This window comes from Mixophyes fleayi, chromosome 3 (genome assembly GCF_038048845.1).
Source record: "Mixophyes fleayi isolate aMixFle1 chromosome 3, aMixFle1.hap1, whole genome shotgun sequence".
NCBI classification, from domain to species: Eukaryota; Metazoa; Chordata; class Amphibia; order Anura; family Limnodynastidae; genus Mixophyes; species Mixophyes fleayi.
The window spans coordinates 321,981,831-322,053,919 of NC_134404.1; the positions used below are offsets into that span (position 1 = coordinate 321,981,831).

General features: G+C 39.7%; 1 protein-coding gene across 5 annotated transcripts; it reads right to left on the reverse strand.

The window, feature by feature from the left end:
- Positions 1–11,720: 11,720 nt before the first annotated feature.
- On the reverse strand, positions 11,721–41,973 carry PPM1B (protein phosphatase, Mg2+/Mn2+ dependent 1B). 5 transcript variants are annotated; one of them, XM_075204143.1, is made up of 6 exons: positions 41,301–41,630; positions 25,021–25,880; positions 19,852–19,969; positions 17,353–17,464; positions 16,310–16,367; positions 11,721–13,508 (listed from the first exon to the last, which is right to left on the reverse strand). In XM_075204143.1, the coding sequence occupies exons 2-6, from the start codon at positions 25,864–25,866 to the stop codon at positions 13,479–13,481; spliced, it is 1,164 nt and encodes a 387-aa protein (XP_075060244.1). In that variant the 5' UTR covers positions 25,867–25,880; positions 41,301–41,630; the 3' UTR covers positions 11,721–13,478. The 5 variants fall into 5 exon arrangements, with proteins under 5 accessions (XP_075060244.1, XP_075060243.1, XP_075060240.1 ...); XM_075204142.1 differs by lacking the exons at positions 11,721–13,508; positions 41,301–41,630 and adding exons at positions 13,800–14,834; positions 41,640–41,973; XM_075204139.1 differs by lacking the exon at positions 11,721–13,508 and adding an exon at positions 13,800–14,834 and having other exon boundaries at positions 41,556–41,640.
- Between the last annotated feature and the right edge of the window lie 30,116 nt (positions 41,974–72,089).

Consider the following 72,089-nt stretch of genomic DNA (forward strand, 5'->3'; position numbering starts at 1 on the left):
TGGATACTCCCTTACCCTCGTATTCTTCCACTTCTGCTCCATCTCTAGCTTCTACAACTCAGCCTTTCTACCTCCTCCTTTCTTCATCCGCGCCTGACCTGGACCTTACACACGCAAATCCACACAGAGCACGACCTAAATGCTCTCTATTTGATCCAGATCTTGTCTTCACTAGGACTACTCCACTCTTCTGTAACTACTCTGGCCCTGAATTGGCTGTCTTTTCTACAACAGCACACTCGCATCAGCTCAAGGCAAGAAGCTGTGCAAGTTGAATACTGAGTCTTGCATCTAAATCTCAAGGGCAGGCTCTTAACACCCAATAAAAGGTTTTCCCAGTTATTTCTTATCAAACGTTTTCAAGGATCTAAGTGTATGTATGTCTGAGGCCTTAACCCAAGAATGATCTTCAGCACTGTATCCTTTCCAATCTACCAAAAACTGCAAGATTCTCTTAGATATGAAGGAATCCAATATTTGTTTAACCTCATAGTCCTCCTTTTGCTGACCAATTACCGGAAGGGGAGGATGACAAGAAGATGAATATCTGTTGATCATTAATTGTTTCAACAACGCAACATGAAAGGAGTTGGTTATCCTCAGAGCCGCAGGTAAATCTAACTTATATGCTACTGGATTTATTTTTTGGAGTATCATAAAGGGTCCTATGAATCATGGAAGATACCCCAAGTCTGAGATTAGGGGTGGATAACATACCCTACACACACCTGTTATTATCAGCAGCTACTTTATACGGTCTTGAAGTCTTTCCGAATTGCTTCATGACTTGCGCCCAAATATCTGGAAATTCGCATAAACCAAAACTGGGGGACTGAATGAACCTCAAGTGCGGAAACGGCAGACAGCATGGGTGGACATTGACGGTACCCAAAAAGAGTAAAGAAACAGGAACTGGTGGTACTACCATGGGTATGAAAATTATGAGTAAACTCTGTCTTTGCTTATCAGGATAACATGAGCAAACATCCTATGGTATTTCTCAAAATCTAGGTTTGCCTGAGGATGATAGAGAATTTGAGCTTGATTTCCATATTTTTGCACAGAGCTTGCTAAAACTTGTATGTAAATTGTGTATCCTGATCTGAAATTATCTCCTCTGCGCATCCACAAAGCCAAAAGATGTCCCTAAAACATAGATACTCTAGAGAGGCTGCAGAAGGTAAGCCCTGGAGGGGCACAAAATGGGCCTTTTGGGCCTACTGACAAAAGGTAGCTCAATCACAAAGTCCACAAAGATGTGAATCCATGGCCGACTCTAGGTAAGGACTGCAATATTCCTGCAGTTTTCTGATTGACCACTTCATGTTGAGCACAAATCTCGCAGGAAGCCATAAACTCTAGGATACATTTGTGGAGAGTATCCAATAGCTTTTAGAAACAAATAACAGCTTGAGGATACCAGGATGATTGAAAAATTTAGACTGATGTGCCCACTGGAATAGAATAGATATTATTAAAGGTCACAACAAAGGAATTTCCCTGTGGAAGCTCTGTTGGTACGTTAGTAAGTACTTCCCACATTGCAAGCTGGATCCAGTATGATCCAGTAGACTCAACATCATCTGAATGAAAGGATCTAGAGAGGGTGGCAGCTTTAGTGCTTGGCATACATGTGCGGAACGTAATCTCAAAGCTGAATCGCGAAAAAAAAAAAAAAGAGTGATCATATAGCCTGTCTTCAGACAATTCAGAGAATGGGTTGACTATAGATATTACAAATTTTTATGCTCCGTGTATACTGTGATTTTTGGTTAACCCCCTCTAGCAGATGCTGCCACTCTTCTAATGCCAATTTGATGGTCAATAGCTACCCCCAATCCAATAATTTTTCACAGCAGGGAGAATATTATGCAAAAAGAAGGCACATGTTAACCAGAAGCTGCTCTTGAGAAACCATGACCCTCACCCTACAGAGGATGCATCAAACTGTTGGAGGACGGGAGCAGATGTAAAGGCTGGCTTCAAATCGCTCAAAAGCACTGTTTAGCATTAGCGATCTTGCTAGTAACAGTTATTTCCTGACACACTGCTGGTAATAACTGGCAAACCCAAAAACATATTGAACTTAAGGCCTTATGGTTGATTCCATTTCACAATGGCATATAATTTGACTAGATTAATAGAGACTAAAACCTTAAACCTTAGTCCAGGAAGGGAACACTGTCACATTCAAATTGATAGTTCTCTAGCGTGCAAAAAAAATTATTATCCCTCAGCCGACTCAAGACCTCTATCATATGATGACATCTATGGGAGAAAATGTCTCAAGAATATTGTCCAAGCAGACCACTACAAATGCATTGAGGACGTCACAAAAGATTTATTTTAGAATGAATGAAATACTACTGGGGCATTATATTATCCAAAGGGCATCACCAGCTATTCAAAGAGTTGCTTGACGAGGATTAAATGATATGCCCTTCATTAATCCAGTTTGGTGAATATAGAAGCACCTTTAATTCTATCAAATAACTCAGTTATCAGAGGAATGGGGTATTAGTTGTTTATAGTAATGGCATTTAAACCCCTATAATTGATATACAGGTGAAGACCACCTTTTTTTTTCGACAAGGAAAACCCCTGCTCCAACTGCTGCCCCAGATTTGAGAAAGACAGGGAACTTAACTAGCCCCTTAGAGGTATTAAATTGCACTATCAGTGAAAAGGGTGGAGAGTTGTTTGTCGGGGATACAAGATAATATGCCTAGCGAGATCTGCCCGGTACGTCTTATGCCAAGGTTTCCCAAACCCATTCCTCATGGCCCTTTAACAGGTTTTCCATATCTCCTTGCTTGAGCACAGGTGTATTCATTACTCACTGACAGATTGTAACAGAACCACATGTGGTAATTATTTCACATGCGATATGAAAAACCTGCACTGTTAGGGGGCCATGAGGACTGGGTTTGAGAAACCCTGTCCTGGCTTTGGAGTTTCCCAGCTCCTTAGGGCATTGTTTTAGTAAATGATCAGGCACTACACAGTACAGGCACAGGTTGCGTTTAACTCAACCGTTTTCTTTGTCAGAAAAGCATGTCCTAACTGCATTATCTCATCGTGCTAAGTTACAGGTGTCTGAAACCAAGGAGCAAACTGGAATGAGGAACGCCTTTTCTAAAGTTCCATCTCGCAACCAAATATACACTTTGATGTATAGTGATATTAAATCACCTAAACTAGAAGACAGCTCACTGAAGATTAGTTTGTCTAGTTTTTCCAGACAGCCTTTTCCAAAAAATTGCCACAGACTCATCATTCAAATTTAATTCAGATGCAAAGTGCAAAATTGTATAATATATTGGCCCACAGTCTGTGACCCATGATTAAGCCTCAGAATAAAAATTGTGGATGATGATGCCCTGCCTGGCTCATCAAACATTTTGTGAAAGGTCCCCACGATTGCTGAAGGATTGTACAACATAGGATTATTACGTTCCCAAAGCTGTGAAGACCAAGCTAGGGCCTGACCAGAGTGTAGCAAAATGATGACTTACAGGCTGTAATTCAGCATGGTTTACTGGTTCACACTGGTTAAAGAATCCTCTGCAGGATTTGGAATCACCATCATACATCAGAGGGTTTGGAATCCTGAGACAAGCAGGTTGGCTGATTGTTAATATAACAGAAGGTGTGGATGAAGCGGAGGGAACCCCTGTGGTTTTCTGCAGGGAATCCAGGTGATGGGAGGATCCATCAAGTCATTGCAGGATTTGGATTGGTTAGTCTCCTGTTTCTCAATTCTTACAAAGTATTGCAGCAATTTGCAAGGTGTAGATGCTCCAGCCTAGTCCATGACCAGAGTATAGCAGCAGGTCCTGAATTGTGGACACAGCATTAGCTAGGATTGACACAGCCAGAAAGCGGTGGTGTGAAGTCTAAGTTACTACTGGTAGTAGTTTGCTGCCACACAGCAGAATAGTTTTGGCTGCATGTAGTAACCTGGTCCCAGTCCAACAAACTGGCCTTTAGCATTGTAGGCGGAGCATTACAGGCAAGTAGCTCTTAAGGAAGAATAATGAGACTAGCCAAGGTCAGCAGGATTTAGATTAAACAAACAGAAACAGCAAGCAGAGGACTAGTCTGGAAAAGTTCAGGGTCAAAATCAATATGTCACCGCAGTACGAAGTCAGGAGCAATTATCAGGAATTAAGTAGTAAACAGGATTGCATGCTCAGGAGCTCAGAAAAGGAAAATTGATACTCTGACAGGGAAGACAGACAGAACAGGTTTATACACTGTTTGGAAGTTCAACTCCCCGTGTTTGTGATGTCAGCAATCAACCGATTGCAATTCAGTAAACTTGCATTAGCTGTGCTTGTCATGCAGTGCAGTGAAAGTTGAATACCGAGTCCAGCGTCTAAAGACAGGATTCCTGAGAGTCTTCCATCCTGCTGCCTTGGTGTTACTCTTGACTTCAGTCTCTGCTTTATTTTTCACATCCAATCTCTCTCCTGTTAAATCCACCTTTGAAATATTGTTAGAATAGGGCCCTTCTTACCCAAGATTCAAACTTGTATCCCTTCCCTCATTTCCAGTCTCGACTACTGCATTCCTATCACCATCTTTCCCGATTCAATTCAACCTAAACGTCACTGTAAGAATCTTCCTCTATTTCTGTTCACAATGTGGCGCACAACTCTGAGTATTCCTACACTGGTATCCCGTACCCTCCAGAATCCAATTCAATATATGCATCATCACCCTCAAAGCCCTCAACACCTCTACCCCATTATACTAAGGGTGTGCACCGGCCACTTTTAGTGTTTTGGGTTCTGATTAGCTTGAGGTTTTGGTTCGGATTTATTTTTAAAAAAGTATAAAAAGTGCTAAAAACCAGTTGTGTTTTTTTTTTCCACTCCTACGCTATTATTAACCTCAATACCATTCATTTCCACAAATTTCCAGTCTATTCTGAACACCTCACAATATTGTTTTTAGGCCAAAAGGTTGCACCGAGGTAGCTTGAGCACATAATGCCAAAAAAAAGAGGTACAAGATGGAATTGTTCTGGGCCCTCCCTCCCACCCCTCGCGAGATTCGACGCGAGACTTGGACGACAGAGCCTCATTTTCAATTTTTTGCCCGCCGGAAATATCCGAACAGTGCTCGGATCCCGTTCGGATCCGCACTGTTCGGGTGGGCTCGGATTAGCGGAATCCGAGCCCGCTCATCTCTACATTATACATCTCAAAGCTCACAAGCTCTTAGATCTGCCTCGGACTTGCCTCCCCTCCTGAAAAACCACCTTTTCCTCTCACTTTTAAGACTTCTTCCGCTATCATACTAGACTATCCTTCAGTCTTCATATATTTGAATGCTCTCTGAAAACCCACCTCTTTAATAAAGCATATGCTCCTCCCGTCCGATACTACTCACAGCGCCCTCCATATGGTTTGTTTTCACATTTGCACTTATTTTATATGTCAGTTTAAAACTATGCCGTTTTCCCCCACTGTCCAGAGCTGAGGGCATCATGGCTCCTTATATAATTGAAAAAGTGAAATTGTTCTTTAAACTACATATAGTTACATCTATATATCGGTCTCACTGCGTTGAGGTCAAGTGTTCAATTTCGACCAAGGCCCTATCTGCTGTGGAGTTTGTATGTTCTTCTTGTGTGTTTGTGTGGTTTTTCCTGGTTTCCCAGTACTCTAAAAGTGTACTTAATGTATAATATAACTTCTACATTGGTGATAGTGTTACCCAGACTGCCATATTTCCGTTACCCAGGAAGAGACCTATTTAAGAACCTTGGTCGTTAGGGCCTTGGTCGAAATTGAACACTTGACCTCAGCGCAGTGAGACCGATATATAGATGTAACTATATGTAGTTTAAAGGACAATTTCACTTTTTCAATTCAACAGAAGCAGCAGGCCACACAAAATCACAGAATGAGAGCACAGAGAGTGTTGCGACACTCCCCTCAACTTTCCAACCTGCCTCTGGAAGCAACATCAGTTCATCAGGAACCTCATGGATTATTGCTATGGCTGAGAGTAGTCACACATACTATCTATAAATCTATATATTGACATACTAATGTACCCCTTTCAAGACCTTATTTGGAAGGGCACTGATGTTTAACAAAAATATAATAACCTAAATTCAGTGGAAGCATTAACCTCCTAATGTAACTAACGCAATCAGGTGAGCTACAAGTGCAATTTAACCCCCCCCCCCAAAAAAAAAACCCCAAAACATTAAAAGCAAATTTTCAGTTAAAAAAAAGTTCAATTTTTAAGGCATATGACTTCAAAACCAGTGCACATATCAGCCTAAGATTTGGGTGTTTTCTTTACACCCATGGCAACATTTATTATACCAAATGTCATTGAAATAAAAAAAAAAGGTAGAATTTTTTTCGAAAATTGTGTTGATTTCATGTGGAAAGACCCCCAACAAAGAAAGTGAATGCTCGATTATTTTGATCAATAAATTAATGAAAAGTATATCCTTATGCGTTTTATTTGCTTAGTTTTTTTTGTTGTCAATTTTTCTATGATGTAGATCTGAACACATTTAAAAGGTCACATTTGTGCAGAAATTCAGCATATTTTAAAGAGTTCAAAGTTTCTAGTTTATACCTAGCAATAGGAGTGTAAATGTAGAGGAATAGATGTGTTGACAACTTCTTTAGTCAAGGATGCAGGGTACAAACAAAATTGTTCTGGCCAAAATTACATCACAATAACAGATTACATGACAACATTCAGCCTAAGCTACCAGGAAAAACACATGAGATGCTCAGTGTGTTAAAAGTCAATTCAGTTTAAAGTATAACGAGCACAGACCCAGTCCTGAGCCTAAGCTCTATAACCTAGGAGCTCTGGACCAAGCTCGCTAAAATTGCAGGAAAAGAAAGTCAGGTGTGATGAACCTTCGAGGATATGGACACAGCTCCTCCAGTGGTGCGAGCATGAAGTGAACTTTGTTGTCCAGCTGTTGTGCCGACGTGGCAGGCTTGAATCTGGCGAGCGTGGGATAACAATGAGAAATCTTCTCCCCGCTTAGCCTAAATGCACGGGATGTTCCTTCTCCTTAAAACTTCTCCAGATAGGTGGTTTTGGAATGTGGCCAATCACAAGGAGAGGTGTGGCTTAGATTAAACAGTTCGATATAGAAGCATAACAGATAGTAGTCTGTTTAATCTAAGCCCACATCTCTCCTCGTGATTGGAAACATTCCAAAACCTCCTATCTGAAAAAGGTTTAAAGAGAAGAAACAGCTACTTCATTCACAACCTAACTCTGATGAAGCCCTCTCTGTGCAGGGAAACAGGTTTGTTAGCCACATCAATACAATATTGGACTCTCTCTACTGATCACCAGTCCATTGCAGCATCCAGGCTAAGCGGGGAGAAGATTGCACATAGTTATCCCACGGTCGCCAGATTCAAGCCTGCCACGTCAGCACAACAGCTGGGACATCAAAGTTCACTTCATGCGCGCACTACTGGAGACATCACATCCATGTCCTCCAAGGTTCAGATGACCACCGACACCAGTCCGCCAGGGGAAGAAAGGATGAAAATGGAATTTAGACTCCCAAAGTTACTTCAATGAATGAGTTCACCTTTTCACTCACACCTGACTTTCTTTTCCTGCAATTTTAGCGAGCTTGGCCCAGAGCTCCTAGGTTGTTATACAGCTTAGACTCAGGACTGAGTCTGTGCTTGTTCGACTTCAAAACTAAATTGACTTTTAACACACTATCTCATGTGTTTTTCCTGCCAGCTTAGGCTGAATATTGCCATGGAATCAGCTATTGTGATGTTATTCTGGCCAGAACTATTTTGATTGTACCCTGCATCCTTGACTAAAGCAGCTGTTTGTTTACACTATCAAACATCTATTCCTCTACATTTACACTCATATTGCTAGGTATAAATGTTTTCAGCGCCAAGAGACCTTTTTCCTTTGTCTTAGTTTGTATAGGGATAGGGTCTGCTATACCTCTTTCTTTGGCAGCTATTCAGTTACAACCAACCTGTTACAAACTTTGTAGCACTTCTGTATATTACCAATAGGTCTTTAACATATCTTGTCAACCTCCATTCAATTATCAGACATTCATTCAGCTCAACATAAATACAAATGTATTAGTCTCGATTATATAACCTGGAATTTTAGGACAACCTGGCTGTCTGCCACTTCACCATCTAGGGCAAAGCATGCACCAACATGATTAATAGCTTATGAGACAAATTAATGTCGAAAATTTATATTTATGCACAGGCTGCAAAAAAAAAATAAAAAAATGTAACTATATAGCCTGTATTCAAGCCAAACCTTGTCAGCAGCATGGCAAGAGGCTCTTAATGCAATAATCCTCTAGATGTGCTTCTCTCAATAACAAGGTCTTTCTGTATTATAACTTCCTGCATAACCAGTTAGAGTATGAGAAAGCTAAATCAGGCATTATACATCCTCCCCCCACCCCACCCAATCCCTGGAGATATTGCTATCTCGCAGCTTCATTAGGCTTCTCCCGGCATGCACTGAAATATTTAGACCTATATAACACAATGTGCATTTATCATCTGAGTTTTCTAATGGGTTTATCCATTAACCCACATCTGATGTGAAATTTGCCTCGTCTCCCCATCCCTCCCCGGTTATTCCATTATTCAACTCTCCGGAATTTCCCCCAGATATTCATTATAGCGCATTCCAGCCGTGGTACTCGCGGGGAGTCACTTACCTTAATCATTTATCCACAGCTGCAACTTTTCCTCAGTTTTCTGAAATTCAATCACATAGCCACATTTCCTCAAAGCACTTCTATTAGTTCTTGCAACTCCGCCACTTTCATAGTGTTGTTAAAGATAGTCTTTTATCCGCACCTCTCTCCACATTTGAAGCCCTCTGTCTACGCCAATCCTCAACCAAAGGGCTAATTTCAACGCTCTACTACGAACTTGCTCCTTCCTCTTCAACTTCTAGGGCCTCTCATGAACTGGCTTGGGAGCGGAACCTTGGCGAGGAGCTCTCGGAGGAGGAATGGTCTGAGATATACGAAAATGCCGCTTCTAGTTCCATCTGCGTTAGAATCAAGGAGAACGTCTATAAAGTGTTATACCGATGGTACTATGTGCCTTCGTGTCTAAGCAGAATTCTCCATGACTCATCTGATCGGTGTTGGCGAGGGTGCTCCCAAGAAGGCACATTCCTCCACATATGGTGGTTGTGCCCAAAATTATCGGGCTTCTGGGTTGATATTAGAAGCCTGATTAGTGCAATTCTTCAGGTGGACATTCCCCTAGAGTTCAAATTCTTTCTACTCCCTCTGGGGGCTCCCTCAGCACCCTGACTTCAGAACAAACTAATTAGGCATTGTTTCGGGAGCTACATGCCAAATAGTGGCAGACTGGCATATGCAATCCCCTCCCTCCAGGCAGTCTATAATTGAGTTTGGGAGACTCAACGGATGGAGTATATGACCAGCATTATTCGGAACACTTCGAGAGCTTTCACCAAGGTTTGGGATCCAGCCTTTTTTCAGGCGTGCCCACCTTTTACTTAACCCAGTTCTAATATCTCACTTCTCTTTTGGACTTCTCCCCTTCTACAATGGATCTAGTCACCTCTTACCATTCTTCCTTTTCTACCATTTCTCTCGCTCCTTTCTTCCTCTATACCCTCTTTCAACAAAAACTTTGGGTCATTCAATACTACTACATTTAAAGGTTCGTTTGACTTAGTGTTTTGCATGTTTGATGCTGATCATTGATTTGATTACTTTTTATCTATTTGTTATAACTGTATTCATTTTGTCAATCGTCTCTTGTTGTTATATTGACCTTGCAAAATAAAACTTTAAAAAAAAAAAAAAAAAAAATCCACATCTGATCTAAACGGCTGACTGTTTCCACAGCCTCTAAAGCGGTCCTAAAATAAATAAAGTTTCTGGATCCACAATTACCAATGATCATGTAAATTGCCAGCCATTTGTAGGTGTTCAAGTATCCACTTATGTTAAGACATTCCCAACTGCCTTCAAATGTTCCTAGTTTAGAACTCCGTTACATAAAATGGAGAAACCCTAAGCAGCGTATTTGACGCACAATAGTGTTTCCCCATGAACACATGCTTCGAAAATGATCAAATATGTCTCTGTGCCCCCAAATCACTCCTAGGTGGAGAACAGATCAAGGTGTCAACATATTTGTTGAATCTGTTTAACCCAATTCAGCATGGATTTAGAGGGGGGGGGGCATGTTAAACATGATTTTATTTTAAACTAAGACAAAAGAACAATGTAGAGATGGCTTATCTAGTTTTAGCAAGGTTAGTAATTCACAGTCTTATGATGAAATGATGAAGAATGATAAATCAGATTCCTTGGGACTGCATTCAAAGGTGGTGAAAAGGATACACCATTGGTTGAAGGATAGACAATAAAATCTTGTAGTAATTGGAATAAATTCAGAAGAGGGACTGCTTAGCAATGGAGTACGCTAAAGATCCCTATTGGGACCAGGCCGTTGTAATATCTTTAAATCAGGGACATCAGAACAGGAAATGAAGGGAAAATATGTATTTTTGCAGGTTGCACTTGTGCAACAGGATATAGTGTTAGGATGCGATTGCAGATCAAGGTAGGTTAGAGGAATGGCCAAGAGTATGACAACTACAGTTCAATGCAAAATGTCAGATATAATAGGCAGATATGTAGCAAAGCAATGGTAAAGGCCAATTAGAGGCAAGTTGCATAGGAAGACAGGCTATTGAAACGGAACATTGTCTACATTACACAATTTACCAGAAAAGGCAAATATGTGTTTAGGAAATACTTTAAGTATCCTTCGTGCTGATTTTATTGCAGTAAGGGTGTGTAATCAAACAGGAATATATCGAAATACAGCCATACTTGGATACATCAGTGTAATGGTACACAAGCATTTGGGTGTTAGCATACCACTTATTTAAAAAGCCTTATTGTTACTCCTAAAACTTCTCGTGGGTATCTGTCAATGTTCACTTCCATATACAATCACAGCATTTCTCGTGGCCGTGGTTACCAAACCTGGTAAGTTCCTGGTCTCTGGGGAATGTGTGTAGAAGTCATCACCTTAATACAGTTCAATACAAATATCAAGAAGCCTATGAAACCTGAGTCGAGATAATTTAAGTTAAATTACCTTCGTCAAATTGGTTCTAGCTGCCAAACAGGAAAAGATAGCTCTGCAGCACAGAAAATACTACTTTTCCATATTCATTTACACATTCCCAACTCTGAAACGGCCTCATCAAATTCTCAATATGCTTTGCTTGAAACAGAGAATGGAGAGTGTTCTTGTAACCACAGATCAGATACCCTATTTCCCTGCTCATGTCACAATATGACCCGGGAGCGAAGAAGGGAATTACCCTCTGAGTAATGGGCATCTAATTCACATCACGCTCCACAAATAAAAGAACACCACTCTAACAAAGGATGGTCAAGGAAGCCATTAATGGGCTCATACAATCTTCATGAGACTGCACAACTTGCCAATGCACTAGGAGCTAGATGCAAGCTATACATATAGATGTTTATTAAGGCCTTATTCTAGAGATATAAATGTCCAATATGTATGAACCACTCATACACCAACCCGATTACAATATTCGTAAGCATAAAGACAATGAGTTGTAAGGTACATTATATTTAATGAATTCACAGACCAGAAAAAATAAAAAAAAGACAGACTACACAATTTTAGCAATCCTTTATTGAGGGTAACAAGTTGGTTATGTTCACTGTATTGTATGAAACATCACAATATCATACTGGGAAGTTATCAGTACAGGTCTGGATCAGAGCAGACACTTTGCTCAAGCCATTCTGTGTTCTTTTCCCGAGAGGAGAGGAGAGGGAGAGGGAAGGGAAGAGAAAACCCAAGTAGCCCAGCCAATGGACAATTAGAGGTTTGCATTATCATGGATAACACTTTAACTTACAAACCTAAAACCTAATGAATAAATAAAATATGGTAGCAATAATCCTTAGACAATAAAACACACAAGACAAAAAAAAAAAAATTAGATAGGAAATTAACCAAGTAAATTGGGATAGGTGATCTATGTACCAGTATGTAAGTATGCTTTCAGATTCAGCAAGAAAAACAGTTACAGGAAAACATGAATTTCATTTTACGGAAAAAAAACAAAAAAGGATGTCTGTCATCAGCTCAAAAACTTCACAAAAATGTAACATTCTTGCGGAAACAGATTAAAACAGCAAAATTTTCACAAGGCATCCACAGCATGTAAATCAATTTATACATTCCTAGTTGCCCCTCCAAAAGCTTTATAGATAAATACTTTCTTGCTCCATTTTAGCACAACAGTATTTGACATGCACAACTTTAAAAAAATAACAAAAATTATAAATCAAGGTTATTGCAAAAATAGAATTAGACAATCTTCAAGTACCTCACGACAGCCACTTTTGTACCATGCCCATTGCTTATAAAACGAAAAAAGGTCACAGAACCCATGAAAATATCTCTGTATTATTTGCTAAGTTTTAAAATAGATTATTTAGTAGTATATATATTTATGTATAGTCATTTCAAATTGGTAAGTTGAGCTCTGAAAAATAATGCAAATAATTAAAAGTTATACCCACATTACACAATGCTACCATTTTACACTGAAATCAGAAAACTAGAAAACCACTTGAACAAAATCACAATTTACATTATAAAAAGGAGGCTAGGTTTGTGGAGGATTTTTGACCAAAAAAAAATGCCTGCAGCAGTGATTTAAAAGGAAGAAAACAGAAAAGAAAAAAACAAAACCCACACAAAGAAGTCATTATGGAGAGCTTATGCTTACTTTAAGGGATAGGTTATAGACTAGAAGTAGGCAGCTTGTTGATCTCCAGTTGCTGGACTGAGACTGCTGTAGACCATTAAATACATCTTTACGTTTCAGAACGGGAGGTGTAGAGTTAATATCTCTTAATATAACCAATAAACCAGTGAAACAACCAAAGCCTTCCAAAAAAGGGGAAGAAGGAAAAATATATAGAGGTAATGTCTCATACAATTAAGTGTTTTTACATGCGTGTGTGGAGAGTTTAGTTCAGAAGTGCTGTACCTTTTCAAGTACAACTGCATGCACCTCGATACATCTAATAAACTGCACGAGGCATCAAATTTCTTCCTAAGCTCTTTAGCACCAAAGGTGCCTGCAAGACAATGCACTGCAAGGCCCTCCAGTTTAAGTGTTAAGGAGTAATGTTGCTGCACGTGACCAGAAATCCTGAGGCTGGCAAAAATACTGCTAAGTGTGACAATGTTATAAAACAAACCAATTAAATGGTGCAAAATACTAATCATTTCTTGTTTTGCCCATTTTGTACATAGCCGACGCTCCATCAGAATCTCTTCCTTAGTTTGAAGAGATCCGTGATTTAAGTTTTTCCCCATTTATTCCAGACCAAAAACATATTTAGGATTTTTGAAAGGCTACCAAGGGTCTTCTAGATCACCAGCACCCTACAGGAAAGAAAAACAAAACAAAAAAAGCATGACTGATTTTACTGTGGTTTGTACTGAACCTAGAGCCTGGTTATTTGTATTATTTATTTTATTTTTTAAAAAGACTTATCAGTCAGGTAGGTTACATAATTATAATAGAAATGCTAAGGTAAGCTGTATGCCTCATGTTTTGTACATTTAAAACAGTTTAGATAAAAAACTTACACAGTACTATTACAGAATATGATTTGTAATACACTATATACACATATCTGGGACCATTGTTAAAATAAAGAAGCAGTGTTTGACTTTCATATACTAAAGCATTTATTTTATTTGACACTTAAAACGTTACACTGCAGTTAGCATTTATTACAGAATACCATCTACAAGAGAAAAAACAATAGTACATTCAAACAGACAGTCTATATTAAAACCAAACAAATCTTAGTTGATGGTATTTGTGGGGACAATTCTAGTACAATTTATGGTTTTTATGCATCTAACTGGTAATTCCATCATTACCTATGGATCATATGACCCTCCCCAACAATCCTGTACCACTCGCATTGTATTTTTTAATGAATGACGACCTCTTCTACAATAGTGCTGGGAGAGAGGGACACTGTTTGTTTTTTTTAATAACTTAAAGTTTGTATTTTCAGGAGCTCCTTTTCACAATCTTTTCTAAAGGTCTTTGGGTGTCTTCCTGTCTGACCCCTATCATCCAGAAGAGGAAACTATTAATTTGGGATCACCACTAGCTTTTAAGGGTTTAGCCATTATGTTTGCACATGTCTAGCACAAAATTAAAGATGATTTTTTCCTTTTGTCTATCATTACAGTGTCATAGACCATATTAACAACTCTGATAAACCAAAGTACAAATAGAAAATATATTTATATATGGCGGGGTCTTTATGTAGAACAGGTTATCAAACTGACAGTGAAGACAGCCTAAAACAGCTTAAGCTAAATCTGAGTGTGTTCGTGTTGGGGTGGGGTGTACATTTAAAACCCATCTAAAATGTCCGTCACCACTTTTAACATACCCACACAAAACACACTATCTAGGAGGGTAGAAAACGTTAGGAATCATGCAATTCACACTTCTGAATGTTAATCCACTTGAGTGTGGTTCTCAGCAACTGCTTCACTTGCCGCAGGAGCAGAAGATTCTGTAGATCCAGAAGTTGATTCTTCACCCTGCATTTTAACTAGCCTGTAACTACACAGCATCTCCTCCAGGAGTTGACGGTAATTTCCCCTATGATTAATTCTTAGCTCCCTGAGAGCTTCCACCAACTTTCCATGCGTTGCATTTTCCTCTGTTCCAGTGGGGTCCTTATTTAAGATTCAAGACCCCAATGTCAGTATGCAAAATCAAGACAACTCTAAACATTGTAAATTAAACATATTTGGTTCTAATACTGAATTAATGCTTATTCCATCAAAAAGGAAATGTTTGTCAATTGACAGTAAAAGAATATTCACATAACCCACTCCAAAAACATACAGGTAGGTTATTTGGCTGCTATCAAAATTGACACTAGTGTGTGTGTGTGTCTATATTAGGGAATTTAGATTGTAAGCTCCAGTGGGGCAGGGACTGATGTGAATAGGTTCTCTGTACAGCGCTGCAGAATTAGTGGCGCAATATAAATAAATGATGATGATGATGATGACGACCCAAAGAGCCAATGTTCTAGATTTTACCATCTGCAATGGTGTACATTTATGTACGGGTCTAAGGGATAAAAGTGTCCAAATTGCTTTTCTCTCTTGCACCAATTTAACTTCTGTCTTCTATTTCCTGACTTGCCCCCTTGAACTGCATACACAAAAACATGACAGCAAGACCAAAAAAGTATTCTTCTGGTCGCCATAGTAAGTGGCAGCTGCAAAGAAGTGTTACTTCAAGTTCCTTTACGCATTTCTTTTCCAAAAAGACAAATTCAACTTTTGTGTACACTTGCACATTATTTAAAGGCTTGGATTGCGATTTTTTGTTAATCGGTCTAATTTTTAGACCATTTAAAGTTCACATTTGTGTTCTACTTTTTTCCCTAAGAAACTTATAAAATACACCCAACATTTCCATCTGATTTAAGGGTACTTTAATTTGCTGCACTGTTAAAAGCATCTCTTCCAATGACCATTGAGGATTATATTGTTTTATCTACTATACCACCCATTAAGAACACTAAGCAATTCAAACCCCCATCAAAAATGTATTTCTTATAATATTGCCGATCCTCTTCAAAACATTGTTAAGTCATGATACACTGACAAAGTAAGGAAACTCTTATCCTGTTTTCAATACATGGGTTATACAGCTCGAAAGAGGGGCTAGAGTTAGATCTATAAATTATGATGAGAGAGGGGTTTTGTTCTAATACTACTCTAAGGAGGATGAGATAGCTGAAGGGGAGGGGAGGGACAGATTAAGTCATGGGAATTGGAAAGCGAATGTAACTAATGTTTTTGGAAGTACTCTATCTGTATAAAATTTAAATATTAAATACAAACAGGTTCCCCAAAATGTATGGAACGCACATTAAAGAAGTTCTATAAAACATTAAATGATATACAAATACAAACTTCTTCTGTAAAGCCATTCCCATCAAGCCATTATGTGTACAAAGGACATGATCAAACCAAGTCTGCTTATCAGAAACACTTCTGACCAAGGGAGTGATCACTGAATAAGCAGACTATTCCCATTCAAAAATGTTCAGATGGTGGCACCCCAGTAGATTTGCACTAAAAAATACCATACAACTTCTTTAATTTTTGCTGAGTGGATTCACAGAACTTACCCCATCACTCTCTCTATGTGGATTCAACCTATTATAAACATCTTCGATGACACTGCGTCTATAATGAAAAAAAAGTGTTTTGTTTTTGTTTGTTTTTTAAAAAAAACAAAGTCTAAATACATACAAGTCGTTCTATATGCATATCACTGCTTCAAAATATATTGCTCTACAAACACTGACAAGAAGGTATATTTGACAGTCTTGCAAGTGTCATCAATAGCTCAAATTTCTTAAAAGCCAGAAACCTCCAGTTCTGGAAACAAAAAAATACAAAAAACAAAGCCAAATCTAAATACAAGTAAGCATAGGCAAACCACCTACAATTTTTGAGCTACTGCTGATGCCAACAACTGTATGGTGGATAAAGTTAAACAAATGCTTTTAATAAACATTTCTTATCTCCCATAAATTTTTAGGAAGTACTCAGAAGTGAAGGTGGTAGATGATAAATACATATTCTGGAGTTATTAAAATATTACTATCCTCTATAGCAGGGGTGTCAAAATCGTAGGCCCAAAAGCATATTTTATGCGACCCGCGATCAGCAGGGTAAACAAGGCGGGGGCGCCAACCCTGAGAGGAGCTTTCGCCACCTGCCATCCCTCAATCACTGGCAACCTCCTCTCCTCGCACTAAATGTCGGGCGTGACATCATTTGCTGTAATCACCCAGAGGAAAAAAAAAAAAAAAAAAAAGGTAATAGACAGCTAAGTGAAGGGGAGAAAAAGCAGCATGGAGGGGCACAGTGTCAAGCATCAGAAAGAAAACATGAAACTTGTTTTTTTTCTTAATAATAAGACTTACAAAACTTCATATGAGACTTTATTTTTCTTGTGGCCCACACAATTTTAGACTTTGATTATTTGGCCCAGTTGGGGTTTTGAGTTTGACATGCCTGCTCTATAGGATTAATCGCCACCATTAATGAGGCCTAAGATGTTACCAAGTACCCTTTCTTAAAGGCATCAAAAATCATGCTTTTAGTAGCCTTAAAATGGGGGTAGGGATGGTCACATGCAGCCATTCAATAAATCATAACTCACTTTCCAGCTAAACCACCTCCAGGTGGTAAATGTGGGATGTTTTCCGCAGATAAGATGCGCATTACATGAGCAAGATCTGGCATTCCTTCCTCCCCAGCAGTTGTCATGATTTCTAGGCGAAAGAAACAGTAACATATATTCTGGTTGCAATACAACAGAGCAGACACAGCAACTTAACATACCAAGTGTGACTATAAATATAGTCCATGTAAGCTTATAACAACTACTCTACTACATGTTCCAAGGAGGAAAACAAATTGTGAAAATCCACCACTTGTAATGTCAAAAATGCAGTTTAGGGCCTGGTTTGGGGTGACCATTTTATGATAGCAGCACTATTACCAAAATGCTCCAAACTAATGCATCAAAGCACAATTTTAAAATGATCAATGAATGCAGTGACCCGTACATCCAACAGTCTTTCCAACAAGGTTGTACAAAGCAGGGGAAGATAATTAAGCCAACAGAGCCACAAAAGAATAAAAAAAGATTTAAAAAAAAATGTATACGGGTCAAAATTAGTGATGTTACTTCTTGTGTTCTGCAGTATGTAACATTCTGTACACTGCAGCTTCTAACTAGGCCACTGCAGCAGGAATCTGCTCATTTTTCAACTTTTATTAAACCATGAATACAGTTTATATTAAGATTACAACTACACTTAAAGTTATGAGGTGGTCTAAAAAAAGGTATAAGGTACTGTCTTGTGTTACTGAAATGATCATCCTTGTGAAAGTGGTCAATATTGTGCTGAACTTAAAAGCAAAGAACATGATCACTATAGAGTAGGATACGTGAAGAGGTGGGGTGGGAAAAAGACACACACACACACACACACACACACACACACACACACACACACAACATATTGCTGCTGAAAGCACAATTGATCATTTCTAGTTAAGACCAGGGAGGAAGGAGACAGACTAAAATAAATAAACACAATCCTGGAGCATACAGAGCATTTGCAAGCTTAGGAAAAAGAAAGCAAATATAGTTTCAAATGCCTCTTCATTATACTATGTTTTTCCTTAAGTTTAATTCCACTTTAAAGACTAGATATAATGAGTGAAAAGAATAATATACATAAAAAAGGTTGCAGTTCCCAAAGTGAAAGTGCGCACTAAGCCTGCCGACTCCACTGTTATAATGGGAACACAGCATGACTGGTGCACCTGGAGCTTAATCACACTGGTTTCAGTTTAGTTTGGACCCTTCCACCTCTGGAGACACAGGTTTAAGTGACAGCATCTGTCTACAGATACTTGCCTACAGTTAAAAGTATTAGCTCATATTGTGGTCAGCATTAGATAAACCAAAAAGTTAAGTAAGGGTAGGGAGATGGTGTTATACAACAGTCTTAACAAGGAAGTGGGGGAGGGTAAAGTTAAGCACAAGAAGAAAAAAAAAAAACATAAGAGTTAGACCTAAAACGAAGGCCATATAATACAAACTAAATCCGTTTTATCTTGTTACACCGTGTCAATATAGTGATGGCAAGAAGCAACAAGATATACTTGCGTTTCTGGTTAGGGGACAAGCAAAGTGCTGGTTCCACCGAACATGAAATGTAGAATCTTAGATAACACTAGTAAATATTGATCATGAAGCCACTGTAGTTACGGCATATTTACAAGGGCAACAGGTGATGGAACAGAACATGAAAGGGAACGACAGTTGCCAGCACCCTTACTTTATAGCAGATAGCATGTGGCAAGCTGTGTGGGTCTTGATGGAGGCTGAAGATCTCCTTTACAAAAGATGCCTGGGTGTTTTGATTTAACCACACACATATAGTAACGTAATAAAGAGGGTTTGGCCAGTTGAGTTATTACTATGCTAATAAAAACCGTTAACCACTCTGCCAGGTAGAGCTCACCCTCCTGGTTACTCTACTGGTCTAGAGCATTAAAAGTACAGTAGGAACAGTACTAATGAAGGACAAAATGCTGCCCAGCCTAGTTATTAGAAGTGGTGCACTAGCTACAAATTCCTCTGACAATTAAATTGAATGCAGTGTGTCGTCATGAACATAATTTGTAGCAACTTATTTTTTTTCTGCCAGATGAAAAATCCTCTTTAATTCTCTAAGGGCTAGTGAGTCACGGTTTCTATATATTTGTTTTTATTTTAAAAATACTATGCATTAGTTTAAGACTTCCAAGCTCAATGATAATACAAAGTAAATAATAACTTTTTTTGTATATCTGGAAGGGCTCTGATATGAATGCATCTCCATGAATATTGGAAAATAACAAAATAGGAAAGTGGTACAGTATAGGAATCCACATGCCATCTCCTAGGACATCTTACTGAGGAGGATTATCCAAGATATTGGGTTAATTTTTTTCTGCAGCGACGTACAATCAAGGAAACAAATTAAACATACAATACTAGCTAAACAGGAACCTATAGACACATAGGAAGAGGGCCTTGTTCCCTAATTAGTTAGAATACACAAATGACTAAAGAACTAAGGAAAAAAAAATAAAAGGATACCTTCAATTCTTGATTCTAAATGTTTATCCAGCTCCGCATCATTCTTGATAGCTTCTTCAGAAACTTTAGGAGCATTTGGAAAACAAACTAGCACAATGCTCATGTTATCACGACTTCCCTGTGTGCAAAATAAGGGAACACAAATCTGAATAAAACGTGTAGGAAAGAAAAAAAAAAAACAAAAACAGGCAAAAAACAATGTTAAATCACATACTGCAGTCTCGGTCGTTCAATTTGAGTAGCAATTCAACACTGACCACCATATTGTGCACTTGTGTAAGTTGTCCTGTTCGAATAACAACCAAACACACAAAACGACCTTGATCTGTGTTCGGCAATCAGTCAAAAAGAGATTGGGCATATAGGAGACAACCATTCGGACCTTGCGTGTGTGTGGCCAAATTGAAACTCATCTCCACAAACACACAACTGACTTTAAAATATCAATAATGCAAGCTTTTTACACTAGCAAACTACCGCTATTATTTATGTGAGCATAACATGGGCCGTGTATTCAATTTGGCTATAAATAGGGAGGCCTAACTGTTGGATCACGCAAACCTGATTTACCAATGACCATACACAGGCCGAGGTCATTAGCGGTTTTCCCACTAAAAATTGCATTTTTATCATTTCATGCACTTTGGTAGCTACACACTTCTATATATTTTAAACCAATAAGCACAAATAAAATGTGATCTAGTTTTTATGGACTAGAAAATGTTTGTACATAGTAACAATATACTTATCTAACTGATACAACCACCTTAGACACACAAAATCAATGTACTTCCTAACTACCGATGTCTACCTTCTGTAGTGCTGTCCTCGGCAAAACAAAACATGGATTCAAGTCATGTCCATTCAGCAATCCAGGTACTTTGCTGCTCTCCTGTCACCGGGTCTCAGTGTATCAGGGAGGCATTTTATCCCTCAACTCACACCACATTGACACAGTTATGAAACTATGCTACAAACAAACAAACTTCCCCATTGGTTGCAACAAAATAATAATGAAAAAACATCTAAACTTCATCATCAGGTGGAGGTGGAGGGGGGGGGGTTTCTCTGAAAGGAGCTCATTCTAAACTTGAATTTTAATCCTAAAGTTAAATTTCATTTTATCTATGGCAGCGATGGGCAACAGGCAGCTCTCCGAGCCTTCAATTGCAGCACCATCCTGTTTTATTGACAGATGTGTTTGTTATAGCGTGTAACATTTGTTTCAATGCCTGCAAACATGTTATTACAGATCGGTGTTTGTCTGATTAAATGTATTGTTTTAAAGGATAAAATGTGCATCACGTTGCCCATCACTTATCTTATGATGTTCAACCCCAACTGGGATACAAACCAAGCAATATTTTAAATAAATTACTTTCAAATTAAACAAGTGCACAACTATAAACTAAACATGAAAGATTTACAGTTTATTTTTAATGTATGCATATATCTCAACAAAGACAAAAAAAGCCTGTCTATCATACTCTTCTTGCTGGTGATATACACAGGTCAAGTGTAGAAGGATTAATACTGGGAAATTTAACATGCACATTTTTTTTAAAATAAAGTACAAACACTGATTCCGCAAGTAGATGAATCACAATGTCAGTTTATTTAAATACTTTAACTGCAATGCAGGGTGGATGTCACCGCTACCTCTCATAACTGCAGCACTGTGCACTTTTAATTGTCATGTACAAGTACTTGATCTCATATCAGTTGTCCAGAAAACTCCATAATATGGAAGGTTAAAAAGGAAAAAAAAAAAATCCAATTTCAGCAACATTAAAAATAGAAAGATCAAAATGTTTCTTCCTATAGTTACTATGAGAAGCTCTGGCTGAAAAATGTAATTTGAATACCAGTCGTATATGGGGGTGGGGGGAGGACAATTTTTAAAACATGTCCAAGTAGATTTTAGGCATCCCTCCGCTACCAAACCTTATAAGTCACACATACCAGATCCCATACCAGATCCCCTGTACTTATTTGGCATTCCCAAACTTTCTATTTGTTTGTCTGTTAGTACAGACTTCCCACAGCAATTATTGTCATGTTTCTACATCTATAAATTTGATATTACTGGCTAGTCTTCAAGTTTTAAAAGGCATATTCCACTCAGAATTGAGATATTTGGTTTTGAGTGGAATTCCATAAGCCAGTGGTTCCCAAACTGTGCGCTGCGGCGATCACACAGAGGTGCCACAGTCAGAGTCTGTGGTAAACAGGGCAGGGGACTACTTCATAATTATTTTGGATTCGTGGTGCCTTGAAAAAATTATGGAGACCCTAAGGGTGCCTTGAACTGAGAAAGTTTGGGATCCGCTGCAGTAAAGTAAACAAATGCAAAATAATACTCAAATATGTTCTGGTGACATACCCAAATTGACAGATTACTTATTCTAACCCTTTCAGATGTCTGGCATCACAAGGGCTTCATCTCCCCTGATTTGCATGGGTTTCCTCCCAAATCTTCAAAAACACGTGTGTGGGTGCATGTATATAGAGTGTAATACTGATACAAATAACAAATGATCTGCCTGTACAGCACTGGGTAATTGGTGGCACTATATAAATATATAGTGATTATGACTAGCTGTCCTGTCTGCTGTGTGGAACTGATGTGTTGAGTTCTATTGTATGTTTTTTTACAACAAACTTTTCTACTGGCTGTTAGTGGTATGTGCAACAAAGGTTACATTTTATTTATAATCCTCATGCTATATGGCAGTGGAAGGAGGAGCGCTTGTCATTCACTTCCTGTAGAGGACACTTGCTTGCTACAATTTCTTAACAAAAGTGCCGATGGAATTAATTATTGCCGCCGTTAAATTCTACTTTAATATCATCATACTATATTTGGATTTCTTTTTTGCTTTTAAACCAAAAAACATGCATCAGGTTGACTTCTAGACAATATTTGCAGCTTAAAACCATAACTTAGTATTTCCAAAAGATAGGTATTCAAAGACTCAAAACAACCAACCAAAATAATTTAAACACAATTAGAAGAGAATGATTTAGCATGGATTCAGATTGTCAAAATAAAATGTGCTTACCTGACAATAGGTAGTTTGGAAGTGGCCAAACACAATGCTGTTATATACTTTATAATCAATATTTCTTAAGAACTATACATATCTCCATTCATAATGGTCATATTACAATTTACATAAAAAATCTCACCAGTCCTTAATGAACAAAGATTTTTTTTTATAAATGTTCAGATTGACAAATTCAACAATACACCATTAGGGCAGTTTAAGATTGATTATTTCACTAGCCAAATTACTTTTACATTTTTTTCATCCTGTAGTAATCTACACAATGTTTTAACTGCTGGCAGAAGACCATTTGTGAGGCCCAAAATACAACAATCTGTGTCTGTACAGTATAGTGGTGCCAACATTTCAGTTAAGAATTGCTATTAATAGAAAAAGAGTTTACACTGAAATGGGCCCATTTGACAAAAGTAATTCTAGCCTCATTGTTTGTGCATACTAAATAAGGAATGCATGTATATCAGGGGTGTTAAATTCAGAAGCCAATCAGAGAAATCTAGGAGCCAGCAGTATCTGCAAAGCTGAACATGAATAATGCAACCAAACGACCCATTCTCCATTCACTTTGTGTTTTTAAGTTTATAGCATTTTTTCGTAAACAAAAACTACACCTGGGGGTAAATGTATCAAGCTGAGAGTTTTCCGGCGGGTTTGAAAAACCAATCAGATTCTAGCTATCATTTATTTAGTACATTCTACAAAATGATAGCTAGAATCTGATTGGTTGCTATAGGCAACATCTCCACTTTTCAAACCCGTCGGAAAACTCTCAGCTTGATACATTTTACCCCAGATTTTCGAGCTGGAATATACCCTGTGTGACAAGACAAAAACCTTCAAGTGCAAGCCGAAGGCAGACTACAAAAGTTTTCCAAGGTTCAAATAATTACAGACTAGGACCTTAACCTGTGTGTACATAAAAGGCTACCTCAGAGATTCCTGGTGTATGTCTGCTTCTTACGTACACCTTGACATTAAATGTATATGTCAAGAATATAACATATACAAACTAATCTAAAAAGCTTAATGCATAAGGAGTGGATCCATAGAAATATACATACATTAGGGGATACTTAGTATAAACAAACATGCTTCAGGGGATTCTTGGTAATCATTTATCATACAGGTTATAAAGAGGGGAGGAGGGTTGGAGGTTGGGGAGGAAGATTAAAAACTATTATATAGCAACCTGTTATTTCTAAATACCTTTATTCTCTTTAACAGTACTACACACAAGTAACCCATATTGAAAACATTATTAAAACATCATTGACGGAGCAAAATTGCATCTTGGAGGTATAATGAAAATGCAACCTGAACACCTAGAGAAAAATCTACAATCCAGTTCTAGAGCAGGCCTGTCTAACCTGCGGCCCTCCAGATGTTGTGAAACTACAAGTCCCAGTATGCCCTTCCAGCTATCAACAGGTTGTCTACTGGAAAAGCATGCTGGGGCTTGTAGTTTCACAACACCTGGAGGGCCGCAGGTTGGACAGGCCTGTTCTAGAGATAAACCAGGCACACACATTCTCCCTTACTTACACCACAAAGTAACTTTAAACGATTTCCCAATAAAGTAAACAATGTCCCAGCAGTGAGAGATTAAAAACACAATGGAGGACGACATTTAAGAAAACTTCTATAGGTAGATATACAAAAGTAGTGCTTAAAAGTCATGTTTCTAGTGCAGTTCAGAAGATAAAAACAAAAGTACGACTAACCGCTATGGACAACGTCATCTTTCCTACAGTTACCTGTGGAAAAGATTCCTTAAACATCCCCCAAGCGCTTTGGTGAGCAACTTGATGGCAAGGGGGCTGGTCATTAACTTTGCAGAGATGCATCATTACACTAGGTTAGTCAAACCTCTCGCACTCTTTGGACCCCATGATGATCCGGAGGCCAGAGACACTGGTCAGAAATAAAGAAAGCTTCCCACTGCTGCTATATAAAACGGCCTGCACATCAGTTAAAGCAAAGGAATAGCTTTCTCATTTAGAACTGATCTAAACCCGAGAGCCAATGGTTATTCTGTTGCAGATATTTTATAACACCTATGGTTATGCACACAATCCACAATGACCACACGATACAGTCCACCTACCTTATGTAAACAGGTGTCCACTACAGAATTGCACACTTTCTCAAGGTCATCAGTTAGCTCAAGCCTATACTTGACAAATTCAGAAAGCTCCTCGTTGCTCATGACATCCCAAATGCCATCACAAGCTAGTATTATAAATTCATCTTCTTCTGCTCTTAGAATTTCATACACCTCAGGCTCAGGAGAGACAAGTTGCTCGGTAGGGCCTTTGCCATCAACACACTTGTAGTCATAGTCCCCAAGAGCACGAGAAACCGCTAACGATCCGTTGACACGCTGGATCATGACACTGCCTCCGGCATTCTGTATCCTCTCCTTCTCCCTCGGATTGCAAGGTTTATGATCCTGTGTCGAAAAGCAAACTTGTCCACTCCTATACAATACAGACCTAGAATCACCGCAGTTGATGAAATACACGTGGTTCGGTGAAATGAGGACTGCCACAGCTGTAGAGCCACTTCTGTCCATACCATTCCTTAAATCTGCAAAGTTGCGCATGTACTCATCAATTTTTAAAAATCCAGTTCGAATTCCACTTTTAACATTTTCTACTGAGGGTTCCATAGTGGATCCTGGCATTTCAGCTGCCCTGAAATCTTCGTTATCTGTGATATGCTCTAACAAGTGTGACGAGCAATAATTTGCAACACGAGATCCTGCATGGCCATCATACACAGCAAAAAAGGACCAGTCTTCCAAGCCGTGAGGGATACCCACAACAGCCGTGTGAGCATCCTCCATCTCAACTCGCCAGCCCTGCATACTGCTGAGTCCATACTGCAATCCATTTCCTGCTCCATGAGCATTGTGTTTCTCAGTTTTGGGTTTGTCCAAAAATGCCCCCATGATAAATATTCAATCTGTGAAAAGAAAAAAAAAAACACAAAACAAAATAACTCATCTCACCTAATTTATAGGCTGGCATCATTTTATACTACAAAATGTTTTTGGATTGATGTTTTAATACAAGATTACACTTTATATGTAAAACTAGTCTTAAATGAAGGATTCTGAACTCTTTCTGGATGGGGTGGGGAACTTAGAACCATATGCCGCATTCTGATAGCTAAAATGCTCAGAAGAGCTCATGTGTGATCAAGAAACAAAATCCCATTGCAAGCTATTGGTCATTAAATGATGTTTATGTAAACGCTGCTTTTTGGAAAGCAGTGGTGAATGGAAACACTAGTGTAACTCTAGTCCTGTAAACCACCATTGTGCCACACCTTCATATATAAAATGTATGAGATTATATTATCACTAGCGCCGACACTGTTGCATTTAAATTGCCATTTCAAATGTGCAGGCAAATAAAAGGCATAAACACATAAAACATGCAGGTGCACAGAGCGCTTTGTGCTACTTGCATTAGGATAACAGTCTTAAAAAAATAAATAAAAAAAAATACAACTAGCAAGTCTTGGTTAAACTGTTTTAATTAAAGTACCGTAGTTTTAGGATTAGTGGAAACAGATTGAAAAAAAATAAATAAAAATTAAATATATGCTGTATAATATACAATGAGTGACTACATTACAAGCAGTAAGTTTCTACTCTTGATATATTTACATGAAAATATTATGCTTACGCCCAACAGATCATTGCAATTTTTCACTTTCCTTTTCAGTAAGGTGTTGGAAGAAAAGAAAAAAAAAATCAAATGTAAACCATTGTACCCAAACTGCAACATTATCCACTATGTGGATATTTATGGAAATAATGCAGACACTGATAAAAACACAAATGTCTGAGGCAAACTTGGGGCCGTGGATGATGATCAGCAGTGCAAAAATGAGGTGACACCTGAAGGCTCGGCAGGTAGCCTGTTGCCCATCGCAGTTTAAAAGGTTTAAAATCTTCTGCTTTAGACATTACATTGGGCATTTTCATGAGTGGGGGGGTTAGCAAGATGGAAATTTTGCATATTTCTCAATTGTGTTCCCTCTCACACACCAAGCCTTAACTAGTAAGTGTATTTCCTATTTTATTTTCTGAAACTTATTGGTGCAACTTATTGTATGTCTTACCATTAACTTTTTGTAACAAAGCATTGGAAACATCTTTCAGATAAAAATACATTTAATCTAGCATATTCTCTGTGATTCTTTGTGAACTTACAAAGCCCAGAGAGGCACATGCTACATGTGTATGTGATTTAAGTGTAAAACATTAATAAGTGGTTTTGGTGAACGTAACGACACCATAATAAATCCTTTGTGGTGACAGAAAAGGTGTATTCATTGCTAAGTGACTAAGGTGACGCCAGTCACGGACAGCTGTTCAGATTGATGTTTCTGGGACAGGCTAGGTGTTCCTGACACGGTCACGAAAAAAAAAAGCCCACTTAACATAGCTTATAACAAGAATAAACTAAGTAGAACCATTAAGAAGTCACAAAGATGAATTTCGACAGTTTGTCACCTGACCCAGGCTAGGAAGTTCATACTAAAATTTTTGGCTCTTCCATCCTGTCAAGTAACCAAAGCAGTCATTCAGGTGTAAAAGTTAGTCAAGAAGGCAGTCAAATGCATCATGACAACAGTCTTTTTTGACCGCTGTGTGGCACTGATAATTTTATCTTAAAAACATCAGTAAATTACTAAGAAGCAGTATACTTGATTCACAATACGTCAAGCATTCATCTTTCTCCCTACCAATGACTGTTGGGATACAATGGCAATGGTTTCCAGCCGTGGAGAAGAGGGGGGAGGGGGGAAATCACAAAGAGCAGGAGCATTCAATTTGAAAATGGAATTGCCCAGCCCTTCTTTATTACCATTAGAATATTCAAAATATCATTTATATCAGAAGTATGTATTAATATGAAAATGCAGACCTGCAGTGTATCCAAGGAAAGGCCAAATACCTGTGCACATGACTCAATATTAAACTATTAAGCTATTTAACGGTCAGTTCTTCTGAGAATAACACCACGAAGGGCTATTTTATGCAGAGTGTCAGCACAGGAACCTGTCCAAACAGCATTCTCGATGCAATGGCCCTGTACGCCAAGATTGCCAGGTTGTTAATGTCTGGAGAAGTGACCATTGGGGGAGGAGGTCGTTTTAAAGAATGACTTAACTAAGTCTTTTTCAAACCTGTTTACCAAGGCCCATACCCACTACACAAGACCAGCGAGTAAAATATTATAGATGAATAATGAACTTTCTTGGACTTTGAGTTCATCTTCTGGCACAAGGGGAATCATTTCTAGCTTGCTAGAGAGATTAGAGGTGAAGCTTTGGAATCCCTGTTCCAGAAGACTTCAGTCCTTATTTAGGACTTCAATATGCAGGTTTATCCGGAGGGATCGTCTGTCTACATTGGCAAAACACTTGTTTTTTTTCCCCCATACAGATGTGCTTTAGTCTTCATGAGTGTGATAAAGGATGTTTAACAAAGCAAAAAAATTAGCAACAGAAGATGATCGGTCTGCATATTAAAGCAAACATACGCAACATTTTTGTCTATGTATTATTTAGCAAGGTCTACATCAGAAAAGTATAGGTGAAGTAACAATGTCCTTATTTGTCCAGGGAAACACATGGTCTAGACGGTAAGCTCTTATGAGCAGGGCTCTCTTAACTCTTTGCCTCACACCTGCACCTACTTTGTCAACCTCATCTGTACTTGTTTATTATATTCTTATGCGAGATTGTATTTTGCATGATTTGTAACTCTGCAGAGCTGGACAGTTATTTTGTGGTGTTTTACAAATAAACAATCATTAGAATGATGGGCATAGTAGTCTGCACTGAATATTTCCTAAATAATGCTTCTACTATTGATGTAAAAAGAGAAATAGAAACAGATTTGTTGTAGTACGGTAGTAGTTGCAATCCTTAAGAGCTCTTGTTTTGCACCACTGGTAAGCTCAAGTTTTGGTTACAGCAGCTTGCACCATGTGAAAGATTGTTAAGCAGACAATATGCTTCTGCTGTACAATAATTGCCTCACATTCTCCCTAACAGGTACAATTGCTATTCTACTAAACCGTATGTTTCTATTGTTTCCCACAACACTTACAATTGGTGCCGATGTTCTGAGAAACATCATTGCTGCGGAATTTTACAGTTTATGCAGTAAAAATATATGCTCATTTTTGCGTACACCTATGGGCCGTGAGCAAAAATAAGGGATATTTCTATGTGAAAACAAAATCTGTGAAAAGTATCTCTCAGCTGTTCCAGAAACACCTTGCACAGATTTTAGAATTTAATCTCCCCCAAATTGTAAGCTCATTTGGGCAGGGACATCTTTACCTTCTGCTTAATGTTATTGCAGGTATTCATTTGTGCAAGGTTCCCCTCAATGTACGGCATTGCTAAACATGTTGGTGCTTTATAAATAAAACGATAACTCATTATCAAGCTCTACTGAATTTTCCATATGCCTGATAGACCATAAAACACGACTTGTGTATATTGGCATGTCAATGAATCAGGAAATTGTTGCGCACCTATAGATATCAATTTACAAGTATCATGCTTAACAGACACTGCACCTCAATCTTCAAGCACCTGTACGTCTGTATCCTAAATGTGAACAACCCCCCCCCCCCCCCCCACACACAAAATATTACCAAAACCAAACACTCTCTCCAATAATAATAAAAAAAATCCCAACCACCACACCACAAAGTTATGTTAGGAGATTGAGACTCTACCAAGTCCTTTTTGACATTTGTACGCTCCATGCTAAACTCAAACACAGCACTGGTGTATGGCAGTATCCTTCTATACTGCATTGAAACTTTCAAAGCCAAACAACACTGCACCAAACACACAAGATTCTCTAAAGGCGGAAATGCTGCAAATACTTATAAGCAAAAGGTTGTAAACTTATAGAAGCAGAATTACCAGTTATACCATTTTAAGATTCTTGCTGCTGTGCCAAGATAAAATAAATAAATAAATCACCTACACATTTGGGTGGGGACAGACAGTGTCTAGTTCGTTTGTGAAAACAGCTTTATAAAGATATACCGTAAAGCCAACAGCAACACACAACATGACTGTTTAATCATAGTAAGCCAATGACAGCACAACAATTCAAGTCCATTCATTCAGGCATGTTTATTGTAAGTTTAGATTTTTGCAGCCACATGCATATTCCAGTTCAAATATTATGACAATAAGTCTTCATCAGGCATCATATTAACAATGGCTTCACACATTCAACTTATCATACATGTTGGATACACATTTCTAATAACTTCAAACCATCCACTCTAGAAAAAAATTAAAATACATACATTTCCAGATCATATTAGCAATTGATGCACACATTAGGATATTCAATCCCGCCACACATTTTGATTTTCTTACAATATCAAAAACATTAAGATCAGATTTTAACATATCTGAACTGAAGTTGCAGCTGTAATTTGCATATAGGCCACTTTACAATCTACATATCTATCCATCTCACATACAGCACACAAGAAATTAATTCAACCGACACCTGTTGTGGTTGAAAACTGTAAATCATAAAATACTTTAATACCCCCATTCATACTGCGCCAAAAACCTGGGTTTTATGCTGGGGAAAGCCCAGACGACCCGGGTCGAGGCGCAGTATGAATGGTGTCAGTTCTAATTCCCGGGTCTGATGATCTGGGACTTTTGGTGGATTAATTCCTGGGTCACCTACGCTATGAATGGTGAAATCCGGGTTTTTCAACCTTGGTCTCAAACACAATTATAAAGTTGAATTTAAGAAAAAAAAACAAAAAAAAAACACGTCACAAGACGTGCCAATCAGAGCTCCTCTTGTGATGTTGCCATGGAGACCCGGGCAGACCCGTGTTTAGTATAAACAGGGTCTACCCGGGAATTCCTCTCTGTGGGAGCCTCTATCCCCTGGCAATAACCTGGGTTCATATACCCGGGATATTGCCGGGGCGGCAGTATGAAAGCAGTATAATTGGGTTCAGGTCTGGTGGCGGAGGCACATAAGACTAACATCAAGGTCATTGCTCATGAAACCAGTGGACAACCACACATACTCTGTGGGTGAAGGCATTGTCATCATGATACAAGACATGCTTTAATATAGGGTGAAGTTCCATTAAGTATATAGTAACATTGACCTTGTCTTAAGGGAAGGATGGCACACAGAGAAACATGCCCTAAAACATTACAGAACCACCAGGACTCTTCACTGTTGGAAACAAGCACCCAGGGCAGTAGAGTTCATTAGGTCGCGTGCCACATATGCACTTATCCATTCATAGAAAACATGATGGACTAGTCATCTGACCATATCACCTCCACTGCTGGGTAGTCCATTTCCTGTACTGTATGCACCCTGAACTTATAAACATTCATTGCTAGGTGTGACTATACCTTGCTCTGCGGAATTCTTTGATCTTTTTGGTGTGAGCAGCCAGTTTCAGCAAAGACTGAAATTTACAATAAATTAATCTACATTTGCTTGTCTGCTTAGACTTTAAAATTAATGATGCACATTTGCTTCCACCCACTGCTGCCTTCCCATGCTGAACTTCAACACCGCTGCTCGTGCACCCCAACAATCAACACTCTTTCAAAGACATTGAGGTCTCCTCTTGCAGCCATGCTAGCCAGAATTATATGCAACTAGGACAGTTCAGCATTTTTATATATAATCCTGACCAAGCTGGAATGTTATTTGCTCAATTAATGCATGAACCACACAAAGCAAATTGGTTTCAATACGCTTGGTGTCCCTCATTAACCCAGGTGTTTCCATCTGCTCTCTCTACTACTTGTACATAACAATCAAAGTATAAAAAGCAACCAGATCAACTTACAAAACAAGCTATATCCATTAGAGGAGTGGTTCCTAAACAGCAGAGAAGTACTATGGATCATATGCTCTACAAGTGAGTGGAGGGCAACAACACAAACAAAACCCTCCTCTGGCATTTGATCATAAGGACACAGCTGTAATGTGTAACTGAATATTGTGTATGAATTGAGATCCAAAAGTGTTGTATAGTATTAGTGAGCAAACAATTTGGCTGAAGCCTCACACATTAAAATCTTTGCTTTTACATGGAAAGTATCTGCTTTTGCCAAAATGCATTCAGTGGTAATCTGCTAGCCCAGTTTGTCTTGTGCACCAGTATCCTTTCCACTGTGCTGAACATTATATATTTTTATCAATATAATACATAGAATAATAAAATTTTTGGTGTATATTGGTATCAATCCCCAACCTTAAACCTGGACAAATCACCCATTGCAAATCTACCTTCATATGCTGTTTTTCTACTTCTGTTGGCTATGAAGATCAAGTGGGCATTTGTCTGGTGAGTATTTCAAGCATTAGGGCAGGTAACTGAAATTGAGCACTTGAATTACTGAGGGTTTGGAGGCCCAGCATCTGCTTGTTTAGCTTCACTGTGTGCACAGAATTAGTCTCCTACCTGGGAAAGTAATCATTTTGAGAGCGGGGTTTTTTTTTTGTTTTTTTTTTAGTGCAGAAGGTAGTTTTTATAGATAAGGGGAAGTTAATATTTGACTATTCTTACCTTTATTGCACTTGACTTGCCGAGTTATTGGGAAAGAACAGAGTTTGTTAGTATAGATGTGTGTAAGTCAGTGTCTTTCTACTGTATGCTATGTTAACAGATACATTATTTTAATTACTATTTCATGTTTGTGTAAATGTTAAAGTCATGTAAGTCAGTGGTTCCCAAACTCTGTGCGTAGGCTCCCTGGGGTGCCTCGGCGATCTCACAGGGGTGCTTCGGCCAGGGCCAGTGGTAAGCAAGGCGGGGGACTACTTGGTAATTATTTTGGCTTAGGGGTGCCTTGAGGAAACTATAGAGGCCCTAAGGGTGCCTTGAACTGAAAAAGTTTGGAATCCACTGATGTAAGTGTTACAATGCACGGTTATGTATTGCCTGCTCTGCAAAAAATGTGGGTGCTTTATAAATATAAATACTGGATGGGACTGAATAAGGACATTTCTATTTAGGACTGCCCCACCTATAAAGGAATTTTACATCTGATTCAACAGAAAAAAAAAGGGGGCATCTAAGGTACAAAAAACATCTTCAGTAAATATCTGGATGCTTACTGCATTTATGTTTACTTAAAGAACCATTCTCTATCTAAAGAAGGGGCACTTATTTCTCCAGGGTTTTGATTAAGATCAGACTACAAGAGCATTTGCTTGTCGCTGTCCATGTGGGGATTTGGGTGCAGGGGAGGGTGACGGAGGAAGCAAGTGTGGTGTAAGGAAAGGGAGTTATGACTGGAGAAACATACTATTTTATTGATGCAAATGGATGCACTTCCCTGGCTCCTTAAAAGGTCCTACTGGCTACTAGACATAGTAATGTAGAATTTAGGAGGGACTATGTCCAAACCTGTGTTATATATATGCATGCAACTACGTGTAGTTAGCTACAAGCGTGCTTATCTTCCGACAGGCAGTAACACGTCCACTTATGTAAATGAGGGAGGTCAAGGCTGCTTGTTACAGGAGCTATGTCAATGTAAGAATGGAAATAAAAGCAAGCGAGAATTGAATTTCAGAGTTAAATAGGAACAAGGTCTTCCAAAACCAGAGCATGGGTTTGTCAAACCTGGTACAGGAAGATTTTTTCATATAGCATGACATTATAAAGCACCGACATATTATGTAGCACTGTACATTCTGTGGATCATGATACAAATAAATAACAAAGGCACATTAAAACAGAAGATGAAGATGGCTCAGCCCAAATCAGATTACAATCTAAAAGGAGTGGGCAATAATTGATACATAAGGTAATAGATTAAAAATTGCATCTGGTGTTGGGAAATGTGTGTGAGGCTATTAAGGCAGGAGTATTATCAGGCACCAATATTAAAGTAGCCATTGGCAAATGGCATGATGCCACAAAATTAATATATCCAATCGGGGAACATCACGGGTAAACTTTTGCCTACATTGTATAAAACAGGTGCAGAGGACTATATATAGCATCTCGAGTTCATAGACCGTAAAAAAAATAAAAGTGATCTTGATTCAGTTATGCGTTTTATTAAAGAACACAAAAATAGGTGATATTTGCATGAACATACATTGGGTGCTGCAGACAATCAAAATCAGATTTTGATGTTACAGTAGCGCAATTAGCACGTTTCTGCCTGAATTACAAATTTACTTACAACACCCAATAGACTGTAAGCAGGGCCGTCTCACCTCTGTCTGTTTTACCCAGTTTGTTTATTAGTTTACTATGTTTGTTCCCAATTGTAAAGCGCTACGGAATATGTTGGCGCTATATAAATGATGATGAATATTGGGCCTGTATGTAGCCACTGGTGTTTGAAGATGAGCAATTCTGTTTTTAATGCTACAAAAAACAAATGTAAGCGGACGAGATACCAAAAGAAATAAAAAGATAAATCATTGTTCCACGTGACTCCATACACATTTTACATTTGTCACGTCTCAAAACGTATCGAAAGTGTGTTATAGTGGTAAATTAGTGGGTAAGTAGTCAAAACCAAATGAAGCATTGCAGTTCTCCTACAACAAAAATTTCAGGGGTGCTAGACTTTTGGCCAATACAAAACAGGTGTGTGAACATACATAACTTGTATTCCCACAACTGGTTCATGTCTCAAAAACACACACACAAAAAAAAAAAGCACTCATTTATTTTTTTACGCTTCAGGTAATTAATGCAATTTGTTTATTTCTTTATTTTGATTCAATGGCAATCCCTTCCTCTGGTCTCATGAACTTATTCTTTCCCAACGCTCCATTGTGTAAAACAAGAAAAAAAAACACTAACCACTCGTGGAGCATTTTGGAAGGAGCAATGGGAGAAGCTGCACATGGAGCCCTTAAAGTGTAAGGTTGCCAATAATTGATTTACCGTAAGCTTACCAGATAAGGGTTTTATTTTTGTTTTTTTATATTCTGCAAGAATAATGTATTTTTGGTGACATCAATATTACAATATGAATGTCTGATATACTTAACTTTATGTACAGAGTTTTATTAAGCGAGTAGGTGAATCTGAACATTGTTTATAATTGTTATGGTTTCTATATCTAAATCTATGATAAAGATTATGTTCTTTATTTAAAAAAAAAATAAAAAAAAAATCATTATTGCAATGCTGACTTTCTAGTCTGTTGACCTTTGAATATCATAAACCAGTTTTCCATTATCTCGAATTTCAGATAAAACTCCTCTTTGGATAAAAATACTCCTTAAAAAGGGTGTGTGTAATTTTACTCCACAGAGGAAAAAGAAAAAGTACTGTGACTACCGATTTTACATTATCAGTGGTCACATGCAGTTCAGCCAAACTAAGTCAATGTTGCTGAAATCAAACTTGACAGCAAGTAAACTTATAACTGAACATGTAATATACCAAAATATTGAAGTCTTTACATGAAGAGTTTATATTTAAAGTCTGCATCAACACTTACAGTGGGCAGACACCAAAAACACCTGTTAGTGTCACGATGGCAGGGTTATGAATGTATAGATTTAGAACACTGAGTTGAAGTGCCAAGAGACATGGTTTCCACATTGTTGGCCTGTTTATTTTGATGGCATTTAAAAGGGTTTATCCGTAAGAAAACCCAATATTTGAACAATGATTCATATCCTACATGCCAACATCTTCAAGTCCATTCTGGGCCACCCTTTTACATAAGCACTCCTGGTATTTATAATATGAAGCGGTAGTGAGATGCAAACAGTGTACCGCTTTATAAGCATACACTGTGGAAATATGCATTCTAGAAATGAAAAAATTAGATACTACTTGAGGTGATACTGCCGATTGGTAGGACCAAGCCTAAAAGTAGCATTTGTGCCTTTCTAAAATAAGCCAAAGTGACCCCTTCAAAACCAGACTAATTTTTATGCTATTTTAAATTTTTTTGCTAGAAATAATTTATATCTTAGTTTCATTTGGCAACATTACGTTTTATCTTATGAAAAGTTACCCATAACTTTTCTCATGGCTACTTTTACCTACGTATCCCCAAAGGATTTTAATATGTTCCACAACCATTGCTGAATCTGCTGTCAGTGATCCAGAGGTTAGGCGACATGCAGGACACGAGTCCCCCAATTTTAGAAAGATATTTTGCACAAGATGATTAGCACTTTACTCTGTAGACATTTTAACTGGCCCAATGAATAAAATGAACTTAAAAAAAAAAACTGCAATAAAAATGGAAGGATTTACGGACCATTGCCTAATGGACTCCTTTACAAATATTAAAGCTGGTCTACCATAAATTTGCTACATTTAGCTTTGTTTAACCAAGTCAGTTTCTTTCACTCTCTCCCACTCAATATCAGAGAATGGAGGTTTAGAGGAGCAAACTATTTTTTAGGTTTCGACATGAGCACAATTCTGAACAATCACACCACATGTTCATCATAGCTAAAGATAGCAGATTGCTAAAGGCTGTGAAAACGCAAGTAGCCGGTACAGACAAACCGGGTCACACTTCAGTCAAAGATCCCCTTATAAAACAAACAAAAAAAAAGGCACAGGGCAAGTAGGGTTACTGTAATGCCTTCTGCTTTATCTATTACAAGAAGTAGGTCATGACTAATATAAAACAAGTAGTTGCAGATTTAATGCATTTTGCTCAGGTACTTTACATTCAAATATACGCCACTCTAACTTGCCTCAACCCTCAAAAAAATTAAGGAGAAATTCTTGCCAATAACCAGGGCCGGATTAAAGGAATGGAGGTCCCTGGGCTAAGGGGGCCTCCATTCCCAAGAGAGCCGCCCGCTGCCCCCCACCCCAAGTGCTTATCTCTGTCTGTTGTCCTGTCACTGTTGTCCTTCCGCGGCGCGCTGTAAGCTCCTTATTGAGGAGATCTTGTGAGTGTGAGACTCACGAGATCTCCTCAGTAAGGAGATTACTGAGCGCCGTGGAAGGACTACAGTGACAGGCTCAGCAGCATTGATCGGGCCGGGGGCTCCACCATCCCGATCAATAATGCCGCTGAGCACTGTCAAGGGCCCCCTGAATACTAGCTTGGGAGATGGCCAAAATAATGGTACGCCCATGTAAGATTTGTTTCAAAACCTATTCCTTAGTAAAACAAGATCATCACTTATATAGCACTACTAATTCCGCAGCGCTGTACAGAAAACTCATTCACATCACTCCCTGCCCCATTGGAGCTTACAGTCTAAATACACAGACACACAGACACACAGACACACAGACACACAGACACACAGACACACAGACACACAAGGGTCAATTTGATATCAGCCAATTAACCTACTAATATGTTTTTGGAGTGTGGGAAGAAACCGGAGCACCCGGAGGAAACCCACACAAACACAGGGAGAACATACAAACTCCACACAGATAAGGCCATGGTCGGGAATCGAACTTATGACCCTAGTGCTGTAAGGCAGAAGTGCTAACCACTAGGCCACTGTGCTGCTCTAAGTTCTGGGGATAAATATATCAAGCCGAGAGTTTTCGGCAGGTTTGAAAAGTGGAGATGTTGCCTATAGCAACCAATAAGATTCTAGTTATTTATTTAGTACATTCTACAAAATAGCTAGAATCTGATGGGTTGCTATAGGCAACATCTCCACTTTTCAAACCAAGGAAACACGCAGCTTGTTACATTTACCCCCCCTGGAGTCTTTAGTGGATCCGTCAAATCAGTATGGCTTCAACTAGTTTAACAAAAAGCAAATATAGAAGCTTGTTGATGTTTTCACAAGACATTTGTAGTCAAAAAGCATATGATCCTTACTTAAAAACTGGGTATGGTTTCCTTATAAATTCCACTCCCAAATGTACTTTTCCCCCTGTTCCCCATTCCTCCCTCTTACAAAATTTGAAACCATCGCTTTACTCTAAGTGGGGTATTCAATTGTTAACGTTAACGCTCTCAAACGAGCGCTCAAAAAATCTTAGCGTTAATTCGGTAATCACTTGCGGAATTTCAGCTCGCTGCTCCCTGAGCGGCGAGCTGAAATTCCGCGAGTAAACTACCGTATTAACGCTTTTCGCGCGCATTACTACCGTATAAACGGTAATATTTTTTGAGCGCTCGTTTTTTTGCGTTAACGCTAACAATTGAATACTCCCCTTTAGATCTTCTACCAATCACGTACTTGTTTGTCCTGTCAGCAATCACGAGACACACGATATGTCATTTTATGTTGCGTATCTGTCTTACTGAACCAATTGTACCATGTTGTTGGACTGTTCATGTGCTTTTGACTTTTTACACGGTTTGAAAATAAAAAGTTTAAATAAATTAATTAAGAAACCTATTACTAGATGTATTACACTTACACAGATCACTGACTCCCAACAAAAGCATCAACATAAAAAGTTGTGTCATGAAAATTTAGGTGTAAGAAATCTCTTACCAGACAATTTGCGAAAAACAAATAAAGTGAGAGTCAACAAGAATTTGATTTTTAAGCATTCATCTGCTTCTTGGCCACAATTTTAACATTGGTCTGTAGTGGAGAAACAGAAAAAAAGTGTGTATGTGTTATGTTACAAAAAGATTGTGATGCACTGAAGGTATCCAGCAAACCTAAAATTACATAACTTCTTAATTTGTGTTTCAATGGGATGGTTACATTTTAGCTTTAAGTGTATATCAAAAACACAAGTATTTAGCATTAAAAAATGTGTATATATATATATATATATATATATATATATATATATATGTGTGTGTGTGTGTGTATATGTATATATCTATCGGCATGGAAGTCAAATAAAAACACATTTCAACTACTTTTAAAAAAGAACACTTGAAAGTACTGTGTAAGTAAAAGGTGGTACTAAACATGTTAAAAACTTAACTTTTTACTGCTATAATGTAACATACATGGGCAACATTAAAAATAGCATATCTCGACATAACTATACATTTCACACAAGTGACCATACATCCTAATATTTAGGATAAAATATAACTTATTTAAAGAGCAGTGATTGGTGTCCAATAACTTCTTTTGAAAGTGTCCCACAATAGATTGTTTAACTGTCGCTGAAGAAAAAACATCTAAAATTTAAGGATGATCTCAAGTACAACCAATTTGGTTTCAAATTGAAACTTATATTGAGAATAATGTACCTACAGTATAAATGATCTTCAGTTCTGTCACAATACCATCTTTATGATCACATTTTGGCCAGTTACACGACCGCCCCGTTTAAGGAAATAGGTAAGAAATTAACATTTTTATTCACATCCTTGGAACTTTAATGCAAGATTCCATTTGCTTAAACAGGGGTGTCAAAATAGCAGACATTATAGTATCTCAAAATCTACTGTATGCAGTAGAGATAATTTCTATAAACTTAAGAGGCCAAATGTTCAAAGTAGAAAAGTCAGCCATTTCCTAGTTACAACTGATGCAACTTAAGTCGAGTATGTATGTCTCCATGAAGGGAACCCATACAGCTGTCCAAGGTATGTAAACCAGTGCAAACATGTTGATGTAGTAATCTCAAATGCCACAAAGTAACAAAGTTCACACATGGGAACTGACATTTTATTAGCAAAAAGAAGTTTCCACAATAACCTAAACAAAATTCTGACCACCATTAAACTGATGGAAATCAGATAGCACGCAATATAACATTTACCATAATAAATGCCAGCACATTAAAAGGTATTGTTATCATCTGTACAGTGCTCACTCTTTACACAGCTAGATTAGAATATAGGCCAAACTTAGAAGTGTTAAGTTGGTATAGGAGTGTAATGAACAATAATTTCACATTTGAAAGCACTTGTCTTACTACAATAATACTTAAAATACTTAAGTGCTTACAACTATCATTTAAAAATAAAACAAGAATTGCCCTAATACAAGTTCCTAAATCTGTGAACAGGGGGTCTATAAGAAGACCTACAGAGCCCCGGGAGTTTTGGGGAGGGGTAGGAACAAGTTAATGCTGCCTTACCAGGTATGCAGTAAGACCCAATTATACAGTTTACAGTATATCAGAACACATCTAAATAGCATATTATATAGCTTTAAGTACCATAGCATAACCACTGTGATATTCAGCATATTAAAAGTCACAACAAACATTGAAGGCTGGTGAAAGCTTTACTAAATATAATCTCAAATATAGTTTTAGAAACCAAAGATCCATGAGTCTGTCACATAGTGAAGAGTCCCAAAACAAAGTGTACTTTAAAACTTGGTTCTCTTCTTAATATATGTTGGCTTAAAAGTACACAATCTGCTATCAACAAAATAAAACACAACCAAAAAAAGACTAAAAAAGGCCAAACTCATAAATGGGGAATTAGCTATTAAAGTATCAACAATGCCACATTTAAGAAAAAAATCTTATTCACATGTCCAAACCCATTTTGAATACAGCCAATATCAAAACAAACAAAAGTGATCTTGAAATTGAGAGCTGTTACATACAGTTAACATGAGATCACATCCCAAAGCTAAATATACAAGAAGTTGATTGTGCATCCAGCTGTTTGAGCAAGTGTAGAAACAAAATTTAAAGACAAATTCAATATTTACAATGTGGTGGTGGTGGTAATCGTGTGCCAACATCTCCTATATGGAATATACCATGTATGAGTAAAAAATAAAAAACAAAAGAAACAAGAATTGTCTCAACATCTAAAAAGCACAAGGCCACAGGCAGATTACCTTAATACAAAGCAGTCACCTGCAGAGTAACTTCTAATATTACAGGACAGGGTTCATTACATATATACGTTTCAGTTTGCAACACACTGCTTGCATAAGGTAATGAATGCTCCTACACATGTATGTTTTGCCTTCACTGACAGCTATACATTCCATGATGGGACACTTTCAGGATGAGTCATGTGACATCACTAAGCATCAACACCTAATGACGTCACGACTCACCTAATATAAGGATATATATTTTACAGTAAGACTTCTTACACCTATCAAGGTCACTGGTGAATCTCCAGACACCTCGTCCTGGACAGCGATAGGCAACCTGTGGCTCTCCAGTTGTTGGGAGAACTACAAGTCCCAGCAAAGGGGACATTGCAGAGAAGCCAGGATTAGAAGACAAAAGTCTGGTTGCCAAGCGCCGTGCAGAGACTGCTCCTAGTCAGGCCTCAGGGACAGGGGGTGTTTATTTTGCCCGTAAAAGGGAAGTCTCCCCGGGCCTGTGGAGGGCTCATTCTCACACACAGACAGACAGCAGTTTGGCGGTCATGACCTCGCTGCATGTGACAGGCAGACCTGGCCTGAGGTGAGACCTCTCTGGGTGTCAGGGGAGGGGGGGGACTAAGGGCACTTACCTAACGTCACACGTTAAAGTGGCCTCCTGCCTACACACCGAGAGCACGTTGTCGGGTCTTTGCCTGTCACACTAGGACGCCTTTAGACGCCACTCTGAGGGAAGCAAGCGCCGCGCACATCTTGGGCCAAGCAAAGGTTAAAATGAAAAGCCAAAGAGCCGTCACCCTGTGGAACGGAAAGTCTGCCCCCGACACTACTCTGCCCTCATGCTGACCGAGCTAACACAAGACCTCGCAATTGACAAGACGTTTTACCGGCCATTCAACGACCGCGACTCTTCTCCTCTAACGACCGAGCGCAGCGGCGTGGGGGGATGGGGGGAGATAACTCTGTCTTACCCGTGATTGGACTGCAGCTATCGCTATCCCGCGCCTGATTGGCGAGCGACGCTGTCGATCATAGGCGACGTCTCGACTGCCAAGCGCGTGATTGGCTGACGCTGCTGTCAGTTTCTCCGGTCACTATTGTACTGCTATTTCTGGGTTTGCTTTTTTTTTATTTATTTATTTCCTTGTGCTATAAATGGCCCAGCATGAAGTGAAATGTTATGAACGCCTAATGCCTACAAATTGTCACCATGGGGGGGTTAAGTCAAAAAATGTCAATGTGTGCTGAGGAAAAGTTGTTGTCGTTTAAGATGTAACCAATCGTGCTGGAAGCGAAGGAGGCAGCGGTCGTCGGCCTTCGGGGTTTCATTGGCTAGCGGAACGTGATAGACGTCATGATGGACCAATGGAAGACAGAGTAGGCTCAAAGTAGAGTGCGAGTCTAGAAACGCAGAGCGAATGTTGTTTTCCTCAATGCAAAGCTGTTGAAGGGGGGGAGGCAAGAACCCCGGATGTAACATGAGATCATCACTGGCCAATGAGAGGCGGGGCTTACGTCATCGTCTTCACCAAAACAGCTCTCGCTTTGCTTCCCTGTCATGGAAAAGATGGGCGTGGCTAAGATATCAAACAGAGTTTGCTGCTAAAACACATTTTAATGACGTGATTTGTTTTGAGTATGTGTATTTGCATAGCTGCAAACCATCCTTAATTTCCACTGACTGTCCTAGGATTTCAAAATTTGCCTCAAGACATTTTTATTTCTGAAAATATGCTCACCACAATTCATGTTAATTCATATACTGCATGCCATGTCTCACCAGCCATCTCTATTCTCTGGGTTTTATAGGGTAACGTAATGAATAGCAACATTAAATATGCAAATATATGACATTATAAGCAAGGTCAGTGGACAAATCATGATGTCTATCCCAGTGAAAGTCAAGGTGGCACAAATCATACCAATACTACCATTATACCAGTATTATTTACCACTGATGTATAAGCACAAGATGTCATCGTTTATTCTTTTTTTTTCCTGGTGCTATAATATAATATTTATCAAGGATGGGTATTTTAAAAAAAAATGTTTAGTGATCATTTCATGACGTAAATGGCAATGCGCAAAGTTCAGCCTGGACTGCATCACGTGTAACCTGCTCTGCAGCAAAGTGACCCTGGAAATTGTAAAAAAAAAATGCCAAGTATACCAAACATATAAAACTAAAGGATGTTTGGCAATACTTGTTTAGGTAACACAGTTGAGCATCAGAATAAAAATAAGGCCTGAATGGGGATTTGTCGGATTCAGTAATGGAGATTTGTCACATTTGTTTGCAACCGGAACGAGACAAGTTTGTCCTCTGGTCCCAGTGACCTTTATTCTATGTATGCAAGCTCTGGCAAGGGTCGAAAGAGCGAACCCAGGTATGTTTGCATTTAGGATGGGGGACAGAGAATTTAAACTTGCTCTCTTCGCGGATGACCTTTTTGCTATCCTCACAAAACCTGTTGTCTCAAACCCGGACCTAATGTCCGATTTCCATGTCTTTGGAGACCTCTCCAACTTTAAAATTAATTATACAACATTAACATTTCTGCACCACCAGATGTAGTTGAAGACCTGAAAACTGTATTCCCATTTGCCTGGCACCCCATCTAGGTTAAATACTTGGGTGTGATTATAAACAGGGATATATCTAAGACCTACACAGATAATTTTCTACCCATAACCACATCTATCCACAAAAATTTGAGAGACTGGCTCCCGAAGGGCTTTTCCTTGATAGGCAAAGTCAAAATAGTCAAAATGAACCTGCTTCTTGGAGTCCACTACCTGTTACACATGATCCCGATCCAAATCCCCACCTCCTGGTTTAATGACCTGCATAGAGCCAGTGGCCTAGTGGTTAGCACTTCTGCCTCACAGCACTGGGGTCATGAGTTCAATTCCTGACCATGGCCTTATCTGTGTGGAGTTTGTATGTTCTCCCTGTGTTGCGTGGGTTTCCTCCGGGTCCTCCGGTTTCCTCCCACACTCCAAAAACATACTGGTAGGTTAATTGGCTGCTATCAGAATTTACCCTAGTCTCTCTGTCTCCCTCTCTTTCTGTCTGTGTCTATAGTAGGGAATTTAGACTGTAAGCTCCAATGGGGCAGGGACTGATGTCAATGAGTTCTCTGTACAGCTCTGCGGAATCAGTGGCGCTATATAAATATATCATGATGATGATGATGATGAAAGAATTTTGTTTGGAGGGGAAGAAGACCCGGCTTCAAACATGATATCCTTTATAAATGCAAATATTCTGGTGGCCTACAACTGCCACATTTCTCAACATAACACAATGGCGTATTGTTGAATAGAGTCTTAGACTGGACGAGGGGTGGATCAGACAAGTGGTGGGTTTGGATTGAGGGATATTCACTTCACGCCTCTATTTATCTTGCACCTTGGCAACTGTTGCTTTCTTCTATTCGCCACCCGACAATTTCCCCTACCATGACTAAATGGTCCAGTTTGTGGAGCGTCCCACACATATCAACACTGCAATCTCCCTTGACTCCACTACTCGACAACTCAAACTTCCCTCCTGGCCGCTCGAAGCAAGCCTTCAAAAACTGGACACAAGCCGGGGTTTCCTGTATCGGCCAGCTGGTGAATGCATCAGGTGTCATTCCGTTTGCTGATCTTCAAACAAAATGGGACCTGCTCAATTCTGAGATCTGGAGGTACCTAAAAATAAAACATTTCTTAGGCACCCCAGGAATATGTGGAGCGGCAGGGAGAGAACTTACACCGTTTGAATCTTTATGCTCCTCAGTATCCTAGGTATACCTTGTCCTCCATATACCTGATTTTGATCACACACTCATTTAATATGCTACCCAAATTCACTAGAGTTTGGGAGCGCGACCTGGAGATTGCTATCCCCGACCAAAAATGGAGTGACATCTTCCAATGCACTCACACTAGCTCAGTCAGCGTGCATGTAATTGAAACACAATTAAAGTACTGACTCTCTGGTGTCTCAGTCTACTGGCCAAGATGTTTCCCAGGCTCCCTGATCTCTGTTGGAGATGTCAACTGGCTCGAGGCACTCCACTGCACAGCTGGTGGTAATGCACAGCCCTTCAACCCTTTTGGGAAGCTGTGTTGCTCATTTCTAAACCAATAGTGGGGACTGAGCTACCCAATTGCCCAAAATATTGGTTACTCACTGATATTAAACTGCCCATTTCTCAGTATAAAAAAATCCACCCTAAAATACCTCATCTGTGCCACAAAGGCTGTGATACTGGTCCACTTGAGATCACCCATGCCTTCTTCAGTACAGGAATGGTTTGCACGCTTAGACTTCTGTTTGTCTATGGATGACATGATTTACTCATCAGCCGACAAATATAGAGAATATTACCTACTATTGTTCGAGTGGATTGAATTTAAAGAATCCCCACCGTACACCCAATGGAATAATGGAGGCTAGCCTCCCACCCAGTGGCTCTTTCCCGGATCCCTCCTGATCCTTTTCCCTCATCTCATGCTGGACAAACCCCATTGATACATTCCAGGCCCCTCTTCTCTCCCTCTGCTCTTCTGCCCCTCTCTCTTCTTCTTTCTCCTGTCCCCTATTCAACAATGTAACAACATAATCACATTACATTTGGCTTATTTGAAAATGTTTTTTTTACAGTCCCGAGTGCGGGATTTTTCCTAAATTTACTCAGTTTGCTTAATGAACCATTTTACTTTGAACCATTGAATGTTATAAATGCAGGTACAGCTTACAATACTGCTAATTTATGTCTACTTTGTATACGTATATGCTGCATTATTTTACATAAAAAAATGTATATATAAAAAAAAGAAGGCCTGAAGGAAACACATAAAGTTTATGATTATAAAACAGCACCAATAGTCTTGTTCTACAGTAAAAATTACACAAAATACATTTTTTGCATCTAAAAGTATCAAACACAACTAACTACATAAAATATCTTCTATACCTAAACGTTTAAATCGTATAGCATTCATAAATGCCACATATATCTAAATTGAAACTTTTGTGCACTCGCAAAACAACCAAAACCACAAGCATGCAAAACATAAACAGGAATTCTACACTAAACCATAATCTTGTGCTTTGCTTTTTCCACGGTTAGTGTTACCCTAAAAATATAACCCTAACTTTATTCTGTGACTTCTTACATTTACAGTGATAATGACAAGAGTTCAACTTAAGTATCACTATAAGTGTAAAAACTGAACTCTTGCACTAGAAAATTATGTATTGACATAGTTCTAAAATTGCATTTTCCACAGAAAACGTGCAAATACAAACACCCAGACATGCATCGTTTACCACTTCATAAATCCAATAGAATCTTTTTTCCTGTAGTATTCCAACTTAAAATAACAGAACTGCAACGCTAATGAATGAAGCTGAAGGAGTCAATACGCAAACAGCCAATCAGAAGTGGCTAAATAGTGCTGCTGGTGGAATCATTATTATCATGTCTTTTTACACCCGGCTTTTGGTACCAGCAAAATATATGCATCCTAAAAAGCATATCTGGGGATGGTCCCATCTTCAAGGAATATACTACACTTATATGTACATGCCCTTCTGTACTCTATTAACATTTGCCCATCCTCATTACTCATTTCCTGACGTAAGGGGCTGCAAGTCTAAGACATACTTGCCAACTCTCCCTGAATTTCAGGGAGACTCCCTGAAATAGGGGTGATCTCCCTCACTCCCTGAAGAGTCTGGCATTCTCCCTGATGCTGAACCAGTACAAGGCGTGGTTGGCTTCACCATCTGTGACAGGATGACACAGTTCAGAAATTGTGTCCTATGTCCATGTATTGATGCCTATGGAGGTGGCCATTTTCATGGAGACCAAGATTTAATCAAAGACTGACGGGTAAGACAACATGACTTCAGTAATGGAGACAGAAATGTAAAAGAGACTTCAGTCTCTATAGATTCATTAGCTGCTTTTCTTTAACGCATAGTTGCATATTCTCCTGGAATATCCGGGAGACTCCCGGATTTCTGGGAGACCTCCCGGGCTCCCGAAAGAGCAGGGCAACCTCCCGCTTTTCACCCCTACAATAGATAAGTAGCGGGGGACGGGGCTTAATGGTGCAAATATTGCATCATCTTATTCCCGCCCCCTGATGTAATTGGCCAAAAGTGTGTCAATTGTTTAGGGTCAGGGCCAAAAGGATGTAATTCATAAAGCCCCACCCCTGCACACCCACCTCCCCCAGGATCTCTCTGAAGCCAACAAGGAAAAGTTGGCAAGTATGGTGTAAGATACACACAAATCTATATACAGATGCATTTTGGTGCATATGAGCAGTACAGTAATGCATATGTGTACACCATAAAAATGAATGTACGTTCAGCTCTAAATATTGCCGTATGTGTACTTTATTAGGAGTCTGGTTTACACTTGCGGGCAATCACAGTGTATATGTAAATTTATTTAAGTGTGTTTGTGTTTTCTTCTTTTTATGTTTTTTTTCTTTTATATTTAAACCAAATATGGCACAATTGCTTTTTATTTTTGTGTATTTCTCTTGGGTTATACCTCATCCCTTCTTTCCAGACAAGCATATTTTAATATTGGAAGGTGCCCCAACCACAATCCAGTTATAACTGTTTTAGTTACTGATTCTGCATGGAATAAAACTCATGACCCCAGCGTTGTGAGGACGCGAACCACTGTGCCACCATGCTACCCTTATATAATATGGTCTGTGCAATAATGTGTTTCATAGTATAACACATTATAATCAATTATAGAATAATATCTACAAAACACGGGATGAGTAAAATAAAAAAGTTAGATAGCTTACCACTTAATAATCTGACTTTGTCTGTATGAAGCAACTATAAGGGCTTCTTGCTGTTAGCACTGAACTTCCTTACTGTCCTGATTAATAATAGTGATGTTTCCACCAGGTGTTGTCCCTACTCTGCAAAAGATCCTTGCACAAAGATAGTTCTGTTCCAATCTGGCCACTGCTGGGTTTTGTGGCATACTGCAGCAGTGCTTAAGGTGCCATCCTTTCTCCCAGTCCTGATTTTTGCCTTTTCTTCTGTTTTGTTTTGCTGAAGTACAGCTGCATTCAGGATTGCACCTGCTGATACCAACAGGTGCTGGATTTAAATGATCAAGGTACAATGTGGTGCCTCAGCAACAGGTATACTGAGCTTCTATAGTGTGTCCCTGTGATTTCTATTCTGACTATCATTTCTGACCTGGCCAACCCATTGTCTGCTATCTGTTTGAGTTCTCTGTAGTGACCCAGCGTATCTTTGATCATCTCTGCCTGTGACCCTGGCCTTTGGCTAGTTTGACTTTGCACCTGTGCTGCCTATCTGCATACCTCTGACTGTTGCTGTATATTGCCCTCTGTCTTTAGGCTTCCTGGTTTGAAATGTTCTGTGTGTGTAGTAAGCCTGACAATTATTTATCATATTCATAGTATTGCAATACACAGTAGGCCAAAACAATAAGGACTAGATTTATCAAACCTTCTATAAAGGAAAAGTGGTGGGTTGCCCATAGCAACCAATCAGATTCTAGCTAACATTTTCTATAATGTACTAGATAAATGATAGCTAGAGCTAGAACCTGATTGGTTGCTATGACAACATCTCCACTTTTCTTTTTAAGAAAGTTTGATAAATCTACCGCCAAGTCCCCTGCGCGTCTCATGCAGCTTTGATTCTATCCATTTTAAAATTAATTCCATTCTCTCTGTGATCTCATCCCTTAAGTTTCACTAGTCCTGTAACCCTTGTAGAAGCTGATTTATTCTCTCTTGCTTGCCATTCCCTATGGCATTCATGCATTTTATTAGAGTTTCACATACCTCCCAACATTTGGGCAGGCAGCATTGAGACGGGTGTGTGCCTAGCGCTTTTAAAGTGGGATCTGCCCCATTCTCCACTCCAAACCCCTTCATTGCCATGCATAGCAGTAGTGAACGGAATAGCTTACAAGTTTCCAAGTGAACAGGACAAAAGTGTCCTGATCGGGATGCTGTGACAGAGCCCTCAAATCAGGACTGTTTCATCTAAATCGGAACGGTTGGGAGGTATGATTTTATCATCCTATGTCTCCTTTTTAAAGTTTGTTAGTTTGCTCCTTAACATTGATATATTTGTCAATAACGTGTGTACTTGTGCTTCCATTTTCTCCACAATGCTCTTGGGTAGGAAAGCTATAGACCAGTGTTGGTTAACCTGTGACACTCCAGGTGTTGTAAAACTACAAGTCCCAGCATACCCTTCCAGCAATAAGCTGCTATATATTGGCAAAGCATGCTGGGACTTGTAGTTTCACAAACACCTGGAGTGTTCCAGGTTAGCCAACACTGCTATAGACCAGTGGATCCCAAACTTTCTCAGTTCGAGGCACCCTTAGGGTCTCCATAATTTTTTCAAAGCACTCCTAAGCCAAAATAATTACCAAGTAGTCCCCTGCCTTGCCTATCGCTTAGCCCTGGACGCGGCAGCCCTGTGAGATCCTCAGGGGTGCATCAACACCTCATCCATATTCACTTCTTTTCCTGGTATGTATTGTACTTTAACATGGTATTTCTGTGAGCACATTAACAATCTATGGATTCTAGCTGAGGCACAGCTGTGTATTTTTTCCTTCAATCTGTTTTTATTGAATGAGAAAGAAACAAACATCAAGAAGCAAAAGAAGAGTATCCCTACTATATCATACAATGTCCAATGTCTCCATTTATCATTCTGTGTTATAATTGTAACATCATCTTTAAAGACAATATGAATCATTTCCAGTCAGCAGAAACAATCAGCATGAACTATGTCAGATAACTAAAATACGCATTGATACCCATGCGGCTGAAGTTATAAGAATAGGTATCATAGCAGAGCTGAGTGTTTTTTTTAATGGGTGATGTAATTTGTATTCCCATACACAAATTGATGAACTATTTCAAGTCCAAAGACTATAGCTAGCATCTCTTTCTCTTTTATGTTCTGATACATTTGGAATCAATTTTATTAAAAATTGTGACTATTCCTGGGAAACATGCAGTATACATTCATTTTTTTTGCTTAAGTTTTGCTCATATCAGGTTTTAATCCATCTTTGAAAAGGATGTTTTCCAGATATTTTATTTGCTCCAGGTCAATATGTTGCTTTGTTCAATTTAAAGATCTTGGGCCTGATTCATTAAGGAAAGTAAGGCAAAAAATCCATCTATAGAGAAGACGGAGCGATCTACACTGTGAAGTCCAGTACAATATTGCCCCCAGATGCAGAGAGGGGAGGCAAATCATCGGACCGTGAACCACTACTCACAAACGTAAGTCCACCTCACATTACATCTTGTTGGCTGTTTGGACTTTACCTTGTGCCCGCTGCTGCGAGGCATGAACTTCCACAGTATGAGTGGAGAACTATTACAATCCTAGCATCTAACAGACTCTTTCCAGGCTATTAGTCACTGTGCAAGTCTCTGGACTTTTATGTGCCAGTCTGGCTGTGACAATATTTGTCTTTCTTGTGCTGATTTACCAAGAATTTTGTTTGGAAAAGACCGGGAATCTTTCCCGTTGTCACAGATTGTGAGACTGGATACATGGTATATCTCTCATGTTTGATTGTTATTTATGTTCTGGCCAGAACCATGTGTTTATATTACTAATAAATTCCACACGTTTTACACCATACCAACATAGCACCGAGGAATTTCTCATTTATAATTTTAAATAATGCTCCTGTCTCAGTACAGAAAAACGGGCAAGGCAGATGCTTTCATCCGTTTTGCAGTTGTCCCAGATGGTATCCATTTCTGTACAGAGCTTAGGGATGAGGTCCAGACTCCAGTCCGTCCTTTAAAATTTGGCACTGCTGTCTTGTTTTCCTACTCACCCATCTTTTAACGCTGTACAGCACTCACATAGGGTGTAGACTGAAACCAGGCACTGGAACTGCATACAACTTACTGGGAAATCTCAATAACAGCAGATTAGTAATAGGGACAACCCTGCTACAGACTCCCTACTTTGCATAGAATATCACTGGCTTAGGGAGGGACATCAAGCATTAAACAGATACAAATGGAAATAATCTTTTTGCTTATAAAGTTAACATTAAATAAAACTTTGCTGCTACTGAAGTGTATTTTTGTTGAGCTACATGCTCCAGTCATCAGTCCCAGCCATTTTAAGGTAAGTATATATAGCAGCCATCAGCTTCAACCTAGAGCCTACCATTAGGCCTGCTCACATTTCATATTTGTGTATGTGTCATTAGTCTGAGTGTTTGTTTAGGCTCCGTAGATTATTTCAATAAAATATGTTTCCTTCCTTCATACAATTAAACTGTTGTGTGACTCCAGCACTCTCAAGTATAGCTATCATTAACACAAATGTCCACTATTAGTGTCATTGTACATTTAGAACATGTGAGTGTGCAAGGTTGAGCAAATACATATGTGCTAAGTTTGTGTACTGCCTGGACCAAATAACATCTTTTATCCCGGGGATTATTGAGATCTCCGTTATATCCGCTGTCTGACTTCTTCTGGTAGTAGATTTTGTACACTTATCCCGTATTTGTACTTCTTGACCTTCATATTGTTTTTAAATGTGAGTGCATGGATGGAATACATTAAATATTTATTATTTTAAAAGGTATCACACTAGAATTTGCCTTCTTTTCCTCTCTATGATATGAAAAAACACTGAATGGAGGGAAGATCGATGTTATTGAAAAGAGTACCATCATTTACAAGAATATTACATTAAGGCTCTCATACTACATATTTCTGGTAAGCCGATTACCACTGGGGATAAGATGTGTGATTCCTTGAAGTGAGAGGCATGACTCCTCTGGGGAGACTCTCTGCTGTGTACTCCTATGCTTGTTATTTCACACTTTTGGTGAGTGCACTACAACTGAGGAGAGACACATTGGAGATCCTGACTTACACTCATTGATATTTGCAGTTTGATTTGGGATTTTCTTTATGCGAACCACCTCTACAGTGACACATTCACTTAGTATTAGATTATTTACAGTATTACACTATTTGTCTGTTTTCTTCTTATTTTATGTCACACTATGGGGTACATTTACTAAACTGCGGGTTTGAAAAAGTGGCGATGTTGCCTATAGCAACAAATCAGATTCTAGTTATCATTTATTAAGTACATTCTACAAAATGACAGCTAGAATCTGATTGGTTGCTATAGGCAACATTTCCACTTTTTCAAACCCGCAGTTTAGTAAATTACCGTGACAGCATGGTGGCTTAGCAGTTAGCCCTGCTGCCTCACAGCGCTGGGGTCATGAGTTCTATTCCTGAACACGGCCTTATCTGTGTGGAGTTTGTATGTTTTCCCCGTGTTTGCGTGGGTTTTTTCCTCCGGGTGCTCTGATTTCTCCCCACACTCCAAAAACATACTAGTAGGTTAATTGGCTGCTATTAAATTGACCTTAGTCTCTCTGTCTGTATGTTAGGGAATTTAGACTGTAAGCTCCAAAGGGGCAGGGACTGATGTCAGTGAGTTCTCTGTACAGCGCTATGGAATTAGTGGCGCTATATAAATAAATGATAATGATGATTATGATATACCCCTATGTCTGAAATGTTTTAGGAAGATAAGAAGATATTGACACATCGGGATCCTTAAATATAAGTATTGTTTTGATTCACAATTCACTAATCACCAGTGATTTGGCAGGTTCATTGTTTCTATTAGTAACACCATGAGCGCTTGTAACACTTTACACTTCACTTTGTATCATGTTCGTTGTTTGAAACTAGTTTATGGTTTCACATTAGTGTATGCAAGTTGCATTTGGTGGTATTGGAGCGCTATTGATTTTCTTCAATTATTTACCCTCTCTAATTCTGTCAGGCTACTTCTGTTGTCTTCTATCTGCACCTTCTGAGTGTTCCCCACAGGACCATTTCAATCCTTGTCCTTCGTTGAAGTCCCTACCATCAGTCTCTTCTCTCCACTCCGTCTCCATTTTGCTGTCATTATCACTACTCAGGGCCAGTCTCTCAAATAGTTGATAACTTTGCCATCTGCATTTCTCACTTCCTTTCCACTGACCTACCTAATTATTCTAGGAAACACCAACAACCATACTGTCACTGCCACCTACTTCTGTTATCCTCCTTTCTCCTCTGGTTTCTCCCAGTGGCATTATCTCGCACCCATAATAATGGACACTACCTAGACCTTGTGCTAACCTGTCTCTGCCTCTCCCTTCTCAATCTCCGACCACAACCTACTGTATTTCGATCTCTTTGCTTTATGCTTTCAGACCTGCACCCAAATCCACGCACACACAGAGACACCTAAATGGCCTTAACTCGATTTAATTCTCAGACTCACTTGAACCACTTTTCTATTCTATTTGTACACTATTATGCCCTGATGCTGTAGGATCTTTCTACAACACTACACTCACCAAACTTCTAGACTAGGCAGCTCCAACAACTACACATCATTTTTGGAGATCCAATCCCAAGCCTTGGCACTCCAGACACCCACCACAATCAAAACTGATCTGGTACCACTGAGCGCAAGTAGAGAAAGCTCTCTCTAATGCTGATTTCCTTCACTACAAATGTATCCTGTCTTCTTACTATACTGTCCTCTCTTAAAAGCAAACCTACTTTAAGGGCTAGATTTACTAAGCTGCGGGTTTGAAAGAGTGGGGATGTTGCCTATAGCAACCAATCAGATTCCAGCTTTCATTTATTTAGCACCTTCTACAAAATGACAGCTAGAATCTGATTGGTCGCTATAGGCAACATCCCCACTTTTTCAAACCCGCAGCTTAGTAAATCTAGCCCTTAGTCTTTAATATGCAGCCAGTTGACCAACTCCCATTGCCTCTTTGCCACCTTCAACTTGCTTCTCTGTCTACGCCCACTATCCTCACCTTTTTTTTGTTAATGATCATCATGGCCAACTATTTCAAAGGCAAATTCAACACCATTCATCTTGAAAGTTTCTCTTGTCAGACCCATTAACCCACAATCACCTTCTTCTCCACTCACAGACCCCGAACTCAATTCTTTCTCTCCTGTTAGAGAGGACAAAGTCTTCACACTCCTGTCTTCTTTATCCCCCTCAACATGTCCCTCAACCCTGTTCCCTCTAAATCCATTTTTTCCTTCCCCGATGCTTGAGCCTTCTTTTCAAGTTCCCAACCCATTTCTCTCCTCTTTGCTTCCAACTACTTTAACTGCTTGTGCACAACTGCCTAACCCACTTTCCCTCGCCTCTCTCCCTTCTTGGCCTTCTGCAATCAGGGTCCTCTCCTCTACACTCACTGAGTCTGCACTCACTAAGGTGGCCAACAATCTACTCATAGCAAAGGTCACTTCTTTCTACTTATTCTCCTTGAAATCCCTGCTGATTTCGATTCATTTGACTACTTCTCTGGACACCCTTCCCCTTCACTCCTTTGGCCTTTGCAGCAGTGTTTTCTCCTGGTTCACCGACTACCTCTCTAAATACTACTTCAGTTTCTCTACTTCTGGCAGATCGTTCCCACCACTCCCTCTATCTTTGGGCGCTCAGACTCTTTTTGGTCCACTGCTTTTCTCCATTTGTACTTTTTCTCTCTGTGAACTTAAATGCTACTTCAGCCTCCACTACCACATGCAGATGACAGTCAATCTATATCTACTCCCCTGACCTCCATCTCCTACTCTGTTATCCTTGGATGTCCCGACTTTACCTAAGGCTCAACATATACATAATGGAGCTCATGTTCCCTGATTCTCGGGTCACTAACCCCCTCTAATCACCCTCATAGTTGACAACACCACACTACCCCTGCTGCCTTGGTGTTATGTCATCTTTGACTCACTTCACACATCCGGGGGTAAATGTATCAAGTTGAGAGTTTTCCGGCAGGTTTGAAAAACCAATCAGATTCTAGCTGTCATTTACTTAGTGCATTCTACAAAATGTCAGCTAGAATCTGATTGGTTGCTATAGGCAACATCTCCACTTTTCAAACCCCCTGGAAAACTCTCACCTTGATACATTTATCTCCCAATCTCTTGTGCTGTCTTGTTAGTTTCTCCTTTGAAACATTGCCTGAATATGCCCCTTTCTCACTCAGTACATTACCAAAACCATTATCCATTCTCATTATCTCCCACCATGACTACTGCAACCTCCTGCTATCTGGTGTTTCACTCACCTGTCTTTTTCCCTCTTCAATCTATCCTAAATGCCATGGCAAGACTGATCTTCTTCTCTTGCTGCTGCCACAAGCAGTGTACCACTGCATAATACAATTCAAGCTACTCATCTTCAAGCCCTCACTAACTCCTTTCCTTCATAGATCTCTGACCTCATTATGAGATTTACTCCCTCTTGTCCTTTTAGATCTTCCTCTGACCTGTATCTCACCTTCTCTCTGATTGCATGCTTCCAAGACTTCTCCATTGCTGTTCCCCACTTATGGAACTCCCTACCATGCCTGACCAGATCTCCCCCAACTTTTAATATTTCAAGTTCTCACTCAAAACCCCCTTCCTTACCCTAGCATTAGCTACCACCACCTGATACTACTTCCTCTGAATGTTCTACCAGCTACAGTCACCTCTCCGCTATGAGTACCACTAGCTTCTATTGTCTCAGCATTCCTTTAGACTGATTGGTCTGACAAGCAAGGCCCTCTATAGCCCTGCTTCAGATGTCTACAACTACTTCATCAAAATAGTATGTGCTTGGTTTGTTTTTATGTGTGATTTGTATTCCGTATGGTTTGCCATTCAAATTGTCCAATCCTGCAGAGTTTTGTTGTCTCTTAGAAATAAATGATGATTATTAAGGTTTTCAATACCTATCAAGAATATCAATTTGGAAATTGGTACATTTAATCTATTGCCCCCAATCTGCCCAAGCTACACACTATCTACCAAGGTCACACCCTATTTAATGAGGCCCGCAACTAAATAGGGAAGACCATTCCTTTTGGCTGCGTAAATTGGTACTGTCCCATCTTGATCAGGTGGGGTTTGGTTTGGTAATCAGGCCCCATGATTCTGAGAACTCAACAACAACAATGTGTTTGTGTTTAGCTCATGAACATCAGGACTTCTGGATGAGGGATTGTTGTAGTTTTAACTCACTCACTGATGTGAGTGAGTTCTCTGTACAGCTCTGTGGAGTTAGTGGCGCTATATAAATAAATAGATGATGATGATGATAATGGGGAGTGGTGGCGGTGGTGCAATGATTTGGGGTCCAATTAATCAAAATACTGAGTTCTTTTAAAGGTGTATTTTTAATCAATTAAACATGATTAACTTTTGTTCAGCTTAGGTGACAGCGATTGGAAAATACGTGTAAAATCTATGAGTAGGTCATTATATACTGGGTGATATGCGTCATGTTGGAATATTTGTTGCAATTTTAGGCAAACTGCGTATCTTCAGCTATTGTTGAATTACAATTCCCAGCAACTGGGAAATATAGAAGTAGATAGTAAAGTAGCAATAGGAAACTAGCAGTCAGGTTGCCACATGTTATGTATCTCTGTTCTGGCCAGTAAAACCTAATGTCATGGCACATATGTCTACAATTAATTTATTACCCTATCTAGTACTGGCCTGGCATCAGTAATAGCTACATTACAAACCTTTATTGGATTTCCTATTTTAGGCCTGACTGGAAGTAGATGAATGCTGTCAGTTAATGACGCTTAACGAGAAGCCGGTTAGATAACTAAACTGTAAGCAGCTACATTACATTTAGGATTAGCTGCAGTGCATAAGCAGTGACAGTGCTAATGGGCCTTAATTTGTTATCAAATACTAAATGCTTGCTCTGTATATGGTGGTGAATGGAACTTCAAATTGTGCATTTATTTTAAGCAATTAACAATTAAATGTCGAATTGTAAGCAGCTTTGGTGATCTTAAGTTAACCTCTAACAATTATACGGATTCAGACATTTAAATTCTAGAATACCAACAAACAAAATGAATATTTTGGCAGTTTTCCGGGGGTTTTGGTGTAATTAAATGCACTTATTTTCACAATTGATGCATCAGTTAATTTAACCTACTGAGATTGGTATACTCAATGATGCAAAGTTTTTAATTGTGCATGTATTTTGGCTGCAGTTTACGTTTTATGCCACCAAAGATCATAAAGCGTAAAGATGTGGGGAGTCCCTAGTAAATCCACATCGGACTGTTTTATGGTAGGACGGATTGGAGAGGATTCTTTCTAAGCTTCTGTACTTTTGCACCCACATGTAGAAAAAGGATATTTAGCTTTGCAGGATGAGATTAGTTAAATGAGTTAAAGGAGTAGAGAATCTGCATTTACTGGTTTGTGTTTTGTCGGAGGGTACTTGTTATCTCCTAAAAAAGAATAGGGGCTAGATTTACTAAACTGCAGGTTTGAAAAAAATGGAGATGTTACCTAGAGCAACCAATCAGATTCTAGCTGTCATTATGTAGAATGTACTAAATAAATGATAACTAGAATTAGGGATGTGCACTGGCCACTTTTGGTGTCTCGTGTTTTGAGTTTTGGGTTTGAATTTGTTCCGCAAAACACTTGACGAAAGGTTTTGGTTCGGATTTAAGGTTTTGGATTCTGACTCCAACGCTATTATTAACCTCAATAACATTCAATAACAATTATTTCCACTAATTCCCAGTCTATTCTGAACACCTCACACCTCACAATATTGTTTTTAGTCCAAAACGTTTCACCGAGGTAGCTTTCTGGACTGCATAGTGCAGTGGTCCCGGTACACAATTTGGTACCGGGGCCACAATACCTCCGCCTTCAAATGGTCTCAATTCCACTGCACAGCTGCCTGCTCCTACATCCTCTGCAGCATATACAGGGTGAAGTTCGAGCGTGTCAATACCTCTTGTTTTTGCCAATGACAGGTCATTTTCATTAATTTATGATTTGGCAGCAACAGTCAACGTTGTTTAATATCTGATACGCCTCTATCTGGACTGCATAGTGGAGTGGCCCTAGTACCCAATTTGGTACCGGGGCCACAATACCTCCTCCAACTTTCAAGTGTAGTGTTTATAATTTATAAAAACTACAGTAGTTATAGCACGTCAATAACTCTTGTTTTAGACGACCATGGTACAGAGCATTCATCATTGAGATCCCATCAAGTATGTGAAAGACAGACAGGGTCGAAGTGTTATTTGTTGACTTTGTTAACCAAAAAATTGTCGCCGTTGCATATATTCGTGCAATGAAGAGTGACTTTTTCTATTAAAGGCGCAAGCTTTCAAGTGTAGTGTTTCTAACTTATAAACACTACAGTAGTTCAAGCACGTCAATACCTCTTGTTTTTGATTATGACAGGGCATTTTACTTTTGGTTTAATTTGTTGAATTTGTTTTAATTTTGTTTTACTTTGTGCTCATGGCAAACGACTGTTGAATGGTCACATAATGGCAATAAAAGAGTTGCAAGATGGAATTGTCCTTGGGCCCTCCCACCCACCCTTATGTTGTTGAAATAGGACATGCACACTTTAACAAACCAATCATTTCAGCGACAGGGCCTACCAAACAACTGTGGCTGAAATGATTGGTTTGTTTGGGCCCCCACACCAAAAAAGCTATTCATCTCTCCCTGTACAAAATAAACAGGCTCTACTGAGGCAAGATGTCGTCCTCATCCTCAACCTCTGATTTCTCTCCCCCTACAGTGTGTACTTCCTCCTCCTCACACATTATCAATTCGTCCCCGCTGGACTCCACAACCACAGGTCCCTCTGTACTATCTGGTGGGCAGTGCTGTACTTGATTGAGGAATTGATAGTTCATTTTTATGAACATCATTTTTTTCAACATTCTGAGGAAGCAACATCCTTCGCCGCTCACTGACCAGGTTCCCCGCTGCACTAAAAACTCTTTCCGAGTACACACTGGAGGGGGGACAACTCAGGTAAAATAGAGCCAGTTTGTACAGGGGCTTCCAAACTGCCTTTTTTTCCTGCCAGTAACAATATGGACTGTCTGACATGTCTATTTGGATGGTGTCAGCAAAATAATCCTCCACCATTTTTTCTGTTGTGACAGCATCCAATGCAGCAACAGTAGACATGTCTGCAATGGTTGGCAGGTCCTTCAGTCCGGCCCAGATGTTATCAGCATCCCCGCCAGCGGCTCTTTTAGGAAAACTGAGCTTTTTCCTCGCAGCCACAGATGTGGAAGAAAATGAGCTGTTGGCATGTCACGGTCCTCTTCAGAGGACAATCTCCTGACCAGCAGGTCTTTGCACCGCTGCAGACTTGTGTCCGCCGGAAACAGAGACAAAACATACGCTTTAAACCGAGGATCGAGAACGGTGGCCAGAATGTATTCCTCTGCCTTTAAAATAGTGACCACCCGCGGATCCTGGCAAAGCGTACGAAGGGCTTCATCCACAAGAGCTACATGCTTGGTGGAATCGCAATGGTTTACCAGCTCCTCCCTCACTTTCTCCAGCTGCTTCTGCAACAGCCTGATCAGGGGAATCACCTGACTCAAGCTGGCAGTGTCGGAACTGACTTCTCGTGTGGCAAGTTCAAACGGCTGGAGAACCTTGCACAACATGGAAATCAGTCTCCACTGCGCTTGACTCAGGCGCATCCCCACTCCTTTGCCTATGTCGTAGGTGGTGGTGTAGGCCTGAATGGCCTTTTGCTGCTCCTCCATCCTCTGCAGCATATAGAGGGTGGAGTTCCAGCGCGTCACAACCTCTTGTTTGAGGTGATGGCAGGGCAGGTTCATGCTTTTTTGATGTGCCTCGAGCCTGCGGTAGGCACTGGCAGAATGCCGAAAGTGTCCAGCAATTTTGCGGGCCACCGCAAGCATCTCCTGCACACCCCTGTCACTCTTGAGGTAATGCTGCACCATCAAATTAACGGTGTGGGCAAAACATGGGACGTGCTGGAAATTGCCCATATGCAATGCCCGCACAATGTTACTGGCATTGTCTGACACCACAAATCCCCAGGAGAGTCTAAGTGGGGTAAGCCACTGCAAAATAATTTCCCTCATTTTCTCTAATAGGTTGTCAGCGTTGTGTCTCTTATTAAAGCCTGTAATACACAATGTTGCCTGCCTTGGCACGAGCAGACGTTGTGTAGATGCTGCTACTGATGCAGCTGCTGCTGTTGCTGCGGAAGGGGATGCATCTACCCAGTGGGCTGTCACAATCATATAGTCCTTCGTTTGCCCAGAACCACTTGTCCACATGTCCGTGGTTAAGTGGACAGTGGGTACAACTGCATTTTTAAGAGCACTGAGGACACTTGCTCGTACTTCTCTGTACATCTTTGGTATCGCCTGCCTAGTGAAGTGGAATCTCAACGGGATTTGGTACCGGGGACACAATACCTCCATCAACCCTCTAAATCCTAATACACTGATGGCGGACACCGGGCGCACGTCTAACACCAACATAGCAGTTACAGCCGCAGTTATACGCTTTGCAATAGAGTGACTACTATCGTATTTTGTGGTCATGGCAAATGACTGTTGGACGGTCAATTGTTTTTTGAAAGACGTAGCGGTCTTACGACTTCCCCTCTGGGAAGATGATCGACCAACAGCAGCAGTGGCAGTAGTAGGCGTACCGCTGCAGGATTCCTCGGATAAATCCCGTATAGAAGAGGACTCAGTCTGGCTGGTGACATGGCCTGCAGTTCTAAATCTGATGGAGATCGTGGAGGAAGTTGACGAGGAGGGTGTTGGTGGTGTGTATCCAACAGGACCAAGGGATTTAGGTGTCCCTGTACCGATGACGGTCCTAGGCCCAGTTCCTGAACTAACCACTGAACTATGAAGGTTATTCAGGTGACGTATAAGGGAGGATTTCCCTAGGTGGGCAAGATCCTTACCCCTGCTTATTTGAGCTTTACATAAGCTACATATGGCCATACATTGGTTGTCCGGATTTGGATAAAAATAACTCCAGACCGAAGAGGTGCATTTTTTGGTCTTCTGACCAGTCATGACGATGGGCTTTCTCATCCCATGGACATCAGCTGTACAACATTGACACCTTGATTATCCAAATCTGGATCTACACTGTGGGTGATCCTTCCAACATATGCAGAGGGTGTGCTGCAAATGCTGGATGGAGTCACCTCTTCCCGTACAGTGATGGGAAGGTCAGGTCAACCACCAACACCCTTGGACTCGCCTTGGGGATTTGTGATGTCATCTGTTTAGAAGGCAGAGTTCTTTGCTGTTTTGTTGTTGTTGCTGACAGCATAACTCTCTTAAATTTTTTGTAGGGGGGGAGGAGGAGGGCTTAGATCCTTGGGTGAAGCTGGACCACTAGTCATGAACACGGGCCTGGGCCTAAGCCGTTCCTTGCCACTACGTGTCGTAAATGGCATATTGCCAACTTTACGTTTCTCCTCAGATGATTTTAAGTTTTTCTTTTTGCTACTTTTTCTTAACTTGGGCTTTATGGATTTTACATGCCCTGTACTAGGAGATTGGGCATCGGGCTTGCCAGACGACGTTGATGGCATTTCATCGTCTATGTCATGACTAGTGGCAGCAGCTTCAGGATTAGGAGGAAGTGGGTCTTGATCTTTCCCTACTTTATCCTCCAAATTTTTGTTTTCCATTATATGTATCACAAGAGAGCGTACCCCTAAGCCACACACATTCGGCAAAGCCTTGAAAAATTATATGCGGCACAGGAGAGTACCACTGGACTTATACTGCTGAATCAGTGAACTTTGTAATATAGCAGTACCACTGGACTTATACTGCAGAATCAGTGAACTTTGTAATATATCAGTACCACTGGACTTATACTGCAGAATCAGTGAACTTTGTAATATATCAGTACCACTGGAATTATACTGCTAAATCAGTGAACTTTGTAATATAGCAGTACCACTGGACTTATACTGCAGAATCAGTGAACTTTGTAATATATCAGTACCACTGGACTTATACTGCTGAATCAGTGAACTTTGTAATATAGCAGTACCACTGGACTTATACTGCAGAATCAGTGAACTTTGTAATATAGCAGTACCAATGGACTTATACTGCAGGATTGTTTTGGGATATTATTTTTTATTTTTTTTATAATTACTTTTTTTGAAATTTTTTATAACTTGGGAATAATGGGGAAATAACAATGCCCTTAGAAGGACAGAGCACAGGACACAGCACCACTGGACTGAACAGGACACAGCACAGGACCCAGCAACACCACTGAACTCAGAAGGACAGAGCACAGGACACCGCACCACTGGACTGAGCAGAACACAGCACAGCACAGAACTGAACAGCACAGCACAGCACGAGATATAGCAGGACAGAGGACCACCTAACACAACATCCCTCTACCCTGATCAATGCTCGAGTGAAGATGGCGGCGACTAGCGGGGAATTTATAGGATCCGAGTATTGCGAGATCCGACAGCGGGATTATGACTCAGAGCCTCGGTTTCAGTTTTGCAATTGGCGGGAATACCCGGATCTGTCTCGGATCGGCAACGTTCGGGTGGGCTCGGATTTCAGATATCCGAGCCTGCTCATCTCTAACTAGAATTTGATTGGTTGCTATAGGCAACATCCCCACTTTTTCAAACCCGCAGTTTAGTAAACATACCCTTAAATTTTTCCACATCCTTTAAAGTGGAGGAGATTGGGCCTCATTCTATATTTTCAGTGAAGCACATATCATTTTTTTAATGCTCCATCTTTAAAGTATATTTGCAGTGCTGTTGTGCTACAGTTTTTATGACCGTTACTGTACTATTCTGGGTGAAACAGACCATGTCGGCAGGTGTAGTACATAGAAGCATGATCTTTCAGACCAATGGAAACACACAAAGAATTTCACTTAGTGTGGACCCATCACCTACACACAGTGCTAGCAGTCATTTAGTGGGCTCAACCACTATTTAGAGGGTGATTCCATTAACTGCAATATTCTGTAGTAACCTTGTAGCTTTGTTTCAGGGTGTAATTAAGTTAATTTTGACAAAGTTTACTACCTAAACATCATGCATTAACATAACTGTGAGGTTACTTTGGACCCTCACAGCTAATTGAATCAGTTATGTCACAGTGATGTTATTGGATGGACGGGAATGGTGGCCATATACTGTAACCATACACGACCTTTTTTTTTTGAAAAATAATTTTTATTAAATTTTACGAAACCACATAAGCAAAACATACCAAAAAAATATACATATGGAAAACAATATGTTTACAAACATTGAAGAAAACTCAGAATTACAAAAGGTGAATAGGTAATATCATTATGGAATGAGGATATTGTTTTTCTTGATTTGTTACTTGAGGGGTAGAGGAGACAAACAAGGGGAGAGAAAGATTGGGGGGGGGGGAGGATAGACAAACAAGGGGAGGGAAAGATTGGTGGGGGATAGACAAACAAGGGGAGAGAAAGATTGGGGGGGGATATAGGGGTTTGCTACTTTTTAAAGTATGAATCAAATGATGGAAAAGAGGATAAGTGATATGAATAGTTGTGAGAAAGTGGGACTAGGTTATGTAAGTCTATCATTTAAGTGAATAAGTCATTCAAAACCTAAAAAGATCATGTGCTATGAATACGGAAGTTTGTCAAGAGGTTGTTAATGGAGGTTCGGCATTGTAGTAATCCATCCTGGAAGACCAAGTGTTTTGGAAATTCACTAGTTTGTCTTTGAGGACAGCTGTGATGCTTTCCATTCTGTAGATTGACCAAACTTTGTTGATGGTGGCTGAGAGTGAGGGGGAGAATTATTGTTCCAGAGAGCAGCAATTAAACATTTAGCTGCATTTAAAATGTGATTGATGAGTTTTTGTGGGGGTCGGGTAGTGTCCGGGAGCCTTCTGGGGAGTAGGGAGTATAGAGGGGAGTCAGGCATTTTAACCTGTGTAATGGATTCAATAAGGTTATGAATTTGTCGCCAGTAAGATTGTAGTTTTGGGCAATTCCACCAAACGTGCAACAGGGTACCGCGCAATCCGCAATCCCTCCAACATCGGTCACTGGAAGTAGGAAAGATAGTGTGGAGACGTGGAGGGGACCAAATACCACCTGTAGTAAATTTTGTAGGTGTTTTCTTTTATTCTAACTGAAATTGATGTCTTAGCTATGTTAACTCTAATCTTTGACCATTCTTTTGGAGTCATGGTCTCCACAGTGTCCCGCTTCCAAGCCAACTAATGTGGGTCTTTGGTTGATTAAGGTTATTAATCAGTTGGTATAAAGTGGATATCAAACCTTTGGTAGTTTCCAAGGTTGAGCATTGGTCTGATGGGAGAGGTGTTTTTTAAGGATCGAAAAATGTGTCTAAGTTGGAGATATTGGTAGGAAATTTTGTGGGGCAAGTCTAATCTTTTCTGTAAATCTGAAAATGTAGGGAAACCCCTCATTGGGGCTAGATCCCAAACAAAAAGTAGGTTGTGAGTAGTCCAGTGATGAAACGTTTTATGATCTAGGTCCGGATCAAAATTGTTATTGTTCCAGAGTGGGACAAGAAGCAGGAATTCAGATCGTAATTTATGGGATCTAGTCACTTTATCCCAAATAGAAACAGAGAAACGTGCAGAGGGAAGTTGGGCTAGGCGTCTTGTCCTGTGTTGGGATGATATCTAGAGCAATGAATATGGGGAGTATAATCGTGATACATCTGATTCAATTTTAATCCACACTCTATGATGGGGAGGTGAGTGCCAGAGAATACACTGGGACATATGTGTTCCTTGATAATACTTTATTATGTTTGGGAGGCCCAGGCCTCCAGCAGTTTGATGTTTAGAGCGAATTTGCATTCGCAAACTAGGCTTTCGCCTGCCCATAGAAATTTGGAAATCATTTTTTGCAAGTTTTTTAGGATATGTAAGGGAACTTGAATTGGAAGCGTTTGCCATAAGTAAATTAGTCTGGGTAAAACATTAATTTTAACACAGGCCATTCGGCCAATCCATGAGATGTGAAATTTATTCCATTGAGTTAGATCATATTTGATTGTATTAATAAGTCTGGGAAAGTGGCAGAGTATAAGGAGGAATAACTCTTAGCTAAATAAATTCTTAAATACTTAATCTTTTTATGTTGCCATCGAAAATTATAATTGGTTTTAAGTGATTGGGTAATATGTTGAGGAGTATAAAGGTCTAATATTTCAGATTTGTTTGCATTTATTTTGTAATTCGAGAAAGAACTGTAGGACGAAATTTCTTTAAAGAGGTTTGGCAGAAAAATGTGTGGTCTAGATAACGTAAGAATAACATCATCAGCATACAAAGCTATCTTATGATCCCTAGAACTTGTGGAGATGCCCGTGATGTCCAAATTGTTTCTAATTCTGGCCACTAAAGGTTGCATAATGGGGGCGAAAAGTTGGGGAGATAAGGGGCATCCCTGGCGGGTGCCATTATTTTTATTGAAGGAAGAGGAATTAAGACCGTTAGCTAGAACTGAGGCTGTAGGGTTGTGATATAAGGCAGAAATCCCTTTCCAGAAAGCCCCCTGGAACTCCATGCTCACCAGTGTGTGTTGCATAAAGGGCCAGGCCACTCTATCAAAAGCTTTCTCAGCATCTAATGCAACCACCAAAGCAGGGAGAGATGTGGTGTTGGCTATGTAAACTGATCTATTATTCTTCTGGTATTATCTGAGGCTTGCCTTCCCGGGACGAATCCAACTTGGCTGGTGTGAACTAGTGAGGGGAGAACAGCACTCAATCTATTAGCAAGAATTTTAGCAAAAAGCTTTAAATCTACATTAAGAAGAGATATGGGTCTGTATCTGTAACTACTCACCTCAGTGGATCTCTGTCCGGTTTAGGTATAACTACAATCCCTGCTCCGGTGGTGGCTCCATCAAATTTGCCTCTTTCTATGATCGAATTAAACAACCCTGTGAGCACAGGGACCAATTGTTAGGCAAATTGTTTATAAAATATAGCGGAAAATCCATCCGGGCCTGGGGCAGATTGGCGTTTCAATGTTTTGATAGTATCAGAAACTTCTTCTGATGTGAATTCTGCATTGAGAGTTGCTAATTGGCTTCTGGCGAGTTTGTGTAGCTGGCAAGAACGGAGATAGTTCTTAATACTTGCATTAAATTGGGCTGGATCATGTATTGTTAGATGCAAATTATAAAGTGAGGCATAGTAATTCCAAAATCGCTGTGCAATCTTTTGAGGATCATAAGGTAGGAAGTTTTCAATTACATAATTCTGTTTAGTGTACAGCGGGCGCCGAGTTTGCGTGCCAGGATAGTATCGGCTCTTTCGCCTTTTTCATAATATTTTTTCTGAACCCATAGAAGAGTTTTAGCTTTACTTAATTTTGAGGTAGTGTCTACCCAATGGGGTTTCAAGGCATGACATGAACATTACTGAGACCTTTCCACTTGCAGAAAGTCCACAAGTTGGAATTCAGTCTCGGGACTGGTCTGTATCATACTTTGAACTCTGGGGTACAACTTTGACTTTGACTCTAAATTTTCTTTACTTAAAAGTTTTTTTTCTCCTGCATTAAATACTGTGCCTAGCATTCTTCATTGTTGTAGTGACTTTGCTTCTATATAAAATATATTGAAAATAAACACTACTTAATGATTGCCTATAAGGTATTCCCTAATTAACATTGGAAAAGATGAATACCAGATAGAATAGACGTATCAATAACTACAGATTAATGAGATTTCGGGTCACAAAAATGTCTTGGTTACACACCCTTCATGCAACAAGGATACAATGTTTTATTATTGAATGTTTTGTGATGGTGGGAAAAGGAGAGGACTCTCCCACAACTCTATTCGCAAGAGTTTTATTTTGTTTCACAGTTATTTCTATTAAATAAAATTGTTGCAAAACATTCACTGTTCAGTCACTATGAGAAGAAGGAACTGCGCCCAGTTTCAAAGAATCATAGTTACATAATAAGATTGAAAAAAGACACAGGTTCACCAAGTTCAACTCTGCAGTAACTCTAATTGCATTGATCCAGTGGAAGGGAATACAAAACCCCCCAATGTGAAAACCGACAATTTAGCATCACAAGGGGAAAAAAAAATTCCTCCCCGACTCCGAATATTCCGTGGGTCAATAATACCCATAATGTCCTCTAGTAATTATAGCTACAGATACCGTTTACTGTAAGGCAAGCATCCAAACCATTTTTAAAGTCTGTAAGTAAATTTGCCCTCATCACCACATGTGATAAGGAATTCCACAGCTCAACCACCCTTACAGTAAAGAAACCTTCCTATGCTCATGATGAACCATATTTCTTCCACTCACAGTTGATGACCCCCTCTCTGTACGGTCCTTGGCATGAAAAGTTTGTTAGACAAATCCTTGTAGTGGCCACTACTGTATTTATGTATATTAATGAGGTGTATGTTTCCAATAAAGCTAATTTGTCTAACCTTTCTATATAATTAAAGCCTTCTATTCCCTTTATTAATGTGGTTGCCTACCTCTGAATCCTCTCATATTCCCTTACATCTTTCCTAGAATGAGGTCCCCAAAACTCCGCCCATATTTAAGATGTGTGTTATTAGTGGCATTTATTTTATTTATTTTACATGCATTTATCCATCTTTTTATGCATGTCAGGATTATATTCGCCTTTGCAGCTGCTTCCTGACACTGTGTGCCTCTACTCAGCTTTCATAAACTAGTATTGCCAAATCCTTTTCCCATTTTAATTCTCACTAAATTCCATTTAATATGTAAGTAGCATAATTACCATGGCTTAGGTATGTAGCGTATGTGTATTACATCTGTGGAACATCTATCTACATTAAATTGCATTTGCCATGTTATGGCTCATGTTACTATTATGTCTAGATAATTTTGTAGCTAGTTACTATTCTGCTTTGTGTTAATAACACTAATTGGCTTAGTGTGACCCAGTCTGAATATGTTCCCTTTATAACTATGGTATACAATATGTACTTGCAATAGTGTTTACTTAAAATATTAATTTAAGCATACTTGCCAACATGGAAAAGATGTTTCCCGGGAGGTCTGGGATGCAGGTGGGTGGGGGCAGGGCTTGAAGAATGGCGTCATTAGCCCCGCCCCCAAGACGGGCATCACTACTCTGGATCAATAAAAATGGGGTGGGGCCAAGATGACGCGTCCAAGATTTCACTAAGCCCCGCCCCCTCTGTTTAGTTTACACAGCCAGCCAGGATCAGGGAGAATTGCCTGCTTTCCTGGGAGTTCGGGAGGACTCCTAGAAATTCGTGAGTCTCCCGGACGTTCCGGCAGAGTAGGCAACTATGATTTTAAGTGTCCCACATATTATCTGTGCTTTTATTTAACAGTACACTTTCACAGTCTATAAGCTTGAATACTTGAGCTAGTCAAACTTTGTCCTTTTAACCTTCATAGTATTTGTAATTACCTTAAAACGTTTTACTGAAATATTACCATGTTGTCATGATAATGGTGTTTACCATTGTTCCCTAAATGCTCCCTAACCTGTACATTAGATATAAAGGGCCTGATTCATCAATACACCAATACCGAGCGCAGGCTGCATTTGGTATTAAACGCACGTATTTCGGCTTTGTGCACTCCCGAATTCATCAAGGCATGGATCTCAACATATGTGTGCTGTTGAATTTGGGTGTAGGTACGCTGTGGACATGAACCTTTCCAGAGAGTTTCAAGTTATGTAACACTTCAGACCTTTGCTGATCCCAGCAAATATGCATAGAAGTACACCCATAAAAGTAATATATGTTGTCAAAATTACCTAACCATAATTTTTTTACAGCTCAAGAAATAAGTTATATCGGCAGCCTCCCTCACCCAGATTCCAGCTTCCTTCACCTGCTTTCCAGCCCTTGTTGTAAGCCCACGTCACTCAGTTGTTGCTTTCCTAGCCCAACTTCCCATCTCCCCTGCACATATTTTAGTTTAACAAATTAAAAAATATCATTTTTTTTTTTTTTTTTTTAAATGTAGAGCTGCAGAAGCCACTCTACAAGATGAAGATCCTGGCACACTACAATGGTGTCACTTTAAAGGGCCACACTATGATTGGTGCTGTTAAGATGGTAATTTAAGGAGGCGGCGACTGTACAATGTAGTAAGCTTTCTAAGCAACATTGTCCAGCTGGCGCCTCCTTAAATTACCACCTTGACAGCACGAATCCCAGTGTGGATCTTCAATGTAACATCATCTAGCATGCCAGGATCTTCAGTCATCGGAATTGTCTCACGTCTTTTTTTCAAGCTGCCGTTATTAGAGCTGTGTTGGGAATCACAGCTTTGTTCTCATCATGTCAGGGATACTGATGTTGACGTTTCCATAATCGATATAATGACTACCACTGGATATAATATGTTCTCTAAACTTGTATTTAAATGCAATTTAAACTTACAACATTTGCTTCAATCTGTGATCTCCTAAATTACCTGCTGTTAGGTTTCCTGTCTCTCTAAGACACAGGATGAAAGTCTAACGACCCCCTCCTGTGCATTCAGGCCAAATAAGGTCTTGGTCACTTACAAATGAAAAGGTCTAAATAGCATGGGATTTTCTTACTTCTTTTCTTACAAAAACACATTTCCCCCAACATATGCCTACTGCATCAGAAATCAAAAATAAGTACATTTGCAATTATATACATCGGCTTACTGCGCCACTAATTGTAATAAATTTATACATTGAGTTATTTGGAAGTGACCCAGCCACATTTATTGTTTTAATTGGTGGCTTTATTTTCTCTTTTAACTGCAAACCAGTTTTATTCCTACTTGGGGACAGCCGCTTAAGTTATCTGTAGATCTTAAGTACCTACAACCGTTCCCGTTAATGCTGTCCTTGGGAAGGAGGAAAATCATATGCATGGATGAAAGAGCAATTTTAAGCAGGCGTTACCTAAAAGTGGCCAAAATCAAGGTCCCAAATCAATGACAATTTCAGAATTACCACGAAGAGTCGATTACTACTGTATTGGGAGATATGAATGGAGTAAAATGTTTTGGAGATTCCATAATCATTGTAATTAAAAAAAAACAAAAAACACCACTTACTGTAATTTTACCTTACTAAGACTAGAAGGTTTAGAGCAAAACAATTTCTTGTCTGCTGTAATGATTTCATGTGGATAACAGATGGGATATGGTAAGTTCTGGTGCTGATTACTGTACTGTATCACATCTATGCTAAAGACGGGTCAGGCTAAACATTATAAGACAATAACTTCATCATCATCATCACCATTTATTTATATAGCGCCTCTGATTCCGCAGCGCTGTACAGTGAACTCATTCACATCAGTCCCTGCCCCATTGGAGCTTACAATCTAAATTCCCTAACACACACACAGACAGAGAGAGAGACTGGGGTCAATTTTTGATAGCAGCCAATTAACCTATTAGTATGTTTTTGGAGTGTGGGAGGAAACCGGAGCACCCGGAGGAAACCCACGCAAACACAGGGAGAACATACAAATTCCACACAGATAAGGCCATGGTCTGGAATTGAACTCATGACCCCAGTGCTGTGAGGCAGAAGTGCTAACAACTTAGCCACCGTGCTGCCCACAACTTAAATAGTACCCTTCATATTTACTTACATAACTTACTGTCTTATATGCGCTTCTTGGCTTTTCTTTATATACTGCAAATGAACGAGGGAGGGTAGTGCGTAGATCCAGTACTGCAGTCTTTTTGGATGTAAACTCGCTTTTTACTAATTGTGGCAGCAACTTCCTCAAACAGGGCAGAGGGACGCAAATGCCAATGACAAAATACAATAATATGTTTCTGTATTGGAAGATGTAAAGGGTATATGCCATCACAGTCTACAGACAATAAAGCAGCTAGTTGGCCTAACCATATTCACCCACACAGTGCTTCATGAGTATAGGTCATTAAGTGTCTCTATAACGTCACTAGTTCCTATTATGTGTATTGTGTTCACCACAACCATTAAATCAAAATTTGGGGTGCCATAAGGGTGACTGCATGTTACAAACAAGCAGAATGTGAATCTCTGCCTTATTTTAAGCAATGTATTAAATAACACTTGGGGCCTGAGTCATTAAAGAGAGCAATAAACATTTTGAAGAAATCAGTAGTTAAGGAGAGCAAAGCAAATAAAAGGAGTAACTTTGCACTTGAGTAAAACCATGTTGCATTGGAAGGGGAGGTGTCACGGGCACTAGGAGTTCTGCCCAGGATTTACCAGTTGACTATGCTTACCAGAGGGGCGGAGTTTTCACAGCGGTCCTCTGGCAGCAGGGTGAATAGTGGAACATATATAACAGCAGATGGAGAGAGGATGCCAATGGAATTGATGATAGTCAGTGACTTGCAGCTATACTGGTAGATGAGTCAGCGACTTGCAGCTATACTGGTAGATGAGTCAGCGACTTGCAGCTATAGTGGAAGGCAAGTTTCAACCACGGAGAGCAGGGTGGACGTGAGCAGGTGAAGGAAGGTAATGGGAGAGTCAGTGGTCTGCAGATAGCAAGTTGTACCACTGCTGTGATGGGAAGACTTGTCCAGGTGCAGTTAGGTAGCGGGAAGTCAGTGGTCTGCGTATAGCAAGTTGTACCACTGCTGTGATGAGAAGACTTGTCCAGGTGCAGGTAGATAGAGGAGGCGTCAGTGGTCTGCGGATAGCAAGTTGTACCACTGCGAGTAGGTGAGGACTTGTCCAGATGAGTGGAGGAATGAAAAGAGTCAATAACTGTATGAAGACAATGAAAGCACAGAGGAACTGTTCCAAACAGATATGCAGCGTTATAGCTAATAGTCTATGGCGGTATGTATACCGCTGCTGAGTAGAGAGGCTTGTACAAAGCGGATATGCATGGTAACAGTTGATAGTCAATAACAAGTAAGCATACCGCTGATGAGTAGAGAAGCTTGTCCACGAGGATATGCAGGCACAGCAGGAGCGCTGAACGGCTGAAGTGGGTATGGGAACCGCAGGTGAGCAGAGCAGGTAATCCAACAGACAGCTGAGGACACGAGCAGGATACAAGAGTCAGTAGCGGGTATGAGAACCGCTGATGAGCGGAGCAGGTAATCCAGCAGACAGCTGAGGACACGAGCAGGATACAGAAGTCAGTAGCGGGTATGGGATCCACCGATGAGTGGAGCAGATAATCAGCAGGAAGCCGAAGACACGAGCAGGACACAGGAGTCACCTTCAGAGACACAGGGAATGAGACTCAAGATCAGGCAACGATGTAATGAGCACAGGTGCCTTAAATAGGGAGAGGTGCCTGATCCACCAATTAGATTAAAAGCAAAGGTCATAAGAGTTCTTGGATGCTGCGCATGCGCAGTCCATCAAGATGGCGGACGGCCGCGGCTCAGGACAGGCGCCGGCAGGAAGGCTAGAGAACCACGCACCAGCGCAGAGGCACTCACGGTCCGGTGAGTGACAGGAGGTTATTTTAAAATG

What these genes read in the sequence shown, in the direction of transcription:
- PPM1B (XM_075204142.1), bottom strand. Translation starts at nt 25,866, where the DNA reads ATGGGGGCATTTTTGGACAAACCCAAAACTGAGAAACACAATGCTCAT. An exon ending in TGGACACCTGTTTACATAAG is followed by an intron (nt 19,970 to 25,020) that starts GTAGGTGGACTG and finishes TTTTGCACACAG; the next exon opens with GGAAGTCGTGATAACATGAG. An exon ending in TTTAGAATCAAGAATTGAAG is followed by an intron (nt 17,465 to 19,851) that starts GTATCCTTTTAT and finishes TCTTTCGCCTAG; the next exon opens with AAATCATGACAACTGCTGGG.